We start from the raw sequence: 72,089 nt of genomic DNA, 5'->3' as shown, positions 1-72,089 counted from the left end.
TTATATTATCTCAGTCAGGAGCCCAGGCTTCTGCCGTAGATGGTGGGGGGGGGGGGAAGCTTTAGATTGTAAAGAACGCATCGGTCAGCTACATTGGTGACGAGGGTGGGATCCTTTTGATAAGCCTATGGGGTCTGGGCATAAAAATGCTACTAAAGGGGAATACTGAAGCATGCATGGATTACAGTTCTACAGTCTCCATCAGAAGCATGAAACTTAGATTATGGAAAACATGTCTCACACTCATAGTTAGTAGAATAATGAATGGATTGGCAAGATTTTGACATCGTCAACTTTTAGAAGGCTAGTAGGAAAGTTAAATATTTAAACCACCTAAATATACTCACATTCACTGAATATTTAGTATTTGAAATGCAAACATTCATTTCCCAAATGCTTTTTCTGTAATCCTACAGACTATCATTCTCCATACCTTTTAGTTCCAATGCATTCAACATTTTGCATGCCCACCATGGCATTGGGCAGCTGTTGTTTGAGAAATAATCCATTAGAAATGAAACTAGTTATATTATTGCAGAGCACATTGTACAACTGTTTTCAGAGAAGATTCTATTGGAAGGTATTCTACATGTGTAAGCTATGCCATATGTATTGACTAATATGCATATACAGTGGGGCAAAAAAAGTATTTAGTCAGCCACCAATTGTGCAAGTTCTCCCACTTAAAAAGATGAGGCCTGTAATTTTTATCATAGGTACACTTCAACTATGACAGACAAAATGAGAAGAAAAAACCCCCCAGAAAATCACATTGTAAGATTTTTAATGAATTTATTTGCAAATTATGGTGGAAAATAAGTATTAGGTTAGTCTCGAAGTATTAGGTTAGTCTCGAAGGGAGCTCACCCAGTTTGTTCTCCAGTGATTGTACGTTCGCCAATAGGAAGGAGGGTAGAGGCGGTTTATGTACACGCCGACGTAGTTTTGTCAGGGTGCCTGCACGTCGGCCTCTCTTGCTCTGTTTTTTTTCCTTTTACAAGGGCCTGGTCCAGTTGAGCAGTATGTCCTGTCTGACTCGTTGAAATAGTAGAATAGAAATCTTCATCCAAATCAAGGTTAGTGATTGCTGTTCTGATGTCCAGAAGCTCTTTTCGGTCATTGGAAACGATGGGGAAACAAATAAACAGCAGCTATCCATTGCAGCACCATTCTCGAATCCCTCATGACCTGGTTGGATATGACTCCGTGTCACCAGCGATGTCACCAGCGGTGGTGATTTTAGCATGTAAATCTTGGTGGGGAACAATATATGTATGCATGCCATCAAAGTCACTAAACAATACATTAATTGCACTATAACGGTGACAAACGGTGCCCACAAACTGTTAGGGCCTACATAAAGCTGCCCCAACAGCAGTCCCAACACCTTACCACTGCTACACCTGGCTATCAGCAGAGCCTTGTCTGGCAGCGAAACAGTTAATTCAGCCTCATTTACTGCCTTTTTTAAAAACATAGCTGATATGGCTGACTTGTTTAATAAACAAATATGGTATCTACTGACAACTGCAATGTACAAACTATGGCATAAGGGAAAGACAAGCAGATAAGAGGCAATCCATCATTTCGATTAAGACCTTAATGAGCGAGCTAGTACGGACGTTGTCAATATAACTATTTGTTCAGCACTTTTGAGATGTACAGCGACAGATTTCAGAACATAGGCCATTCTTACAGTATTCTCCCAGTACACCAAGTCAGAACCGAATAATAAATAAATGGGGCCATATAAGCAGACAATGAAAGCTCTTACAATATTCTATGATTACATTTCTCTAAAACAGGCTATAGGCTACATGTGTACATGCACCAAGTCAGAACAATAGGCGAAAGAAGGGAAAAGGGACCAAATTATTAGTGTGAGGCACACGGGCAACTAACAGCTTACTACACAACATACACTTTCTTAGCTACAGTATGCATATCTCCCTGGCATATCATTTATGCAGCAGCATACAATACATTTTTGGACTCACAGTGTTGTGCTGTGCTCAATTCCTTCCAAACCACTCATTGTTGAATTTGCGATTTCCAACTTGTAATGTTTATGGCCGTTGAGCCCTGATACATTTTATTTATCAATTCTCTTCATTACTTATCTTCATATGACAAGGATTGAAAAGGATTTGCCAGTAGATTGTCGACTTGATTCATGATGATTACTGCTGTCACACCTTGATCTGGTTCACCTGTCCTTGTGATTGTCTCCACCCCCTCCAGGTGTCACTTATTATCCCCGGTGCATATATCCCTGTGTTTCCTATCTCTCTGTACTAGTCTATCTTGTGTACCAACTCAACCAGGGGTTTTCCTTGTGCCTATTTTTCCCCAGTCTCTGTTTCTAGTCCTCCTGGTTTCTGACCCCTGCCTGGCCTGACCTTGAGACTGCCTATCGTCTGGTATTGTTTAGAGACTGACCTGGTTTATGAACTCTCGCCTGTTCCTGACCTGCCTTTGCCTACTCCCTTTGTTATAATAAATATCGGAGCTCTACCATCTGCCTCCTGTGTCTGCATTTGGGTCTCGCCTTGTGCCCTTATAGACTGCTAGCGAAGATTTTGAAAGTATGATGTTGACAAGATAAGTCCAATCAAAGCTACTGTACATATACTGTGATTTTACGTAATTTTATCTGTGGCCAATGACCTTGAGCCTTCTTGAATGTACACTTCTAATGTATCTCTATATCCCCACCCAAAGAGCTAGAATTTTCGAGTTCTCCCTTTAGACTTTGCCGTGACGTAGTTTACCCATGAGTGACAGAACACTGAGCCAATCACGGCGCAACGCCCCATATTTTCCGCTGGCTTGTTCCACCTCCGCCAAAAGCGCTGGGCTGAAACACCTGCATTTTGGAGCTGCCTTACTCAAGAAAACAAAAAAGAGACCATGTTTGTATGCGGCTTTATTAACTCAATGATATACACTACCGTTCAAAAGTTTGGGGTCACTTAGATGTCCTTGTTTTTGAAAGAAATCAGAAATACAGTGTAGGCATTGTTAATGTTGTAAATGACTATTGTAGCTGGAAACGGCTGATTAAATATATATATATACGAGCAAGATGACAAGTACATTAGTGTCTAGTTTGAGAAACAGCCGCCTCACAAGTCCTCAACTGGCAGCTTCATTAAATAGTACCCGCAAAACACCAGTCTCAACGTCAACAGTGAAGAGGTGACTCCGGGATGCTGGCCTTCTAGGCAGAGTTGCAAATAAAAAGCTATATCTCAGACTGGCCAATAAAAAAAAGAGAGGGGTAAAAGAACACAGACACTGGACAGAGGAACTTGTGAGGCATTTGTTTCTCAAACTAGACACTAATGTACTTGTCCTCTTGCTCAGTTGTGCACCGGGGCCTCCCACTCTTTCTATTCTGGTTAGGGCCAGTTTGTGCTGTTCTCTGAAGGGAGTAGTACACAGCTTTGTACGAGATCTTCAGTTTCTTGGCAATTTCTCGCATGGAATAGCCTTAATTTCTCAGAACAAGAATAGACGGATGAGTTTCCGAAAGAGCTTTGTTTCTGGCCATTTTGAGCCTGTAATCAAACGCACAAATGCTGATGCTCCAAATACTCAACTAGTCTAAAGAAGGACAGTTTTATTACTGCTTTAATCAGAACAACAGTTTTCAGCTGTGCTAACATAATTGCAAATGGTTTTCTAATGATCAATTATCCTTTTTAAAATTATAAACTTGGATTAGCTAACACAATGTGCCATTGGAACACAGGAGTGATTGTTGCTGATAATGGGCCTCTGTACGCCTATGTAGATATTCCATTTAAAAATCTGCCGTTTCCAGCTACAATAGTCAGTTACAACATTAACAATGTCTATACTGTATTTCTGATCAATTTTATGTTATTTTAATGGACAAAAAATGTCCTAAGTGACCCCAAACTTTTGAATGCTAATGTATTTTTTTTACATTGTTTGCAAACTGATTTGTGACAAGTATTAATGCCAAAATAGCATGCAAAATAGGCAAGCCTGTTATTTTTCCAAAAATGTCGGGCTCAAAACAGGTCACCTGCCCTGAATGACGGGTTGCCATTGGTCACCAGGAGGGATCAAACACATTGTTATTTATCACATGTGCCGAATGCTTACTTACAAGCCCTTAACCAACAATGCTTTAGGAAGTTAAGAAAAAATAACAAGCGAGGCTAAATGCAGGGGGTACCGGTTACTTGAGGTAACATGTTTATGTAGGTAGAGTTAAAGTGACTATGCACAGATTACAAACCGAGAGTAGCAGCAGTGTAAAAGAGGGGTCTGGTTAGCTCTTTGATTAGCTGTTCAGGAGTCTTATGGCTTGGGGGCAGAAGCTGTTAAGAAGCCTTTTGGACCTCGACTTGGCGCTCCGGTACTGATTGCCGTGTGGTATTAGAGAGAACAGTCTATGACTAGGGTGTCTGGAGTCTTTGACAATTTGTAGGGCCTTCCTTTGACACCGCCTGATATAGAGGTCCTGGATGGCAGGAAGCTTGGCCCCAGTGATGTACTGGGCCGTACGCACTACCATCTGTAGTGCCATGCGGTCGGAGGCCGAGCAGTTGCCATACCAGGCAGTGATGCAATCAGTGTAGCTCTAGAACCCTTTGAGGATCTGAGGACCCATGCCAAATCGTTTCAGTCTCCTGAGGGGGAATAGGCTTTGTTGTGCCCTCTTCACAACTGTCTTAGTGTGTTTGGACCATGATAGTTTGTTGGTGATGTGGATCAGCTAATGAAGTTGGCCACTAGAGGCCTCTATCATTCTTTATGGTTGAAATATTATTTTTCTGAGAAAATGTGCAAGAATTGAAGGTGCCAACACATTTTACAGTAATCATAAGAATATTTCATTGTCATATAAGAAAAAAATCTGCTCCTCCCTCGACATAGATCGATCAACTTAACTGTTTTCGGCGTAGGCCCACCAGGCCTCCACCTAAATGTATTGATAAAGCTTGCATTACGGATATTTCAACATTCTGATTGACACGACACTGTCAATCATTGTGATTGTCGAATAGAAAGGTGTATGGAAAGGCGTTGCCATATGTTATTGGCTGAATTTCTTTGCTATCTCTACCCTGATAGGTGTGTAAATTATATGGGCATGTGTCATACATTCCGGAAGAAGCCCTTTGCTAGAGCCGGGGTGGTGGTTTCCGCCTTGCCGAAGAAAGTTGTGCAAAGGAGGGCTGCTGGTTTCTGTATTCCGAGAAAATGGACAGCCAGGGAAGAAAAGTGGTGGTTTGCGACAATGGGACCGGGGTAAGTTTACAAACAGACCGTGTTCTATGGTCAAATTATGAGCGTCCCGGCTTTTGTGCTGTGCATTTTGGCAGAGGCGACGAGATGGGGAGGAACAGGAAGTAGCTCGTTTCATTGCTAGCTTGTTGTGTAGCCACGGTCTGGGTGAATGTATCTGTCAGCTTGTCAATTAGTTATGCATTCACTGAGGTTGGTGCATCTGTCAATTAGAGGTGGCAAGGTTAACACCGGTCGGTGGATAGTTTAGAGTACCGATTGTTTCCTCGAATTCGTGAATCAGTGGGAGTAGCCTTAAGTATTGTTATCGCAGCTTTCGGCTGACATTGCGAACTCGAATCGTCTCGAGCTAGTTCGGTGGCTGGCCAGCAAAGCTCGATAGCTAGCATTCAACGTTACAAATCAGTCTTATTGTTTCATAGCTTGCTCCAGAGAACGCTTACATATCGTGTTCGGCCACATGTAGCTATATCTTGTATTTCTTCGTCAGACATCATTACCCTACATTTCCATCCCTTGCTTCAATTTGATTGTTAGCTCAAACTAACAAGGCTCTCTGTAAGAAGTTGCCAGCGTCATTGTTAATTGCAAGGAAATGACGTGCTCTATTGCGTTTTATTCAGTAACTCCAAATTTTTAGATACTATTTGGTGTTCACAAAGAACGATGATCCAGCATCTATCTGTATTCCCACCCTCACCGAAACTTCTTTGAACTTGTAACAAGTATTTTACACTGCTACATTGTTGCATTGTCTGTTGCGTAAATGGATGAGGATTTGCACATATAGTTTTACTAAACCAGGCAGCAACAAACAAGTATCACAATTAAAGTATTGCTACCAACTGTTGACCAAGGCGATTTAAGCAACTAAACTTGTCTCGAGCAGTAGATACTGCGCATGCATCATTCTTGTAAAGTGAGGAAGTCAGAAACCATTCTTCCATGTAAGGAGTTATCAGATCTATTGCCACTCTCTTGTAAAATATGTTTGCAAACATGAGTCATCCGGTTAAAATTGACAAATACATTGAAATTTAATTTCTTTTTCACCCCCAACATTTTACCTTGGATGAATGTATTATCTGGCTAAATACTATCTATTTATGCTGTTTATTTGGTTTATGTTCCATTCAGTGGTTAGCTGACTCAGTCTCTCTCCAGCTACCTACCGCAAAGAAACTACGCTGCTTACAGCCTTTGTTTTCACACTGTGAATAAAATGGGATATGCTGTACACTAGCCTACCTCCTGTTTTTATAATTGTCTTTGAGTAACCTCTTCCTCTCTGAGCTGATGATGTGTTGTCTACTTGATGATGCATGTCATACACTTATTTTATTCTTCTTACCGGACGGTTGAGAATGAGATGTGGTTAGTGATGTAACGTAGGTGAAAGAAGGACGATTGTCATTAATCGTTATGTAGGCCCAAAGAAAGCCCAATGGATTTTAAACATGCATGGGAAAAGCGCTCGTATCGATTCAAGCGCTAGGCTATTCCTCGAAGCAAACGCACAGTACAACCTAACAGGTTTGAATGAAATTATCCGCATAGGTTGTCTACGTAACTTCCTAAGCATGCTGCACGTCAGGTAGTGATTGTAGGATGATAACACTACCAATGCTGTAACTTTCTCTGTAACCCCTCTGAGAGTGTTCACAAACAACGTAGGGTGGGGCTGAGGTTGCTGGGGTTGCTGGGGCTGGTATTTTGTCAGTTGTGCATTTCCCCCACTAATGGTTAGGTTTTGGTCAGGGCAAGCTGATTCTAAATCTGTACCTAGTGGCAACTCAAACAGCACCATGTGACTCAGAAAGTAGAGAAGGCTCTAACTTCTGCCTAATAAACAAGACGAGTACATTACTGCATTATCGATCAGGTTATCGATCAGGTTATGTCAGAGTTAATGGACTACAAGGTTTTCTTTTAAAGGAGTCTGGGCTAAATGCTTTGATCCAATTTCTAGTATTTTGCTATAGGGCTATTATTAATCTCTATTAATTTTGTCATTCTGTGTGCTATGAAAATGTATTTATGTCCTATGTTATTTACCAAAAATAATGTTTGTCACTGACCGTGCCCTTTGTCTCTCCCTTTAATCCTAGTTTGTGAAGTGTGGCTATGCAGGCTCCAACTTCCCAGAGCACATTTTCCCTGCATTGGTTGGCAGGCCAATCATTCGCTCCACAGCTAAAGTGGGAAACATTGAGATCAAGGTAACCTCACTTGTTTACTTCACATGAGTGTTAAATCCCTTTGATATCTAGACAAAAATATGTCTCTTAGTATTTACTCAAGAAAGTGGTAATAACCTGTTTCGAAGGGGGTCATATAAATATTGCATAATTTTTTTGACGAGTAACATACTGTGAATTCTGTCTGAAATGGGTATTAGTATCTGGGTTGAGTGTAATACAGAGTACTTTGTAAAATGGGTCCTGTTTTGTCATTTGTACCTATCATCTGGGGAAAGGGGATTGCACAATTGAATGTGTTGTTTTCCACTTTTAACCCAACCCCCTCTGAATCAGAGAGGGGGGGGGGCTGGCTTAATCGACGTCATCGAGGGGGTGACCTTGGCCTTGCTCAAGGGCCAAACTGAAGTTTTTTTTTCTACCTTGCCGGCTTGGATTCAAACCAGCAACCTTTTTGGTTATTTTATTTTAAATAATTTTACCTTTTTATTTAACTAGGCAAGTCAGTTAAGAACATTCTTATTTTCATTGACGGCCTAGGAACAGTGGGTTAACTGCCTTGTTCAGGGGCAGAATGACAGATTTTTACCTTGTCAGCTCGGGGGTTCGATCTTGCAACCTTTCGGTTAAGAGTCCAACGCTCTAACTGCTAGGCTACCTGCCGCCCCACTAGGCTACCTGCCGCCCCACTAGGCTACCTGCCGCCCCACTAGTTTTTAAGTTTTTCTTTTTCAGAACATGTAGACCTAGCGGGAAAATGGAGCACATTTTTTGATTTACACTACTTTATGTTAGATTACATTTTGCTTAGTCTCTCCACTGTGTACTTGTTGGAGCAATTGTCCTAACACTTATCCTGGATAAAGAAGCTATTTCAATGGAGATTCTTAGTTGACAGTGCTTTATTCCAGGACTAGCCTTAATCTGTGTTTGGGAAACCGGCTGTTTGAGTTGAGTTTTTCACAGTATTGGAGAGTTTAAAAAAACTATTTCTTCCATTGAGTGTCCTCTGGAAATCCAACAATCCAACACACTGTTCCCTATGGGAAACAATAGGCTAATATTTACCATTGCTGGCTGAGTCCCAAATGGCACCCTATGCCCTACATAGTTACTTTTAACCCTATGGGCCCTGATCAAAAGTAGTGCACTGCATAGGGAATAGGATTCCTTTTGGGATGTAGGGCATGATTTGTTGATTTAGCCTAGATGTCGCACCTAGTCTTGCTATCAAGGCGTTACACATTAACAATCACCTTTGATAACATTGCAGCATTATATGAGAGGATGGGTGGTTTTTGTAGGACACACACTGATTCACCTCAGTCCTTGGCTCCTCTGTCCTCCTCTCTCTCTGTTCTATCTTCTGACCCTCTGCTTCATCCCTCTCTTCCTCCCACCTCTCCTCCTTTTTTCCTGTTGAGGTAGAATAACGTAAAGATGGTAAGTGTGTATGTTTGCAGTTTCATAGGCCCCTGCTGTCTGCTCGGACAATGAAATGGCTGCACTCGTCATCTCTCCGACAAGAATGGTCCTTTTCTTTTTCTGTCAATTGTTTGGCATTGCTTCCTCATTCCCTCTCTACTACTCTTTCCCCGGTTTTCTGTGATGAAATGGTGTTCTGGCTTACCTTACAAACTGTTTTACTCCTTGTTTTTTTGTGTTTTTTTTACAAATCAACATGTTAAATACAGTGGTCTGAACACTGACAGACATTCATGGTCTTGTGTACATACAAGCAGTTGCAGAAGGAAATAGCAATTTTTTGTTTCACTTTTATTTAACCAGGTAGGCCAGTTGTGAACAAGTTCTAATTTACAACTGCGATCTGGCCAAGCTAAAGCAAAGCAGTGAGACAAAAACAAGTTATTTTTTTATTTAATTTAACTAAGCAATTCAGTTAAGAACAAATTCTTATTTACAATGACACCCTAGGAACAGTGGGTTAACTGCCTTGTTCAGGAGCATAACAACACATTTTTTAGCTTGTCAGCTCGGGGATTCAATCTAGCAACCTTCCGGTTACTAGTCCAACGCTCTAACCGCTAGGCTACCTGCTGCTGCTACACATGGGATAAACAAATGTACAGTCATTAACACAATAGAAGATCTGTATACAGTGTGTGTGAATGAAGTAAGGAGGTAAGGCAATAAATAGGCCATAGTGGCGAAGTAATTACAATTTAGCAATTAACACTGGAGTGATAGATGTGCAGATGAGGATGTGCAAGTAGAAATACTGGTGTGCAAAAGAGCAGAAAAAAAACAAATATGGGATGAGGTAGATAGTTGGTTGGATGGGCTATTTACAGATGGGCTGTGTACAGCTGCAGCGATCGGTAAGCTGCTCTGACAGCCAATGCTTGAAGTCAGTGAGGGAAATATAAGTCTCCAACTTCAATGATTTTTGCAATTCGTTCCAGTCATTGGCAGCAGAGTACTGGAAGGAAAGGCGGCCAAAATGTGTTTGCTTTGGGGATGACCAGTGAAATATACCTGCTGGAGCGGTGCTACGGGTGGGTGTTGCTATGGTGACCAGTGAGCTGAGATAAGGCGGAGCTTTACCTAGCAAAGACTTATAGATGACCTGGAACTAGTGGGTTTGGCGACGAATATGTATCGAGGACCAGCCAACAAGAGCATACAGGTCACAATGGTGGGTAGTACAGTTGAAGTCGGAAGTTTACATACACTTAGGTTGGAGTCATTTAAACTCGTTTTCAACCACTCCACAAATTTCTTGTTAACAAACTATAGTTTTGGCAAGTTGGTTAGGACATCTACTTTGCATGACACAAGTAATTTTTCCAACAATTGTTTACAGATTATTTCACTATCACAATACCAGTGGGTCCAAAGTGTGCCTTTAAACAGCTTGGACAATTCCAGAAAATGATGTAATGGCTTTAGAAGCTTCTGATAGGCTATTAACATAATTTGAGTCAATTGGAGGTGTACCAGTAGATGTATTTCAAGGCCTACCTTCAAACTCAGTGCCTCTTTGCTTGACATCATGGGATAATGAAAGGAAATCAGCAAAGACCTCAGAAAATGTATTGTTGACCTCCAAGTCTGGTTCATCCTTGGGAGCAATTTCCAAATGCCTGAAGGTACCATATTCATCTGTACAAACAATAGTACGCAAGTATAAACACAATGGGACCACACAGCCATCATACCGCTCAGGAAGGAGACGCGTTCTGTCTCCTAGAGATGAACGTACTTTGGTGCGGAAAGTGCAAATCAATCCCAGAACAGCAAAGGACCTTGTGAAGATGCTGGAGGAAATGGGTATAAAAGTATCTACCTCCACAGTAAAACGAGTCCTACTTCGACATAACCTGAAAGGCCACTCAGTAAGGAAGAAGCCACTGCTCCAAAACCGCGATTAAAAAAAGCTAGACTACAGTTTGCAACTGCACATGGGGACAAAGATTGTACTTTTTGGAGACATGTCCTCTGGTCTGATGAAATAAAAATAGAACTGTTGGGCCATAATTACCATCGTTATGTTTGGAGGAAAGAGGGGGAGGCTTGCAAGCCGAAGAACACCATCCCAACCGTGAAGCGTGGGGGCGGCAGCATGTTTTTGGGGGTGCTTTGCTGCAGGAGGGACTGGTGCACTTCACAAAATAAATGGCATCATGAGGCAGGAAAATTATGTGGATATATTGAAACAACATCTCAAGACATCAGTCAGGAAGTTAAAGCTTGGTTGCAAATGGGTCTTCCAAATACCCCAAGCATACTTCCAAAGTTGTGGCAAAATGGCTTAAGGGCAACAAAGTCAAGGTATTGGAGTGGCCATCACAAAGCCCTGACCTCAATCTCATAGAAAATTTGTGAGCAGAACTGAAAAAGCGTGTGTGTGCAAGGAGGCCTACAAACCTGACTCAATTACACCAGCTCTGTCAGGAGGAATGGGCCAAAATTCACCTTACTTATTGTGGGAAGCTTGTGGAAGGCTACCTGAAACATTTGACCAAAGTTAAACAATTTAAAGGCAATGCTACCAAATACTAATTGAGTGTATGTAAACTTCTGACCCACTGGGAATGTGATGAAAGAAATAATTTTCTCTGCTATTATTCTGACATTTCACATTCTTAAAATAAAGTGGTGTCCTAACTGACCTAAGACAGGGGAATTTTACTAGGATTAAATGTCAGGAATTGTGAAACTGAGTTTAAATGTATTTGGCTAAGGTGTATGTAAACTTCTGACTTAAACTGTATATGGGGCTTTGGTGACAAAACAGATGGCACTGTGATAGACTGCTTCCAATTTGCTGAGTGGTGTTGAAGGCTATTTTGTAAATGACATTGCCGAAGTCCAGCATCGGCAGGATAGTCAGTTTTACGAGGGTATGTTTGGCAGCATGAGTGAAGGAGGCTTTCTTGCGAAATAGGAAGCTGATTCTAGATTTAATTTTGGATTGATATCAATAGTAGAGAGATCATCATGAGAAGGGGAACATGTTGTCTGCTGTAGCTTCTCATGTTAAAAGAAACTTGCAAGCCTCATAACTACCACACTGAGCATGAGTTTACCAATGTAGTTCTCTGCCATTACGAGTGACTTGTTTGTTGGTCGGTAGACAGTCAAGCCTATTCTGAGTGCCTATACTATAGGTTCTAGACATTTTCAATAGGATCTGCATCCCAATTAACCAAATGTACATAGTCTATTGGTAAATAGCCCACCCATTTTCACCTACCTCATCCCCATACTGTTTTTATTTATTTACTTTTCTGCTCTTTTGCACACCAATATCTCTACCTGTACATGACCATCTGATCATTTATCACTCCAGTGTTAATCTGCAAAATTGTAATTATTTGCCTACCTCCTCATGCCTTTTGCACACATTGTATATAGACCCCCCCCCTTTGTTTTCTACTGTGTTATTGACTTGTTAATTGTTTACTCCATGTGTAACTCTTTGTTGTATGCTCACACTGCTATGCTTTATCTTGGCCAGGTCGCAGTTGCAAATGAGAACTTGTTCTCAACTAGCCTACCTGGTTAAATAAAGGTGAAATAAAATAAAAAATAAATAAATAAATAAAATGGATTCCGTTCTACTAACAGTGTGCTCTGACTGTATGGCTGGAATCTTTATCTAATGTTGCCTTATCTACCGCCTGTTCTCTGGAGCAGGGCTGAAAGTATCGTCAGATCACTAAAAGCAACATGCCCGCAGAATGACTAGATGTTGACTGCAACTATAATAACTGATGTTTTACTTTTTTTATTGTGGCATGCAAATGTCCTTTTAGGGAAGTGCTTTAAGTTTGTTCTGTAGAGCATTTTAAGATGGTGGATGTCCTTTTGGGACGTTGTTACCTTCTTACCCAGAGCTTTCCGTCCTCAATTTTTTTTGTATAGCTGTGGTCAGTCGGCATTGACACTGTGACAGTCGGTTTGTTGCTGTGGTACGTCAATGACTTGGGTGGTGGACACTGCAACTTTTCTATGCAGTAATATTCAGTGGCTACTGCACTATTGGGGTCCCTCCTAAACGGTGGGTTCATTATAAAAAGTCACGTCCTGGTTTTGACCCTAGTCTGAGAAACTCTGATCCTTATCCCCTCCCTCCCCAGGACCTGATGGTGGGGGATGAGGCGAGCGAGCTGCGCTCCATGCTGGAGGTGAACTACCCCATGGAGAACGGCATCGTGAGGAACTGGGATGACATGAAGCACCTGTGGGACTACACCTTTGGTCCCGAGAAGCTCAACATCGACTCGCGCAACTGCAAGATCCTGCTCACCGAGCCGCCTATGAACCCAACCAAGAACCGCGAGAAGATCATTGAGGTGCGTATACATTTTTTAAAAGTGTTTCTTTTTGTTAACCCACAACTACTAAATATGTTGTCAGAGGACAATTTCATTAACATGCTTTAGTTTTGAAAGTGTGTATTCTGGAGTGTACCCGGAACGGCTGGAGGAGATCTCTTGTAAGGCCTTTTATACGGTTCCATTGTGGATCTTAAATGATTCATCAGTCATAACAGTGATGCTCTGTGCCGAGGAGGCAGTAGTGCTCCCGATAAGGAGGTTTATCTTGGAGTTGCAACTTGTCAGTCATTGTGACTAAGGCAGCAACACTGCCTGGCAGACCTGGTTTCAACGAGTATTTGATTGAGTTTGAGTTTGATTGAGCCTGTCTGGAGTTTCACATGGGTGGACATTGCATTTTTGGGACTACTCCATTGCTTCCATTGTGCAAGGCCAGGTCAATCAACCACAGCTGAAGTATTTGAAAGACTTGAAATGCTATTTGAACCCAGATCTGCTGCTTGGCGACAGCTCCTCAGTGGGAGTCAGTCAGAGCCACTGTTATTAATGATTCAGGCTGTCCTCTGTGTGGGGGCCAGCCATGGCTAAGTTCTTTGAGAATAAGTCCTTTTCACCCATTTAAACTTCAGGTTTATGGATATGGAGGTCTATTCCTTTGAGTGGAAGTTGAGGTTAGATTTGTTGCGGTTTTCCTAGCATTGCCAAATGCAAAAACAAAGTTAAACAGCAACTTAGCATCTTGCTAATACAAATTAACTATAAATGCAGATTTTCTGTTGTTGCAGTAACTACACATTCCAGTGACATGCTCTCGCACTCCCCACCTCTTTCCTAGGTGATGTTTGAGACGTACCAGTTCTCTGGGGTTTACATAGCCATCCAAGCTGTGCTCACACTCTATGCTCAAGGTAGGTTCTTTAAAACAAAACAAGGCCACTAGAAGGAAGCTAGGACACCCAAAACCAGTGAAGAACACTGGGTACCTCAGATTTCACTCCAATGAATTGCAATTTAAAGTACCTTTCAGAACACATTGAGGAATGTAGGAGATTATACCTGGTAATTTGCTTTGGCTACGTTTCTACCATGGTAGCAACAATTATTTTGGACTTTTGGACTACTTTATTTTCCGGTACAGAAAGTACCAGATATTTACTTTACATTTTTAAATGGTTATTAGTTAATAACCTAATGAGTTTCTTGTTTGTTTCTTTGAGAAACAAATTAAAACAATTGATTTGGTACCAGATAGTTACCAGTTATTTGAAGTAAGTACCAGAAAGTACCCATTGATACCACATCCTTTCCTACCGTAGTAAATAGCTAGTATCGTAAAATAAAGTGCTTCCATTTGTACTGTACTGATTTGTATTTCTAACATCGAGGTCTTTCTCTGGTAAAAAAATAAGCACAACTGTGGAATGAGGGATGAAACAGGCTGTGCTAATGTGTGACGCTTTCAGTGGCAGGACGAGAGTTGAATATGCAGCAGCACGTAGTTGAATACGTAGCTGTACACTTCTTGTTGTTCTCTACTGTCATTGGCCTAAGCATTTATTTGATATTGAACCAATATACAGTATTATGATGGAAAACTCTTGACACCAAGAAATCGGTAATAACAATGAATAAAAAGCTTTACATTTCAAACGAGTAATGACGGAAATGGTCTATAATGTTGATATGGGCTTTGGAAACGATGGATGTGTTTTCTCACTGGCCCTATTCTGTTGGCACTGCTGTGTTTTTTTGTAAAAAAAAAATGTAGGTCTCCTGACGGGCGTGGTGGTGGACTCTGGTGATGGCGTCACCCACATCTGCCCCGTGTACGAAGGCTTCTCCCTGCCCCATCTGACCAGACGCCTGGACATTGCAGGACGAGACATCACGCGCTACCTCATCAAGGTGCACCCTCGTTCCCCACACGTGACTGTCTTAGAATGTCCTGTCCAGAAACCACTCCTAGCCCCGAGGCATGTGTAGATATGAGAAGACTGAATAACGCACTATGATGGATATTGAGCCTTGCCCGTTGGAGCTACTACCATATATATTTGTAACTATATAGCCTAATTCTTTCAAATCTACGCAAGAGCCTAGGAGGAACTAACTAGGGGGTGATTCCCTCATGACTATGTCTGATGACTTGCTAGTGGAAAGCAGTCGACTGTAAACCACACCTGTTCATTATTTCATGTTAAGATTTGTGATTTTTAAGAAAGGTGACGATTTAAAGAGTATTAGAGTCTTTTTAAATGAGTTTTTCAGTCCTTTACAACTGAGATATCTGCAAACCAACCAACCACGTCCCTTACCTCTGACCTTTATCCAGCTGCTGTTGCTGAGGGGCTACGCCTTCAACCACTCGGCGGACTTTGAGACGGTGCGCATGATGAAGGAGAAGCTGTGCTACGTGGGCTACAACATCGAGCAGGAGCAGAAGCTGGCGCTGGAGACCACCGTGCTGGTTGAGTCCTACACGGTCAGTAACACAGTCCTACATGGTCATTATCCTGGTCGAGTCCTACACTTCCAGTTCTTATTGTACAAGTTTAGGTAGTACAACCTTAAAAATCGAATTGTTTGCTTGAGTGTCGGATGGCGCAAGGTGAGCCTTGTGCGCTCTACCAAAGATGGGCTACTTACTAACTCAGGTTTGATCGCTAGTTACTCCTTTCATCTGTGGCGCTGCTTTCCTGTGCTAGTCGACAAGTGCTGAGCTATATATGGTAAGCCAAACATCTGTACAGATTTCCTATCTTTTCATTCAAAAATCTTTCTCTCGAGCCGCTAGTACATAGAGATGTATAGAAGGCATGTTTGTCACTAGACAGGAAAACCTCTATAGGCTTTTCTATCATAGAAGTGATCAAAGGCAAATATCAGAGGTGCACCCTCTATATATTTCTATGGACAGCAGCTGCCATGACATTTCTCCAATTTGAGATCGGATCATGGGAAACACGCGCCCGGTAGAGAGATGATTCTGGAAGTAATGCACACATTGTTTGACAGTGTAACTGTAATAATATTACCCGATTTTTAAAAAGCTACAAGTTACTTACAAAAGTAATCTGATTATGTAACGGATTACTTTTTATATATAACTCATCACCCCAAACACTGCATCATATTCTCCTTAGTCTTGCCTGGTAAGGGTGACACCATTTTACACTGAGAATAATAGACTTTATCTGTATTTGAGGCCTGGCTATATGGTAACACTGCCTCCTTGTGGACATAATGTATCATGGAGATCAGGTTATAATTTTAGAACAGTAGGAGACATATTTAGTGTGGGAGGAGCTCTTGAACCAAGCTCTGGATGTCCCCAGGTTACTTTGCACAAATCGGGTTTGATGGCCGGTAGGGGTTGGCGGTGAACCACGAAGGAACCGCGAGTCCCTGTGATGTAGAGGGAGTGGACGGAATTTTCCATGTGTGTGGCGGGCGGCGGCGCACCTCCCTGTTTCCTTGCCCAAATCCTGGAGAGAGAGGGAGAGGTGGAGGACATAGAATGGAACAAGGGCACTACTGTACCGTTGAAGAAACGACTCTCCCTCCCCATCCATGGGCGTGACATCATTTCCTGTACGACCCAGACTCCCACGCCACGTGCTGACCTGGTGTCTGTTTCCTCCTCTGGACTCCAGACTGGAGCCGTCAATGGGCCCTTTATGCTCCCTCCCACATAGTGTTCCGCCACGCTCTGTAAAAGGCCTACTGTCTGTCAGCCGGCTCCATCTGACCAGAGAGAGAAAGACTCTTAATGTTGCCAGTTCCAAACATTGTATATTGTCCATCTCTAGCCAAGCATTGCCTTCATATTTCCCTAGCAGTGTTCTAGCAGAAGAAAGCCATCAGTCCTGTCTCGATGTCAACTAAATGCTTTCCGATGTGTGAATGTTGTTCCCCTTTCTGTGTCCCCAGCTCCCCGACGGCAGGATGATCAAGGTGGGAGGGGAGCGGTTCGAGGCCCCTGAGGCTCTGTTCCAGCCCCACCTCATCAACGTGGAGGGAGTCGGGGTGGCAGAGCTCCTCTTCAACACCATCAATGCAGCAGACATCGACACCAGGTAACTCCATGACAGACTCCCCCTACTTACTAGTGAGAGACCTAGTAATTTCCAAACCTCTATCCTTCCCTTTCACATCTCCTTTTGCCATTTCATTAGTTTACGTTCTAGACTTTGAGTGGATGCTCTTGAGCAGAGTGATGATGTTGAACTGCATAGCCAAAACCCTTCAAAGGTCAGTCACTAGTTGTCACTGCAGTGCTATGATGGAATCTGGGCTGTCCCCGACAAAAAAAAAATATTGGTCAACCAAGAGTCGTCTGTTCAAGCCACCCTTTGCCTTGATGACAGCTTCGCACACTCTTAGCATTCTCTCAACCAGCTTCATGAGCTAGTCAACTGGAATGCATTTCAATTAACAGGTGTTCCTTGTTAATTTGTGGAATTTCTTTCCTCGTTAAAAACCTTTTAAGGATCGGCCCCCTTTTTTAAACATTTTCACCTTTTTATACTGTTCAACATACCTTATGTCAATTTAATCTTATCCTCAATACTGACTAATGGTGTTTTCTAATGCAATAAATACATTCACCGATTACTACCTGTCAGGGCAAGGAGATTGAGGTTGTAACCTCATAAATATCTTGGAATTTTAATTGATGACGGCCTCTTTTAAATTGCATATTCAACAACTTACAAAAATAATTGAAGCTGAAATTGGGATTTTATTTTAGGAATAAGGCCTGTTTTTATTTTGAAGCCAGAAGGAGGCTAGTATCAGCCACATTTATGCCTTTACTAGACTATGGGGATATTTTATATATGAATGCTTCCGCTCAGTGTTTGAGATCAATTGACACTCTTTACCATGGCACTTTGAGATTTATTTTAAACTGCAAAACCCTTATGCACCACTGCACTTTGTATACCAGGGTTGGCTGGCCTCTTGTCACTTGTAGGCTCAGTCACTGGTATACTTTTATTTACAAAGCCATTTGGGGTTTACTACCTTTTTATTTGTGCATTTTTATTGTTCAGAAATGTGGTGGGTACTCTCTTCATTCGCTCGACTTTATCCTGCTAACTGTTCCAAATGTCCGAACTGAATTTGGTAAAAGGGCTTTTATGTACTCTGCGCCATAGTCTTGGAACACCTTACAAAATACTTTTAAAATGGAAGAACTTGTCCCGATTGGTGTTTTTAAATCACTGATGAAGGATTTTCAGGCTGATTCCCTGACCTGTCAATGTTTTTAATTTGCTGTTTTATACTCTTGTGAATTCAATGGGTTTTACTAGATTACTTGTAGTTTTTCATGTCTGTCTGTAATTTTTTTGTAATGACTTGGTGCTGCCTATCTTGGCTAGGGCGCTCTTGAAAAAGAGATTTTAATCTCAGTGAGCCCTTCCTGGTCAAATAAAGTAATAAATAAAATCACATACCCAAATCTAACTGCTGGAAGCAAGGATATGAATATTCTTGGTACCATTTGAAAGGAAACACTTTGAAGTTTGTGGAAATGTGAAAGGAATCTAGGAGAATAACACATAGATCTGGTAAAAAAAAAAAACATGTTTTTGTACCATCTTTGAAATGCAAGCGAAAGGTCATAATGTATTATTCTAGCCAAGGCACAATTTAGATTTTGTCCACTAGGTGGCAGCAATGTATGTGCAAAGTTTCAGACTGATCCAATGAACCATTGCATTTCTGTTCAAAATGCTGTGTCACGACTGCCCAAATGTGCCTAATTTATTTATGAATGCATTTGAGCCAATCAGTTGTGTTGTGACAAGGTAGGGGTGGTATACAGAAGATAGCCCTATTTGGTAAAAGACCAAGTCCAGATTGTGGCAAGAACAGCTCGAATAAGCCAAGAGAAACAACAGTCCATTACTTTAAGACATGACGCTCAGTCAATCTGTAACATTTAAAGAACTTTGAACGTTTCTTCAAGTGCAGTTGCAAAAACCATCAAGTGCAATGATGAAACTGGCTGTCATGAGGACCGCCACTGGAAAGGAAGACCGAGTTACCTCTGCTGCAGAGGGTGAGTTCATTAGTTACCAGCCTCAGAAATGAGCAATTAACTGCACCTCAGATTGCAGCCCAAATGAATTATTCACAGAGTTCAAGTAACAGACACATCTCAATATCAACTGTTCAGAGGAGACTGCATGAATCAGGCCTTCATCGTCGGATTGCTGCAAAGAAACAACTGAAGGACACCAATAATAAGAAGAGACTTGCTTGGGCCAAGAAACATGAGCAATGGACATTAGACCTGTGGAAATTTGAGATTTTTGGTTCCAACCACCATGTCTTTGTGAGATGCAGAGTAGGGGAACAAATGATCTCCGCATGTGTGGTTCCCACCGTGAAGCATGGAGGAGGATGTGTGGGGGTGCTTTGCTGGTGACACTGTCTGATTTCTATTTAGAATTCAAGGCACACTTAACCAACATGGCTACCACAGCTTTCTGCAACAGGTAAATGTTTCAAAACACACCTCCAGGCTGTGTAAGGGCTAATCGACTAAGAAGGAGTGAGGCATCAGATGACCTGGCCTCCACAATCACCCGACCTCAACCCTATTGAGATGGTTGGGATGAATTGGAACGCAGAGTGAAGGAAAAGCAGCCAACAAGTGCTCAGCATATGTGGGAACTGTTGGAAAAGCATTCCAGGTGACTACCTCATGAAGCTGGTTGAGATAATACCAAGTGTGCAAAGCTGTCATCAGGGCAAAGGGTGGCTATTTAAAGAATCTCAACTATAAAATAGATTTTGATTTGTTTAACACCTTTTTTGGTTACTTCATGATTCCATATGTTATGTCATAGTTTTGATGTCTTCACAATTATTCTACAATGTAGAAAATAGTCAAAAATATTTTTTTCACCTTTATTTAACCAGGTAGTCTAGTTGAGAACAAGTTCTCATTTGCAACTGCGACCTGGCCAAGATGAAGCAAAGCAGTTCGACACATACAACAACACAGTTACACATGGAATGAACAAACATACAATCAATAATACAGTAGGAAAATCTATATACAGCATGTGCAAATGAGGTAGGATAAGGGAGGTAAGGCAATAAATAGGCCATGGTGGCGAAGTAATTACAATATAGAAATTAAACACTAGAATGGTAGAATGTGCAGAAGATGAATGTGCAAGTAGAGATACTGGGGTGCAAAGGAGCAAGATAAATAAATACAGTATGGGGATGAGGTAGATTGGATGGGCTATTTACAGATGGGCAATGTACAGGTGCAGTGATCTGTGAGCTGCTCTGACAGCTGGTGATTAAAGCTAGTGAGGAAGTAAGAGTCTCCAGCTTTAGAAATGTTTGCAGTTTGTTCCAGTCATTGGCAGCATAGAACTGGAAGGAGAGGTGGCCAAAGGAAGAATTGGCTTTGGGGGTGACCAGTGAGATATACCTGCTGGAGCACGTGCTATGGGTGGGTGCTGCTATGGTGACCAGTGAGCTGAGATAAGGCGGGGCTTTACCTAGCAGAGACTTGTAGATGACCTGGAGCCAGTGGGTTTGGCGACGAGTATGAAGCGAGGGCCAGCCAACGAGGGCGTACAGGTCGCAGTGGTGGGTAGTATATGGGACTTTGGTGACAAAACGGATGGCACTGTGAGAGACTGCATCCAATTTGTTGAGTTGGGTATTGGAGGCTATTTTGTAAATGACATCGCCGAAGTCGGATCGCTGGGATGGTCAGTTTTATGAGGGTATGTTTGGCAGCATGAGTGAAGGATGCTGTGTTGCGAAATAGAAAGCAGATTCTAGATAACATTTTTGATTGGAGATGTTTGATGTGAGTCTGGAAGGAGAGTTTACAGTCTAACCAGACACCTAGAATATGTGGACAACTACAAATACGTCAGAACCGTCCAGAGTAGTGATGCTGGACGGGCGGACAGGTGAGGGCAGCGATGGGTTGAAGAGCATGCATTTAGTTTTACTTGCATTTAAGAGCAGTTGGAGGCTACGGAAGGAGAGTTGTACGGCATTGAAGCTCTTCTGGAGGTTAGTTAACACAGTGCTCAAAGAAGGTCCAGAGGTATACAGAATGGTGTCGTCTGCGTAGATGGATCAAATAATCACTAGCAGCAAGAGCGACATCATTGATGTATACAGAGAAAAGAGTCGGCCCGAGAATTGAACCCTGTGGCACCCCCATAGAGACTGCCAGAGGTCCGAACAACAGGCCCTCCAATTTGACACACTGAACTCTCTGAGAAGTAGTTGGTGAAGCAGGCGAGGCAGTCATTTGAGAAACCAAGGCTGTTGAGACCTTAGAAAGGCAGGGTAGAATAGATATCGGTCTGTAGCAGTTTGGGTCTAGAGTGTCTCCCCCTTTTGAAGAGGGGAATGACTGCGGCAGCCTTCCAATCTACGGGAGTCTCAGAAAATATGAGAGGTTGAACAGGTTAGTAATAGGGGTTACAACAATTTCGGCAGATAATTTTAGAGAGGGTCCAGATTGTCTAGCCCGGCTGATTTGTAGGGGTCCAGATTTTGCAGCTCTTTCAGAACATCAGCTATCTGGATTTGGGTGAAGGAGAAGTGGGGGAGGCTTGGGCAAGTTGCTGTTGTGGGGTGGGGTGGAGGGCTGTTGATCGGGGTAGCCAGGTGGAAAGCATGGCCAGCCGTAGAAAAATGCTTATTGAAATTCTTAATTATAGTGGATTTATCGGTGGTGACAGTATTTCCTAGCCTCAGTGCAGTGGGCAGCTGGGAGGAGGTGTTCTTATTCTCCATTGGACTTTACAGTGTCCCAGAACTTTTTTGAGTTTGTGCTACAGGATGCAAATGTCTGCTTGAAAAAGCTAGCCTTAGCTTTGCTAACTGCCTGTGTATATTTGTTCTTAACTTCCCTGAAAAGTTGCATATCGCGGGGGCTGTTCGACGCTAATGCAGAATGCAACAGGATGTTTTTGTGCTGTTCAAGGGCAGTCAGGTCTGGAGAGAACCAAGGGCTATATCTGGTTCCTGGTTCTACATTTTTTTGAATGGGGGCATGTTTATTTAAGATGGTGAGGAAGGCACTTTTAAAGAATAACCAGGCATCCTCTACTGACGGGATGAGGTCAATATCCTTCCAGGATACCCGGGCCAGGTCGATTAGAAAGGCCTGCTCGCTGAACTGTTTTAGCGTTTGACAGTGATGAGGGGTGGTCGTTTGACCGCAGACCCATTACGGATGCAGGCAATGAGTGCAGGCAACTATTCTATAATGTAGAAATAATGAAAAAAAAGGTGTAGGTGTGTCCAAACCTTTAACAGTATGGATGATTTCTAAAGCCAGGCACATCTTTTAAAAATTTTTATTTTTTATTTTACCCCCTTTTCTCCCCAATTTCGTGGTATCCAATTGTTAGTAATTACGATCTTGTCTCATCGCTACAACTCCCGTACGGGCTTGGGAGAGAGCCCGATACACAACCTTAACAACCACACTGCTTCTTAACACAGCGTGCATCCAACCCCGAAGCCAGCCACACCAATGTGTCGGAGGAAACACTGTGCACCTGGCGACCTTGGTTAGCGTGCAAGGATATCCCTACCGGCCAAACCCTCCCTAACCCGGACGCCGGTTGCGGCTGGCTGCGACAGAGCCTGGGCGCGAACCCAGAGTCTCTTGGGCGCGAACCCAGAGTCTCTGGTGGCACAGCTAGCGCTGCGATGCGATGCAGTGCCCTAGACCACTGCGCCACCTGGGAGGCCCTAAGCCAGGCACATTTTAAGTTGGGCGATTGATTATAGACCTAATTTAAGTTTTTCCCTCACTTTTTTTTTGACAATTAAGATAAGGACTGTTTTCTCGTCTCTTAACTCCGCTGCTGCCTCCACCCCATTGTTCTCAACATCAATATGCTGGTTAACTTTGCAAATGTTTTTATTTATTTAACCTTTTATTTAATTAGGCAAGTCAGTTAACAAGTTCTTATTTACAATGACGGCCTACCATGGCCAAACCCTAACCCGAACGACGCTGGGCCAATTGTGCGCCGCCCTATGGGACTCCCAATCACGGCCGGTTGGGATACAGCCTGGAATCGAACCAGGGTCTGTAGTGCCTTAGACCGCTGCGCCATAGAAACAGGTCTAGGAAAAGGCGCTAATTCAGCAGCGCGCTAATGTATACAATTTCAGCCTCCACAATGGATCATTCCACTCAGACAGGCACGAATCAGACGGGTGTCTTATACACCATGATTTTTTTTCCTACTCTGCTCGACTAAAAGGCTGCTGGTCAAGCAAGATATCTACCGACCAGTCGACCAAATGGTCAGTCCTAGATGAATTATGACGACAACAAAACATTCTCCATATCGTATTTTTTCTTCTATTCTCTACATCCCCTTTTCTCTCCCCTAAACATCCTCACCTTCTCTCCTCAGGGCTGAATTCTACAAACACATTGTGGCAGAATGTTCGCTTTTCCTAGCTCCATGTCACCATTCTTATTCACCTTTGTTATTTCTCTCCATTCCTTCTCCTTCCTCCAGGTCTTCTCCCTAAATGTTTTTTCCTTCTCTCCACAGGTCTGAGTTCTACAAACACATAGTGCTGTCGGGGGGCTCCACCATGTACCCTGGCCTTCCCTCTCGACTGGAGCGTGAGCTCAAGCAGCTCTACCTGGAACGCGTGCTGAAGGGAGACGTGGATAAGCTCTCGGTGAGGACAGACACCGAACGCTATTTGTCTTTACTTTGAAGTAGCTTGCTTCAAGTACATGTCATATTTTATTGTTGATGTTTTTAGTGCAGGTTTTACTGTCCAATATTTGGCATTTAACAGATGGATCAACTACTTAGACATTTAACAATCAATTTTCTCGCTGCATTAATTTCATCGGCCACCAGGTGGCGGTGTTGCCCTAAATTGAAATAGTGTACACAACACAAGCAATGTGCTTCTTCAAACACTGAGAGTGAACTATTTTCGTCATGGGACCATGTTTAAATCATGCGCTCGACAACAAAATAAAAATATAATGTCTCATTGTTCCTCATTCATTCCGTTACACACTGATTGCTCAATTTGGCTACAATATCCATTTCAGCATTTTCAATGACAGGCCTGCTGGTTCAGTTCATGTAATTATTAGATGATTTTACACCTATTTTTAGTTAAGGTTAACAGACACCAACATACATTTTTCCCTCTTCTTTTGCCCCTTTCCTTATTTCTCCTCTTCCCCCCTTATGCTCTTGTTTTCCCTTCTCACACTCTTCCCTTCTCCTTATCTTCTATTCTGTCTCTCCTTTCCTGCTCGTGTGCAGAAATTCAAGATCCGCATCGAGGACCCCCCTCGCCGCAAGCACATGGTGTTCCTGGGTGGGGCCGTGCTGGCCGACATCATGAAGGACAAGGACAACTTCTGGCTGACGAGGGAGGAGTACCAGGAGAAGGGGATACGTGTCCTGGAGAAGCTAGGGGTCACCGTCAGATAAACCCCCTCCAAGATGCACATGTCTGGGCTAAGTCTGAAATGGCACCCTATTCCCTTAGTGCACTACCCTATGGGGTCTGGTTAAAAGTAGTGCACTATCTAGGGAATAGGGTGCAATTTGGGATGCAACCCTGGTCTTCTCTCCCGCCCTCCTCCTCCGCCACGTCCTCCACTTGATATCCATCTTTCGCTCACCTCATCTTCTTGACGCGGTCATCTTTTTTTACCACCTGTCCCAGATTCGCTCACTCTCACTCCAAGGGCATGCTGGGACAGACTGGTGGGGTTGGGGAGGTGGGAGGAGATAGATGAGGTGCTAACAACGCGTCTCCTGGGAATAGTTTAAATCATGTTGCCCAACTTATTCTGTCAAAACACGATCCCAATAGTGAAGTCAATTATTATTAGGGATTCATTTATAGAGGGGGTGTTGGATTCCCCTGTGTTGTGGGCACGGGGTACAAAAGGGGCCCCCATCAAAGGCAAGCTGCCCTTCTTAAATCCACCCTTCTGCTTATCTTCGTCTTTTGTCTTAATCAGCAGGGGGATTGCTTGCTCCTCTTGAGTCCCTCGTAACGAATGGGTACACACTCTGTTTATCCCCGAGGTTAATTTAAGGTCGTTGTAATGTTGAGAGGTCAGGGGATGATGGTGGGTTAGAGGGCAGGTGGTTTATGGGGCATGTTTCTCCTTCTCACAGGGTCCACCTGCCCACTTGTCCGACTCCCATATCCAAACAGTGTGTCGTAAGGGGGATGTGGTGATGACAAAAAGAAACGGTTGACCTTCCCTCACGATAAAAATAAATAAAATAAATTAAAAAGGCATTTCATTCCACTGATGGCAAAATATTTGCCATGCATTCAATTCCAATGAGGACTGCTCAGCCTTGTAATTGGAGTCACGTTTTGTGTTCACATTCATTTTGCTGATGCGCTTTCCTTTTGGAGGAGAAGAGGTTTTGCCTTTGTTTTGTCAGACATGTTATTTGTACGGATTTGTGTATTTCTTTTGCAGTGCATTACTCAAAATAAAGAGTGAGGACGTGTTATCCTCATCATGGCTGTTGGACACACGAGTCCATTGGTTTTTTTTTAAGGTCTGGGTTAGTTTGCCCTCCAACAACAGGTCTAGGATCTCTATCCCAGGGCCTATCCTTAACCATTGTGAGCTCAACAATCCATCAGACCTAGGGCTTGTTGTTAAGGGCGTACTGAACCGTACGTAACCTGTTTAGAGAGGAAGTCATTCTGAGACCAGTAGGAACTCTCCATAGTCTCAGCTCCAGTGAAGATACATTTTTTGAGATCTGGTGTCATTAGGGGTGGGGATTTGTTGGGGGAGTTGAACATTTGTAATATTAATAACAATTTGGGTGTCATGGAGACCACATAAAAGCTGGTATTTAAGGTTTTCCTTTTTTGGTTTTCATATGTATATTGGAGGCACTTACACAACTGTATGTATAATTTTCTTTTTTGACAAAACGGTCATCCAGTGCCAAGTGCAGTTATTGTAGCTGGATCTTATTTTTGGTTGCTTTTTTTTCCTCTTTTCTTTGTTTTTGTTCATAGCATAACTGCCTACCGCTGATTTAAATAAAGCAACGTGATTTATAAATACCTGGTGGTGCTCTGTCTTTGAGATGTACCATGTGGTCGCCATAAATACTTGTGACATTATCGTTGTTGTCGGCAGTGATCCTAAATAAGACCGAATTAGAAGGCAGATGAATTGCCTCAAAAGAATGGTATATTCACGTGTACGGATGCATGGGTATGCTGTGTAACTATGTGGTCATATTTAGAATGAAGGCTGCAGAGAACAAGAATGCGAGTGGCTTCTTCTTGAGTGTATGTCAAATAATTGTAATCGTCACATGTTCGTGAACAACCGGTGTAGAATAACAGTGAAATAATAATAAATACACATGAGTAACAATAACTTGGCTATATACACAGGGTACCAGTACTGGGTCCATGTGCAGGGGCACAAGGTAATGCAGGTAGATTTGTACATAACACTAGGAACAAAGTGACAGATGATGATCAACAGTAGTAGCAGCAGCGTATGTGATGAGATCAAGTTAGTGCAAAAAGGGGCAATGCAGGTAGTTAAGTAGTTAACCAAATAATTATCTGGACTCACTATTTAGCAGTCTTATGGCTTGGGGGTAGAAGCTGTTCAGGGTCCTATTGGTTCCAGACTTGCCTTGCGGTAGCAGAGAGAACGGTCTTTGGTTGGCTGGAGTCTGACAGTTTTTAGGGCCTTCTGACACTGCCTGGTATAGAGGTCCTGGGTGGCAGGGAGCTCTGCCCCAGTTATGTACTGGGCTGTACGCACTACCCTCTAGCGCCTAGCGGTCAGATGCCAAGCAGTTGCCATACCAAGCGGTGATGCAGCCAGTCAAGATGCTATCAATGGTGCAGCTGTAGAACCTTTTGAGGATCTGAAGGCTCATGCCAAATCTTTTCAGCCTCCTGATGGGAAAGCGGCATTGTCGTGCACTCTTCACGACTGTGTTGGTGTGTGTGGACCATGACCTGCCTTTCAAAGCATTTCATGGCTACATTTGTGACTGCTACGGGGCGATAGTCATTTACACAAGTTACCTTGGTATTCTTGGGCTCTGGGACTATAGTGGTCTGCTTGAAACGTGCAGGTATTACAGTCAGGGAGAGGTTGAAAATATGCAATGCAGTCACTTGTGAGCTGGTCAGCGCATGCTCTGAGTACGCATCATGGCAATCTGTCTGGCCTTGTGAATGTTAACCTGTTAAAGGTCTTACTCACATCCACTACGGAGAGCGTGATCACACAGTCATCCAGGAAAGCTGGTGCTCTCATGCATGGGTCAGTGTTGCTTGCCTCAAAGTGAGCATAGAAGGCATTTAGCTCATCTGGTAGGCTCGCGTCACTGGTCAATTTCCCTTTGTCATCCGTGATAGTTTGCAAGCCCTCCCACACCCGACCAGTGTCAGAGGCGGTGTAGTAGGATTCAATCTTAATCCTGTATTGACGCTTTGCCTGTTTAATGGCTCATCGGAGGGCGTAGCGGGATTTCTAATAAGCGTGCGGATTAGTCTCCAGCTCTAGCCTTTACCTCAGTGCGAATGTTGCCCATAATACATGGCTTTTGTTTGGGATATGTGCATACAGTCACTGTGGGTACGACGTCGTCGATGCACTTATTAATGAAGCTGGTGACTGATGTAAACACCTCAATGCCATCTAATGAATCCCTGAACATATTCCAATCTGCGCTAGCGAAACACTCCTGTAGCTTAGCATCCGCTTCATCGGACCACTTCCGTTTTGAGCGCTTCACTGGTACTTCCTGTTTTGAGTTTTTGCTTGTAAGCAGGAATCAGGAGGATAGAGTTATGGTCAGATTTGCCAAATCAAGGTTGAGGGAGAACTTTGTATGTGTTTCTGTGTGTGGAGTAAAGGTGATCTAGAGTTCTTTCGCCTCTAGTTGCACATGACATGCGGGTAGAAATTACAGTGCCTTCAGAAAGTATTCATACCCCTTGACTTATTCCACATTTTCTTGTTACAGCCTGAATTCAAAATGGATTAAACAGATATTTTATGAAATACATGTTAATTTACATAAGTATTTACACTCCTCAGTAAATACATGTTAGAATCACCATTGGCAGTGATTACAGCTTTGCACACTTGGATTATACAAAATGTAAGCATTATTCTTTTTTAAATTCTTCAAGTATTGTCAAGTTGGTTGAGCATTTGCTAAACAGCCATTTTCAAGTCGATTTAAGTCAAAGCTGTAACTAGGCCATTCAAGAACATTCAATATTGTTTTGGTAAGCAACCAGTGTATACACGGTGTACCAAATATTAGGAACACATGCTCTTTCCATGACAGACTGACCAGGTGAAAGCTATGATCCCTTATTGATGTTACCTGTTAAATCCACGTCAATCAATGTAGATGAATGGGAGGAGACATGTTAAAGGATTTTTTAAAAGTCTTTAGATAATTGAAACATGGATTGTGTATGTGTGTGTCATTCAGAGGGTAAATGGGCAAGAGAAAAATATTTAAGTGCCTTTGAACGGGGTATGGTAGTAGGTGCCAGGCGCACTGGTTTGAGTGTGTCAGGAACTGCAACGTTGCTGGATTTTTCACGCTTAACAGTTTCCCGTGTGTATCAAGAATGGTGCATCACCCAAAGGACATCCAGCCAACTTGACGCAACTGTGGGAAGCTTTGGAGTCAACATGGGCCAGCATCCCTGTGGAACGCTTTCGACACCTTGTAGTCCATGCCCTGACGAATTGAGGCTGTTCTGAGGGCAAAAGGGGTGCAACTCAATATTAGGAAGGTGTTCCTAATGTTGTGTCCACTTGTTGTATTTGGCCTTCTGTTTTAGGTTATTATCCTTCTGAAAGGTGAGGTTGAGTGAACCAAGTTATACCCTACGATTTTTCCTGTGCTTAGCTGTATTCCATATATTTTTTGAAAATCCTTCGTCCTTGCTGATGACAAGCATACCGATAACATGATGTAGCCACCCCATGCTTGGAAATATGAAGAGTGGTACTCAATGTGTTGTATTGGATTTTCCCCAAACATAACTCTTTGAATTCAGGAAATAAAGTGAATTTCTTTGTGCCATATTTTTTGCATTTTTACTTTAGTGCCTTATTGCAAACAGGATGCATGTTTAGGAATATTTTTTTGTTTTGTTCTTTTAACCGTCATTTAGGTTAATATTGAGGAGTAACTACCCCCCCCCCCCCCCCATCTACCAATATGTGCTCTTTGCGAGGCATTGGGAAAAACTCCCTGGTCTTTGTGGTTGAGTCTGTATTTGAAATTCACTAATCAACTGAGGCAATTATTTGTAAGGTCCATGTGTGGGATACAAAGATGAGGTAGTCATTCCAAAATCATGTTTAACACCGTGAGTCCATGCAACTAATGTGACTTATAAGCACATTTTTACTACTGAACTTATTTCGGCTTGCCATAACAAAGGGCTTGAATACTTATTGACTCAGCTTTTTATTTGTCATTTATTTCTAAAAACATAATTCCACTTTGACATTATGGGGTATTGTGTGTAGGCCAGTGACACAAACTCTACATTTATGGGGTGTAAATACTTTCTTAAGGCAATCAAGGTAATACAGATGTGTATGTAAGTATATAGGAGAGGGAGATTCTGCTAAGATATTTGGGGGGAGTGTCAGGGTCTGTAGGTTGAGGAAACCAGGCCCTTTGGAGGGGCACTGTAGCAGAACCCAACCGTTCTGCCGATCCCTTTGATGTTGCACCGTTGCCGTGGCGCTACACAAGGAATTCCCACCCAAGGTCTCCAAGACGATGGCCTTCGCAAACAAGACAGACTCCACTGGCAGTTGGGCATGGAACCGTCCCACTTCACCTCGGTTCCTTTCACATGGTTGGTGGCATTAGCTTCATGATAAATAGCAACGTGCTAAAACCCACAGGACGTTTACCTGTCGGTTTGGACAAGAGAGTGGTTCTTATCTTCAGATCAGAGACGTGATATGACCACCAAAGAGAAAAGACAACCAGGACAAGTTGAAGCCGAGGGGTGTGGCAGAGGGTTAGCAGAGGACCCTTTGAACTCTGTGAGGGTCTCTGGAAACTGCAGGGAGGTTAGAAGGGGGAGGCTGGGGGGGCTGACTGTTCTCAGAAGCTATAAGGAAGGACATGCATGGCTTCCCTCTTTATCTACCAGACACTTTTTTTATTTTGCATGGCATCACGTTTGAAAGGGCAGCGAGGCTCGTTTAATTCCTTTCAGGAGAGAGAATTTGCTAATTTACTCTGGAGGGAACACACCTTTCCCACCATGCTCCACTACTTCAACTCCACGTAGGGAACACTTTGTCAGGGATTAACAAAGGCCCAAAAATCCCCTCTGAACCCAAAATGATTATTTAATTGTTTAGAGCATTTGCTTCATGGGCTCAAGCCAACCAACCAGGCTTGAAAATGGCACTTACTAAATAAACTGCACACTAAATCCCACAACAAAGATTATTTGGATAATTATAATTCTGAGAAAAGCCAGATTGCCTGACTTCTCATATACAGTTGAAGTCGGAAGTACACATACACTTCAATCATTAAAACTAGTTTTTTAACCACACCACAAATTTATTGTTAACAAATTATAGTTTTGGTATGTCGGTTCGGACATCTACTTTGTGCATGACAAGTAATTTTTCAAACAATTGTTTCCAGACAGATTATTTCACTGTATCACAATTCCAGTAGGTCAGAAGTTTACATACACTAAACTGACTGTGCCTTTAAACAGCTTGTAAAATTCCAGAAAATGTCATGGATTTAGAACCTTCTAATTGACATCATGTAAGTCAATTGGAGGTGTACCTATGGATGTATTTCAAGGCCTACCTTCAAACTCAGTGCCTCTTTGCTTGACATCATGGGATAATGAAAATAAATCAGCAAAGACCTCAGAAAAAAAATTGTAGACCAAACGCCTGAAGGTACCACGTTCATCTGTACAAACAATAGTATGCAGCCTTCATACCGCTCAGGAAGAAGACGCGTTATGTCTCCTAGAAATTAACGTATTTTGGTGAAAAAGAGCAAATCAATCCCAGAACAACAGCAAAGGACCTTGTGAAGATGCTGGAGGAAACAGATACAAAAGTATCTATATCCACAGTAAAATGAGTCCACTATTGATATAAGCTGAAAGGCTGCTTAGCAAGGAAGAAGCAACTGCTCCAAAACTGCCATAAAAAGCCGGACTACGGTTTGCAACTGCACATGGGGACAAAAATTTTACTTTTTGGAGAAATGTCCTCTGGTCTGATGAAACAAAAATAGAATTAGTTGGCCATAAAGACCATTCTTTTTGGAGGAAAAAGGGGGTTGCTTGCAAGCCGAAGAACACCATCCCAACCGTGAAGCACGCGGGTGGCAGCATCATGTTGTGGGGGTGCTTTGCTGCAGGAGGGACTGGGTGCACTTCACAAAATAGATGGCATCATGAGACAGGAAAATTATGTGGATATGTTGAAGCAACATCTCAAGACATCAGTCAGGAAGTTAAAGCTTGGTCGCAAATGGGTCTTCCAAATGGACAATGACCCCAAGCATACTTCCAAAGTTGTGGCAAAATGGCTTAAGGACAACAAAGTCAAGGTATTGGAGAGCCATCACAAAGCCCTGACTTCAATCCCTATATCCTATAGAAAGTTTGCGGGCAGAACTGAAAAAGCATGTGCGAGCAAGGAGGCCTACAAACCTGACTCAGTTACACCAGCTGTCAGGAGGAATGGGCCAAAATTCACCCAACTTATTGTGGGAAGCTTGTGAAAGGCTACCCGGAACATTTGCCCAAAGTTAAACAATTTCAAGGCAATGCTACCAAATACTAATTGAGTGTGTGTAAACTTCTGACCCACTGGGAATGTGATGTAAGAAATAAAAGCTGAAATAAATCATTCTCTGTACTATTATTCTGACATTTCACATTCTTAAAATAAAGTGGTGATCCTAACTGACCTAAGACAGGGCATTTTTACTAGGATTAAATGTCAGCAATTGTGAAAAACTGAGTTTAAGATGTAGCATGTTTGAAAGCAGGAGGAGCAGTTAAGACTGCAACTGCAGATATACCGAACAAACATAAACACAACATGCAACAATTTCAAAGAGTTTACTGAGTTACAGTCCATATCAGGAAATCAGTCAATTTCAATTTATGGATTTCACATGACTGGCATTACAGATATGCATCGGTTGGTCACAGATACCTTTTGGGGGGAAAAAGTAGGGGTGTGGATCAGAACCTAGTCAGTATCTGGTATGACCACCATTTGCCTCATGCAGCACAACAAATCTTCTTCGCATTGAATAGGTCAGGCTGTTTATTGTGGCATGTGGAATGTTGTCCCACTCCTCTTCAATGGCTGGAACAAGCTGTCGTACACGTCCAACATGCTCAATGGGTGACATGTCTGGTGAGCATGCAGGCCATGGAAGAATTGGGTCATTTTCAGCTTCCAGGAATTGTGTACAGATCCTTGCAACATGGGTCGGTGCATTATCATGCTGAAACATGAGGTGATGGAGGATGATGAATGACATGACAATGGGCCTCAGGATCTCGTCACAGCATCCCTGTGCATTCAAATTGCCATTGATTAAATGTAATTGTATTCCTTGTTTGTAGTTTATGCTTTCCCATACCATAATCCCACTGCCACCATGTTCACAACGTTGACATCAGCAAACTGCTCGCCCACATGATGCCATACACGCAGTCTGCAATCTGCCCCGTACAGTTGAAACTGGGATTCACCCGTGAAGCTCACAGTTCTCCGGCGTGCCATTAGCCATCGAAGGTGAGCATTTGCCCACAAGTCGAAACCAAACTGCAGTCAGGTCAAGACCCTGGTGAGGAAGACGAGAACGCAGATGAGCTTCCCAGAGACGTTTGTTTGTTCAGAAATTCCTTGGTTGTACAAACCCACAGTTTCATCAGCTGTCTGGGTGGCTGGTCTTAGACGATCCTCAAGGTGAAGAAGCCGGATGTGGAGGTCCTGGGCTGGTGGGGTCTACGGTTGTTAGGCCAGTTGGACATACTGCCAAATTCTTTCTAATGAAGCTGGAGGTGGCTTATGGTAGAAAAATGTACATAACATTTTCTGGCAACAGCTCTCGTGGACATTCCTGCAGTCAGCATACCAATTGCACGCTCCCTTAAAACTTGAGACATCTGTGGTTCACCTGTGTAACGAGTTCGCCGGTGTAATGATCATGCTGTTTAATAAGCTTCTTGATATGCCACACCTGTCCGGTGGATGGATTGTCTCGGCAAAGGAGAATTCTTGCTAAGCGGGATGTTAACAAATTTGTGCAAAACAATGTGAGTGAACTAAGCTTTTTGTGCTTATGGCAAATTTCTGGGATATTTTATTTCTGCTCATGCAACATGGGACCAACACTTTGTTTATATTTTTGTTCAGTGTAGTTACAGTAGCTCCCTTCCAGGAGAGGAGAGAGTGGAGAGTCATCTTCCTCCCCTGTGCTTTCCGGAGCAACAACTGATGGCCACTAACACCAGAAGCCATAGAGAGGAGAAAAGGCAATTAGCAAAAAAGGGAAGCTATAAAAAGTCAATGCTGTAAGGAGCCCGGTGGGGAGTTAACCCCGAACCCACTGTGCTTTAATTTCAGTCCAAGAAAATAGCACACATGGCTCCGTTTGAGATACCCAGGGAGGGAAGCAGCTCGAGGGGAGGGTTGGGGGACAAGAGGGGTATCGTGTTCACATTTGTTTCAGATTTCATCCATGTAAACAAAGGGAGGCAGGCAGACACGCTGGGGCCTATTTAAATTAGGCCCAGACTAACATCCCGTCAGAAGCTGCTGCCTCACTCCCTGCGCATGCTAGGCCATCAGCACATTCTCACTCGCTAGGGTTTTGATGGGATCACTCAGTGCTCTTGTGGCAGGAGAAGAACTAGTTCTTTAGTTGGTTGAAATTACTTTTTTGTTGTCATTTCCTCTGTTTATTACAGTGGATGAGAGGCTTCTTGGTGTGTGTGTGTGTGTGTGTGTAATGCTCTCTCTTTTGCTTTTGTTTCATCCCTGTTGGAATCTACACAGTTCCTGTACAGCACTAACGGAGAATAAGTAGACCAGCACAATCTCTCAAAAAGACCTGGGGGGCTTGTTGGCAGATCTGACGACAATTTGGTAAACATGTGGGTTTATCTAGATCTAGACTACAGCTCCCCCATTACACAGCCTGTACAACTCAACTAGCTCCAGCTATCTGCAAAATGACCACCAAGGCCATTCTGGCAGTGGAACATTGTTTTGGAACTGGGGTGGAACATTCAAGTAACTGAGGTGAGTGGGGGCAGGGTTCAGATAGAATAAAGTTAACAGTTAAAGTCCACTTCCTTCCTCCTACCGGCCCAAAGCAAAGCATTGGGAACTGAAGCCTTTCTGTGCCTCCGAGTAACCCCAAATGTGGCCGGAACGGCACACAAACTCTCGATACAAGCGTCCGCAAAAATAAACACTGGTCATATTATTTTCACTGCACTTTTCCTGTTGGTTTGATTCAACACTAGCTACACCCAGTCGTGCCAACAGACACACACCAGGGTTTGGTCTTTTTGGAAATAACGCTGTGTCCATGTTGACCACACAAGTTAAACTGGCATGGGGCACGTATATAAACCCAGGTTTAGACTGGGAGATTGGCAACCAATTCCACCTGATTTGTGTGTATTGGCCTTGCTTGGACTGGCCAATGCAAACGGACTCCCTCCTATATTTTGTGTTCACTGCACACAGGTTGTTGCTTGGTTCGTGGAGCATGCATGGTCATTGTTGAACAGATCGGGGCACGACTACTATGTGTGAAAGTGACTACATTTTCTGAATGCTACTAGGCTTACCTGAGAATCATTTTCGTTGAATCCTTTCAGATCCTAATCAAGCACTTTGAAACCTCCTGCTTGCGCGAAATGATGGAATTAACTGATCATTGAACAGTCTTCATACCTGGGAGAAGCCATTTATACAGGTATAGCGATATGCACGGTATAGGTTTTATTGTTCAGAGAGAAGCCAAATATCAACTACAAGCTCTCCTGAAAGGACTAAATAGAGAACTACTTCTTTTGGAGTTCACTCACCCTGGCTGTCAATGACTTTTGCTGCCAGATAGCTGGAGATAACCAAAAAAGGCGCTTTTGGAGACAATGCCATCGCACCCGTCTCTTTCCTCCCACTTTCCCCCTCCCCCCACCACCCCATGGCCCCTGAGCAGTGTGGGAAAGCATCTCCCTCTACTCTGTCCATAGGAGGATGGAGAGGCTCCCTCTCTCTCTCTGTTGTGATATGTGCACAATAACATCCTGATGAGTGTCCTGCAATGTTCCCACCGGTGAGGAAACGGTACACAAATAAAGCCCTGAAGTTCTCTTGGCTAAGCACGGGATGGGACTGGAGCCAGGGGTGTGTCCACCATTTGGGCTGCAGCGACGAGCACACTACTGGTGGGAGGATGGGTCCGTGGGAAATGGACAGCAAGTTTTCATTCCTAATCCCGCAGCAGTAGGTAGTCCTGTATAGATGTTCTATAACACTGCTACAGGGGGGGGGGGGGGGGGGGTGCACGGCTAAGGCATGCATCGGCCATGTAAAAGCAGGCCAACTGGACAGGTAAGGAATGCCAAGAGGATGTCCAACTGTGTCGTGGTGGGAAACAGGAGCGCCACTTTTACGACGGATGCCCACGGTTTAACCATGTTTTTTAGGGTTGTGGCAGGGGCTATGGAGGGAGCTGGTGGTGGATGCTGTTCACAGAGCCTAGTGTTGACCTAAGACCCCATGGAACCTTGGCCATCGGTTTGCTGGCTGTGGCCTTACACACATTCACACAGAACAGGTTCAATGGTGATTGGAGAGACACACTATGGCATACCGTGCCGAATTTGAGGTCTTGTGTCCAGTTTCACATGGCGAGCGTTGGTCAACATGCAGGTCTGTTTACAAAGGCGTAGCAGGTCAGAATTAGTGCCTGACACCAGTCGTCTGGGCTCACACATGATGGAACGATATCCTTGGTTCTCAACCGTCTCTGTTGTCAACTCCTAGGCTCAGGGTGGCAAAAATGTGTATGGTGTATTGTGACGCCCATCTTGGACTGGGTTATTTAGAAATGTTTGAGTGACATGACTGCATTTTCAATTTGCACTGGATATGCCGAATAACTATGATACTGAGAGCTACAACCAGGTAGTGGACTACAATAAGTTCCTTGATATATCTCACTCTCAACCCTATGAAATAGGCTAGCTTTCGCTGAGAAATATTTAAAAAATGTATTTACCCTTTTTTTAAAATCTAGGCAAGTAAGTTAAGAAGTAAGTTATTTAAGTAAGTTATTTACAATGATGGCCTAGGAATAGTGGGTTAACTGGCTTGTTTAGGGGCAGAATGACATTTTTTCCCCTGTCAGCTCGGAGATTCGATCTAGCAACCTTTCGGTTACTGGCCCAATGCTCTAACCACTAGGCTACCTTCTCAAAATGTCTCCTGTTTTTCCCCTCTCTAAAATATAACACTTTTAAGAAGTTTTTGACTGAACAGCTATAGCTACTGATTGGTGAGCTAGCTAGCTAGCAATTCACAGCAGACATTGACAAAAACCTGGGAAGGACAGGTTTACTGCTAAATAGAAGTTATTCTTGACATCCAATCAAAGCTAGCTTGCTAGTAAACTTGTTAGCCGTCACACTGACCAACCTTGCTAGCTCTCACCGCAAAAAATAATGGTTGTGTTGTCCAGTTGAGTCAGAGAACGCTTACAGAGTTATAAATTGGCAAACATTTTCATGTTTGTGTTATAAACTTATTTTAGCCTATGTTCATTGCTAGCCATCTAAGCTTACTGGTACACTTGCTTGCATGGGAATGCGCACACCTTGACAAAAAAGGTGCCATTTTGACTCACGGAAACAACCACGTGCTCAACGGTGCTGAAAACCTCTCTGCGGGGAACCAAGTTATAGGCCTACTCCTTCCCATCATCATACTGTAACATGTATTTCAAAACATGTTAAAACAGTGTTTTTGGATGTAGGTTCATGTAAATCTATAAAACTATTTTAAGGGGGCAGGCTATGACATCGCAGTACACAAGCCTTAAATAAGAAAGGCGAAGATGGCAACAGCGTTTTAAGTGCTGGTTCTTTCTTTCAAACCCTGATTCAAAAGAGGGGAGAAAAAAAAGTGACCTCATTAGAATAAAGTATGCCTTAAATGTTTGCACATGTTGAAGTTTGATACTATTTGCAGTCGCCGAGTTCCGTAGCCGGGCCAGGGCCTTCAGGGACCATTTTTTTTTCTCTCGCTCTGACTGTCTTTCATATGCATTTACAGAGACCCACAGAGCAAAACAACATTGTGCCCTCTATAGATTATTTTAGAGACTTGCGGAACATGGTACAGCTCTGCGAGCCTGTCTAGCGCCTAACGGAAATATTTCTGTCTTGACAGATAAGGGGGGGAAGATACTTTAGAGCAAAGGCAGGATCTGACTGCTGCAGTCTTTCCCTCTATGATACACACATACGATAGAGATGTGTGTTTTAATCAAGAACATGCGTATACTCAAACTGAAACTCTCTCTCCCCCCCCCCATGCCCTGGCCCACGTATGTATTTACCGCGTTGCAGCAGGATGGTACTGGGCAGAGTAGCATAAGGTCGATCAGCCCCCCCCCCCCGCTCCAGTGCTCCTAAACAACGGACGCAACACAGGGAAGTGCTGGGCTACAACCCTGAACTACTGTTGGAAGGTTCTATTGGAATTCTATATGGATGCTATGTAGACGGGATAAATGTTCAGGCTGTGTGAGATGCCACTGTAACATGGTTTAATCTCTCAAAAACCATGTCTCTGTAAAACACAGTGGAAATGAACACACGCACACACACGGAAAAATACTTACTATCCAGGCCATGCTTCTGTTAGTTTCCATATGATGTATTGGCATTTATACAGATGTTAATTTCTCGTTTCTCATTTTTTCTTTTTAAAAGCATAGAGTCGTGATGATCATATTAGAAACAATACAAAAATATAACTTAAAATGTACATCATACACTTGATATATATATTTTAGCTTTTTTTTTTTACAGAGGTAAAAATGCAGATTGTAAAAATAAAAAAAAGACAATCAATTTAACTTTTTTTTTTTTTTGATTAAAATAAAAAAGACTAAGTATATATATATATATATATATATATATATATATATATATATATATATATATATATATATATATATATGAGATAGATGAAGAGGATGCTTCAGGCACTTTCCTTTAATAGTTAAATGTGTGCAGGAATTAGACACCGCACCAAAACAGACAAACTGCTTTTGGTTAACTTTTCTTTTACCACAGATAGAAAAATAAAACTAGGATCTTCTCTACAATGAATGGCAACAGTATTGCAAAGCTGACAAACAGGAACACACAGCAGAAAAAAAGGAAGGAAGAAAGGCAAGAGAGAGTACAGAGAAAGACATGGACACAACGACAGCTTTTGTACAGAATCCACAATGCCATGGTACCGTCGCCCATTTAACCCCAGACATTGCTTGGTACTTGAATGGTTATGACGATTAGTTAATGTATGACTGGGATAGATCGCATAAGATGTCTTTTCTACCACATTGATGCGACTCGAGATCGGGTACTTCACAGCAATTTGCGCATTTTGTTCATAAGGTTTTTCTGATTAGTGTTGTGCTTCATACAGAGATAGATCAAACAATGTTCCTCCGATGAGGTGAGGTTACAGGGTGATTTAAATTTGAGGCTAGTTTGTTTCAATACATACATACATACTGTAGCGTCCATTTTATTTTTGTATACATTTTGCACCACCTGCCTGACTGATGTGATTGGCTGACAAGACAGTCTTCTCCCTTGCCATTGGCTGTAATGTAATACCGAGTAACAGACCAGGAAGTGGGATTTATTGGACTACAGAACAATAGATAAAAACCCTTCTTCCACAACTCTGGTCTTGGAGCTCCTGGGTTGTGTAGCCTTTCGTTTCAACCCTGCAGTAAAGCACCCATGTCAGCTAATCGTGGTATAGACTGAAGAACACGATTAGGCGATTAGTTGAATCAGGTGTGCTAGTGGGCCCCTTCGTTGGAGAACCCACAATCATATACCCTTCGAAGGGAGTGGGAAAAGATGAGCAACAAGATCAAAACGGTCTTTCTCTCGAGCTAAAGTTGAGCAAAACTCTAAAGATAACGAGGCGAACTGTCAGGGAAACACCGAGTATCCTTTTGAAAGACAAAAGAAAAGACACACTAAAGAAAGCACCATTGACATTGTAGTGGACAACGACATCATCCATCTCAAAAGGTGAAAAAAAAAGAACTCTTCCCCTCTTAGCTGTGTTTAGTTTACAATAGGACCGTTCCCTTCCTCTTAACCCCCCCAGTCCCCTAGGCTGGTGTCTAAATTTAGCAAGGCAAATAAATAAAAACTATATCAAAAGATCAACATCAAGCATCAAAACTGAATAAAAAGTCACCTAAGGCTCGAGTTCTCCTCCTCCACTGTAATAAAACGGTTGATTGAGGATTATTATCTTCAAAAAATGACTAATTTAGATACTCTATTTCAATGCTGCAGCTTATTTTGTCATTTTGGCTTTTAGTTGATGTCACAACAATAGCAATCAGGGATACATTGCTGACCATTCCATTTTCAAGACCATTGCACAAAGGAAGACACACACACAGATGAAGTGTCTAAAGCAGAGGTTCCCCATCCAATACTGAAGTACCCCTGACCCATTTGATCTTTTGTTCTGGGCCGAATCCACAATACATTCAGTCTAACTTGACTGAGCAGTAGAATGGTACTTTCATGTTTTTTCCAGGTGTCTCTCCACTGACATTAGGTTGAATTTGGTTTTAAAAATGTGCATAGTCAGGTACCTTCCTGGCCCCAGGTCTAATTGTGCTATATAGTCAACTCCTAAGGCCATTGACAACCATAGGAGTTGACAAAACAGCACAGCTCTGAGACCAGGCTAGGTCAGGAGTAGTCAAGGAGCAGAACGAGGAAACACTGGTTAAACGTTTGCCTTTTGTTTCATTGGCTGGGGAGGGGCAGACTTGATCACAGTTGGGCTGCATCCCACATGGCACTCTTACCTATATATTGCACTACATTAGACTAGGGCCCATTGGGCTATGATCAAAAGTAGTCCACTATATAAGGAAAAAAGTACCATTTAGGACACACCCTTGATTTAGGTGCCTCTGCTTTACAGGCGGGAACCAGCTTGATCTGTGATTGGTGGTGAGCCATGGCGAGGGGAACACAAAGCGAGAGCCCCCCTCAGAAAACAACGCTCACACTGACCTCACACAAAACACGGAGAAAAGGAAAAATATTCAAGCCTTTAAAACACATGAGTGTAAAAATATAAAGTACCTGTTTATATATATTTATATATAAATGAATATTCATTATTTTAGTCTTTGTAATGCAAGGACGTGGAAGCCGTAGGCAGGGTACCCCTATAAAAATAAAAAACACGAACAAAAATAAAAACAATAGGAAACATATTTTTTCTCTTTCTTTCCACCGAGAGAAACTTCCATTTCCAAAAGAATCAGGACAAGCCAATTGTTTTCCCATCTGGAATTTGACCGAGACAAGCAACAGCGAAAACAAAAACACAAAACAAAAGAATAGCGGGGCCACCCTCTTCTGGTCCAGTCCCTTCCATGTGTCTCTGTTCTACTCCCCCTCTCTGCTGGCACCTCCCGGCCCTCAGCCCACGGCTTTGTGCTTGCCCCCGCAGCAGTGGCAAGCCACCCCGCAGCGGTAGCAGGTGCGAAGGGGGGCGTAGCAGCACATGCAGGGGGCCAGCAGCGACAGCCCAACCAGGGCCAGCCAGCGCAGGCAGAAGCGCTCGTCGCTGGTGTCGCACGAGCACGGGTCCGAGTAGTCGCCCTCCGGGTCCGACATACAGTGGTAGAGCAGGCTGTCCGCGCACCACATGAAGCTGACCCGGTGGATGCACGTCTGGATGGGGTCCGGCGCCTCCTGGCACCGCCCGCGCCTGTTCTCCTCGTGGTTGAACATGTCCCGGCAGTAGACGCAGCGCGAGCGCTCGCCGTCTTCCTTCCGCCGCTTGCCCTTGAGCTGGAGGGTGCGGGGCTGGGCTGTGACCACTGCCCTGTGTCCCCCGATAAGGCCACCCCCACCTAGTCGGTCCACGCAGCCTATCTTGGGGTCCCTTGCGTGCTGGTAGGGATCAAGGCCCAGGGGGTAAGGGTAGGTGTAGTCGTGCTTGGGCGGCTCGCTCTTGGCGAAGTGCACGTAGGCGTCGGCGTCCTCGGGGTGCTGGATGAGCTTGTCGCGCGCGGCGGTGGCGTGCCGGTAGTCCTCATACCCAGTCAGCCAGGTCCGCTCGCGAGGGTTGATGCGCACAATCTCCTCCTCCTCCTCCTCCTCCACCTGGAAGCTGACGTGGCGTGGGAACATGGGAACCGACTGCAGAGATAAAGGAGAGCAAAATAAATGAGAACTACACAGACCAGTCTACAAACTACAAAACATGTCTTCCAACAAGCAGTCAACTTCCAGGCCCAACTTGAAATACATCATCACACTAGCACCATAGTTTATGCTTCAAGAACACTCATTCCCTCTGTCCCTCCCACCTACCCATGGTAGTAAAGAATATAGCCGCAACCCTCTAGCTCCAGTGCATGTTTTTTTTCTTCCCAAGATCAAAGTTTTGGTGACCCACCTTCGCCACCGTTGTCCCCCAGCCACCCACCTGATCCAGGAAGTAGTGGTCCGAGTGTCGGTGCTGGTCGTAGAAGTGACCCAGGATGCAGTGGTGCCGGCGCGGCTCGCAGAAGCTGGGCGGGGCCAGGGTCTGCAGCTGCAGAGGCTCCTTCTTCTGGGAGTGGGAGGAGTTGGATGAGCTGTCGGTGGCATTCTGAGAGACAAGACCAAACCAAACACAAGTCAGGACAGGGTCCTGTTCATTAGGGTACGCAACAGACAACGTTTTGCAACTGAAAAGTAGCATTTCTTATTGGACAGTTTCAGATAGCCCCTCCAGTTATGGTCGGTTTTCTTCTGCTTGGTGTCTAATGAACATGACCCATGACTACATGGGAGTAATATTAGACCAAGCTTACCACTTGAAAACATCACTGCTTTCTGGCACATTGTGTTTGGCTACGCTAACTCAACACGCGCTATTTAGGGCAACGTTAACGGACACTTTTCTCTACACCGAAAAAAATAAAATCTGTGTTATTTTTTGGGAAATATATGCGGCTCTTCATTTATAAAACACACTGTCTGCTCTCCCTGGAGGATTTTCCAAGTTGATGCCCAGGAGACCAAACAGCCTCAGATCATGTTCGAGCCTCGGATTGGACACTGAAACAAACACCTGCAGGCGACGTGCAGATGTTTCATTTCTCTATCATGCTCTCTTGGCTGAAACCAGCGCAATTTCCTACTATTTGTGTCCAGGTTAAACGTGGGACGTCACTCATTATAAACAGTCTGTTAAATTCATGGTTATTGCATCATTTTCAGATCTATTAGAAGCGATTCATAGACGAAACAATGTAATTTAACCAATTGACTGGCCAGAGATCAGGGCATTCATCAGCAAAGACGCAGTGCAAGCTGATAGTATTTTAGACAACCAAATTGAAATCAAACTGATTGATGAAATCGACGTGTGTCGGCTCTATGGTGATTTGCGATTCATAACTTACATTTTGCGGGTACTACCAGTAGTAGTTGGCCAACTGATAACACCACGACGGAATGCGTTTGAAGTGATAATGCGCAGCTGAGAACAGCTTGCACGTCCAGCAAAGTGCTTCGCCAGTGGCACGCACACAGTTCGTGCAGATCAGCAGGTGGGGGATTTGTGTGGCAGCCAGACGAGACAATCGAAGGAGGATGCGGTGAGCAAAGTAACTGAGCTCGAACTTAGTCACGCTTGCTCTATATGGATTGATGCTTCTAATTGTACATGTTATAAACAATTTTTTTTTGTGGATGATTAAAGCTTATACTCCATGGCTGGATTTATGTGTTTTTTTCCAATGCTACATTCATTTGGCAGACCTAATTTGATTGCCCCCCTTTCTACAAGGCCTAGTCTATGAGAGGCCTAATCATGGTTGTATTAAGATTTTGTTAACGCCTAGGCTATAGAGGTGCATTCGGGTAATTAACTCATTATTATGCACCAACATTTTAATTTGATTAATTATTTATTGTCATTCTTTAATTTGTTAGGCTATACAATTAAGATTAATGAACTGATAATACATTCATACATTACTTTAGATTTTTTGGGAATATGATAGGATGTATAACAGAATGCAATATTCTTTGTGAATAATGTTCATTTGTCTATTAATAATAATAATCTGAAAATCAGTCTGAAATTGAATATTTATCCGATTGTCCATATAGCCGAGGACAATGTGGTAAAGTACTGTTATTCCTTATCCACCTAGTGATAATTATTATTCTGGGGGAATGTATACATATATATATATGGTGTAGAACATTTTCGACTTCAACTCTGTGTGTGTGTGTGTGTGTGTCTTATATATATATATATATATATATATATATATTTATTCAACTGTGTGTGTGTCTGTGTATATACAGTGGGGCAAAAAAGTATTTAGTCAGCCACCAATTGTGCAGGTTCTCCCACTTAAAAAGATGAGGCCTGTAATTTTCATCATAGGTACACTTCAACTATGACAGACAAAATGAGAAAGAAAATCCAGAAAATCACATCGTAGGATTTATGAATTTATTTGCATTATTATGGTGGAAAATAAGTATTTGGTCACCTACAAACAAGCAAGATTTCTGGCTCTCACAGACCTGTAACTTATTCTTTAAGAGGCTCCTCTGTCCTCCACTAGTTACCTGTATTAATGGCACCTGTTTGAACTTGGACCAAAGTAACAAAGCCTACCATCAGTAACACACTACGCCACCAGGGACTCAAATCCTGCAGTGCCAGACGTGTCCCCCTGCTTAAGCCAGTACATGTCCAGGCCCGTCTGAAGTTTGCTAGAGAGCATTTGGATGATCTCGTCGTGTTTGGAGGACAAATAATGCTGAGTTGCATCCAAAGAACACCATACCTACTGTGAAGCATGGGGATGGAAACATCATTTGGGGCTGTTTTTCTGCAAAGGGACCAGGACGACTGATCCGTGCAAAGGAAAGAATGAGGCCATGTATCGTGAGATTTTGAGTGAAAACCTCCTTCCATCAGCAAGGGCATTGAAGATGAAACGTTGCTGGGTCTTTCAGCATGACAATGATCCCAAACACACCGCCCGGGCAATGAAGGAGTGGCTTCGTAAGAAGCATTTCAATGTCCTGGAGTGGCCTAGCCAGTCTCCAGATCTCAACCCCATAGAAAATATTTGAAGGGAGTTGAAAGTCCGTGTTGCCCAGCAACAGCCCCAAAACATCACTGCTCTAGAGGAGATCTGCATGGAGGAATGGGCCAAAATACCAGCAACAGTGTGTGAAAACCTTGTGAAGACTTACAGAAAACATTTGACCTCTGTCATTGCCAACAAAGGGTATATAACAAAGTATTGAGATACATTTTTGTTATTGACCAAATACTTATTTTCCACCATAATTTGCAAATAAATTCATTTAAAAAATCCTACAATGCGATTTTCTGGATTTTTTTTCTCATTTTGTCTGTCATAGTTGAAGTGTACCTATGATGAAAATTGTATATATATATATATATACACACATATACACACACACAGTTGAAGTCGAAAGTTTATCACAGTGCCATCTGTTTTGTCACCAGAGCCCCATATACAGTTTAAGTCAGAAGTTTACATACACCTTAGCCAAATACATTTAAACTCAGTTTTTCACAATTCCTGACATTTAATCTGAGTAGAAATTCCCTGTCTTAGGTCAGTTAAGATCACCACTTTATTTTAAGAATGTGAAATGTCAGAATAATAGCACAGAGAATTATTTCAGCTTTTATTTCTTACATCACATTCCCAGTGGGTCAGAAGTTTACATACACTCAATTAGTATTTGGTAGCATTGCCTTTAAATTGTTTAACTTTGGTCATATGTTTCGGGTAGCCTTCCACAAGCTTCCCACAATAAGTTGGGTGAATTTTGGCCCATTCCTCCTGACAGAGCTGGTGTAACTGAGTCAGGTTTGTAGGCCTCCTTGCTCGCACATTCTTTTTCAGTTCTACCCACACATTTTCTATAGGTCAGGGCTTTGTGATGGCCACTCCAATACCATGACTTTGTTGTCCTTAAGCCATTTTGCCACAACTTTGGAAGTATGCTTGGGGTCATTGTCCATTTGGAAGACCCATTTGTGACCCAGCTTTAACTTCTTGACTGATGTCTTGATGTTGCTTTAATATAGCCACATAATTTTCCTGTCTCATCATGTCATCTATTTTGTGAAGTGCACCAGTCCCTCCTGCAGCAAAGCATCCCCACAACATGATGCTGCCACCCCCGTGCTTCAAGGTTGGGATGGTGTTCTTCGGCTTGCAAGCCTCCCCCTTTTTCCTCTAAACATAACGACGGTCATTATGGCCAAACAGTTCTATTTTTGTTTCAGAGGATATTTCTCCAACAAGTATGATCTTTGACCCCATGTGTAGTTGCAAACGTAGTCTGGCGGTTTTATAGCAGTGGCTACTTCCTTGCTGAGAGACCTTTCAGGTTATGTCGATATAGGACTCGTTTTACTGTGGACATAAGATACTTTTGTACCCGTTTCCTCTCCAGCATCTTCACAAGGTCCTTTGGTGTTCTGGGATTGATTTGCACTTTTCCCACCAAAGTACGTTCATCTCTAGGAGACAGAACACGTCTCCTTCCTGAGCGGTATGATGGCTGCGTGGTCCCATTGTGTTTATACTTGTGTACCATTGTTTATACAGATGAACGTAGTACCTTCAGGCATTTGGAAATTGCTCCCAAGCATGAACCAGACTTGTGGAGGTCTACAATTTTTTTCCTGAGGTCTTGGCTGATTTTTTATTATTTTCCCATGTCGTAAAGCAATGAGGCACTGAGTTTGAAGGTAGGCCTTGAAATACATCCACAGGTACACCTCCAATTGACTCAAATTATGTCAATTAGCCTATCAGAAGCTTCTAAAGCTATGACAATTTTCTGGAATTTTCAAAGCTATTTAAAGGCACAGTCAACTTCGTGTATGTAAACTTCTGACCCACTGGAATTGTGATAGTGAATTATAAGTGAAATAATCTGTCTGTAAACAATTGTTTGAAAAATTACTTGTGTCATGCACAAAGTAGATGTCCTAAACGACTTGGCAAAACTATAGTTTGTTAACAAGACATTTGTGGAGTGGTTGAAAAACTTGTTTTAATGACTCCAACCTAATTGTATTTAAACTTCCGACTTCAACGGTATATATATATATATTTTTTTTTGCGCTCATGGTTAAACAGTGACTCAATTTTGTCTGGCCTTAGTGGACCAAAGATGTTCCACAAAACATAAGAGACATTTTGGCTTAGCGATGTAATGGACGATACCACACATTTTGGAGCCAAAGAAATGAAAAAAAAAAAAGTCTGACAGCCAGTCTGATGCAATTAAAATGGTCCAAACGGCCCAGGAAATGCAGAAGGAGGGGGAGTCTTTCTCCAGTGGGTGAGAGATAACGACACCCTTGATTGGGCACGAGAACCCGTGCGGGAAGCAGACTCCCATCGGCCCTTTACACAGAGACCAACAAACCGACCTGCACATGGCATGCGCTCAATGGGCCATTGCTAAGGTAAAAGCATGTCATGGCTCAGAGTCAAAATCTCCCTACTTCTGTATGTAATTAACCAACAACCCCCCAAAAAATGATTCCTTCAAGAACAAAAGAGTGGGAAAAACTGTTCTGAAGGCTCCCTTTTATATTGGGGGTAGGTTAAATTAATTCCAGCTAGGAGACTTACAGCCCCTTTAGCGTTGAGCAAGATCAGAAGTGTGGTCGATTGCGTCACTAGCTGAGGCCGGCGCGGGGCACCTCTTTCATGTGGCGGTGTGCTTTCGAGCTAACTCGGTTCCCCAGTTCTCCTTACCGCTGCCAAGGCGCGTGCCAGAGGACCGCTAGACTGCGGTAATCAGACGAGGGGGAGTCCGGCCACGGCATATGATATCGAAATGAGAGCGCCACCTCTAGTCCACTCCCATTCACTTTGGACGGTTTCTGGTTTCTTAGTCCTAAGTTTATTGGACCCCCAGCCACTTGCTATAGAGGGCTTCAGTGAGCCCGACCAAAGCTAAAAGTGGCATCCCTTCCTTGGGCGATGCCAAGAGCTTGGTTAGGGTTGAGAAATGTTCTTTAGGAGGCGAACCGGGGCCCCTGTCTGATGGAGATGATTACAAACACAGACCGTGTTCAGATATTTACTCCCAACAGCGGGCTTGAGGGGGAAAAAAAATAAGAGGGAGAAAGAAATGCTCCTGAGCACTAATAGCACAAGACCTATGGAATGTAAAAGGGCTAAATTGCCCATGTTCATCACAAAAGCCACGGAAGTCCACCAGGCGTGTTGATTGGGGGAAGATGTGTGTGGCGCAGCCTCTGATTTCAAAGACATACCTCTGCCTTGTTTGGAGATTTTCATCATCTCTTGCTTTGGGGGTGAATGGAGGTGAATAAAGACTGGAGATTAAGGCAAGGGGCTGCATCTGGTGGGGGTCAGGAGCCCTTTGAGGTAATTACAAAGTAACACACAAATGCACAAGCATATACACAAGCCAGCTACTAGTCACTGTGCCCTAGAGCACAGGAAAAGCCAAATGGTAGGAGCTGTGTGTGTGCAAAGTGTGATTACTGTGGGGCCGGTTGGGGGATGTGTGCGCCAGGGTCTAATTGGGAGTGTGTTTGTGTGTGTGCGCATATGTAAGGGATATATTTGTAAGTGTGTGTGCATGTGTGTTCGGAATGATTTCTGTGGTTGGGGAGGGGGAGGGGTGTATTTGTGGCTGAGCGAATTATCAATTTAGCCTCCAGACCAGACACAGGAATGGAACTCGCGGCAGCTGGCGATTCTAAAACTACCCTCGACCTCATCGACACTACAGAGTGGATAGTCTGGCCACCAGCAGCCCATTCAAAAAGACCCTGATGGGTGAGACAACACACACGCGTAGTGTGAGGCGTTTGAGCCTCCTGCACCCTTGTTAAACACCCCCCCCCCCCCCCCCCCCTGCAAGCACCAAAGGGAGACATTCCAACAGTCTTTCCAAATCTCACCAGTCACACCGGACCTTCCAAAAAGAGGAGGAAGTATTGCATCATCCAAGGGAGTGTGTTATTTACTCTTGACTAATATTGTTCTACTGCCCTGGGGGGGAGGGGGGGATAAAGGTCATTCGTCATTGTCCTCTCTCCTCCATCTGTGCCGGGACTTCAGTTCCCTCAGGCTTTTCGAAAAAGACAGATCCTATCTAATACAATGTGACCTTCCCCCTCTTCAGGCTAGCTCTCTGGGCCACTGGGGAATGGGGCTAGATTCCAAAAGAATACAAAAAATACGGGGGGGGGGGGGGGGGTCTGCAACCGAGGCGAATTGGAGTGTTCCCTTGAGCGGACCTGCTTTTTCTAAGTAGGGCCAGCTATGTAAACAGGGAGGCAGTGACGGATTACTGACGGGCCCTCTTCCCTCTGACTGGACATCCTGTGGAAACGACACGCTAGGCCCTTTTCCTCTTTGATGCCATCGGAAGGGAGAAGGAGTTTAAAAAAAGAAGAGAAAGAGGGGAAGCGAGTGCAAGGACCTGGACTTCCCATTACCATCAGATTTAGGATAAAGGCTAGGTACGCCAGACAAGAGGAAAGCGAATGAGTTACAATGGACGGATTCACTAGCTTAGCATCATCAGGATACTATTATTAATGTTGAGAGTGGATGAAGTTGTGTAGCAGTGAAGGGCCCATCTCAGTTTCTTTTGGTAGGAGTGGAGTACTTTACCATTTCCTAGTCATGTTCTTTAGTTGCGTCTTTTCTCTTGGCTTGGTCATCTTGTCAGCATCGCGTTTTAGCGTGTCTGGTTATGTGTTAGCATGTTTGCTAGCTTAAAGGGACACGGCGAGAAATGTAGGTCATTTTTCTACTTACCCAGAGTCAGACGAGCTCATTGAAAACCATTATGTCTGCGTGCAGTTTGGAAATGATTAAAGTTAGCTTAGAGCAATTTCTGGAAGTTTCCCGGTGCAGTAGCCAACACTTCTGAAAAGCAAGGAAATAGACCTTCCAACTACTCCAAAGCTTAGCGTCTTACAAAGCTATTCAAAGTAAATTTGTTGATTTGACTGATCTTCTATCCACGTCATTCTCGTTCCCGTTGTCACCAAGATCTACCGAGATCGCAACGTTTTATCTGTCTCAATGGCGCTCAGATACCATAATGGTAAAGAAACAAATGTTCTGCTCTCTATACATCTCTATGCGACAACAGGACAGAGAATGAGGAAGTGGATAAAATCTCCTTTCTAACGATTATCATTCAAATTTACGAATTCATAAAATATTATTGTAGAGGTTTTTGTAAGACTAAAATGACCAACCATCTTTGGTTTAGTTCTAAAGTCTATTTCCATGCTTTTGAGAGGAGCTACCTACTGTACAGGGAGACTTCCAGGAATGACGAAGGTGTATAAAGATCCATGCACTTTACCACAAATGTCTTGTTTACCAAGTTTGCTCTTTGTTATGCCGGCCTACTCTTTCTTTGTATCGTCATAAAGCACAGTATACATGATCCCAACTTAAGCTCCAAGACACTGGCAATATGAAAACCGGAAAAAGTTAAGTGTTGATTTATTGGCACATTGAACCATGTTGCGCACAGTAGTTTAAAAGCTCCGCGGATAGTGTTGAAACCATGACATCATATCTGAATTCCGACATCTTTATGCACCTTCGGCCATTGCCCTAAGCTAACGATATGTTTACTTCAATAATCTCCGAACTGCACGCAGAGACTTTGGGTAGGTAGAAAAACAACCTACATCTCAAAATCTTGCAGTGTCCCTTTAAGTGTTAGCTAGATAAATAAGTAACATATTAGCATGTCCGCTAGGCTAGCTAACTGTGTGTAGGCTGGGTACAGTACAGTGGGTCAGGCAGCAGCAGCAGTTGGGATGGAGGCTGCCAGGCAGAGGCCTCCACTGCAGATGCACCACACTATGACTCATGTACATCTCCCTCGCTCTCTCCTCCCTGGAAATTAGGCCTATTCAAAATCCGGTGATATAACAGCAACACACACTGCAGTTATAAGCTGTGCAGTAATGTATGTATGTATACCTTACTGGAACTTGCTTTTGATGCCTTGTTGTGTGAAGGTTTTCATGTTATCCATGGCAGGAACTGAACTGGCATTCAGGGCAGTGTTCTGGTGAACTGCCGGAGGTGGCCACATTCTAGCTAGCTCTGGGTATTTGAAATGTTTGGACTGTACTCGCATGATTTCTTTGGGTACTCGTATGGAAAATATATTTTTAGAACACAAGGCACTTGGGAAAAAAATGGCACATTTATCTACAGTGCATTTGGAAAGTATTCAGACCCCTTCACTTTTTCCACATTTTGTTACATTACAGCCGTATTCTAAAATGTATTAAATGACTTTCCCCCCCTCCTCAATCTACACATAATACCCCCTAATGACAATACAGGTTTTTAGAAACCTTCCAACAGGACAATGACCTTAAGCTCAGCCAAGACAATGCAGGACTAGCTTCGGGACGAGTCTCTGAATGCCTTTGAGTGGCCCAGTCAGAGCCCGGACTTGAACGCGATCGAACATCTCTGGAGAGACCTGAAAATAGCTGTGCAGAGAGGCTTCCCATCCAACCTGACAGAGCTTGAGAGGATCTGCAGAGAATGGGAGAACGTCCTCAAATACAGGTGTGTCAACCTTGTAGCGCCATACCCAAGAAGACTCCAGGCTGTAATTGCTGCCAAAGGTGCTTCAAGAAAGTACTGAGTAAAGGGGTCTGAATACTTATGTAAATGTGATAGTTTTTAATAACAAATTAGCAAAAATAAATAAAACCCTGTTTTGGTTTTGTCATTATGGGGTATTGTGTGTAGATTGGTGAGGTGGAAAAACAATTGAATCCATTTTAGAATAAGGTTGTAACGTAACAAAATATGGAAACACAAGGGGTTTGAATACTTTCTGAATACACTGTATATACACTGCTCAAAAAAATAAAGGGAACACTTACACAACACAATGTAACTCCAAGTCAATCACACTTCTGTGAAATCAAACTGTCCACTTAGGAAGCAACACTGATTGACAATAAATGTCACATGCTGTTGTGCAAATGGAATAGACAACAGGTGGAAATTATAGGCAATTAGCAAGACACCCCCAATAAAGGAGTGGTTCTTGCAGGTGATAACCACAGACCACTTCTCAGTTCCTATGCTTCCTGGCTGATGTTTTGGTCACTTTTGAATGCTGGCGGTGCTTTCACTCTAGTGGTAGCATGAGACGGAGTCTACAACCCACACAAGTGGCTCAGGTAGTGCAGCTCATCCAGGATGGAACATCAATGCGAGCTGTGGCAAGAAGGTTTGCTGTGTCTGTCAGCGTAGTGTCCAGAGCATGGAGGCGCTACCAGGGGACAGGCCAGTACATCAGGAGACGTGGAGGAGGGCAACAACCCAGCAGCAGGACCGCTACCTCCACCTTTGTGCAAGGAGGAGCAGGAGGAGCACTGCCAGAGCCCTGCAAAATGACCTCCAGCAGGCCACAAATGTGCATGTGTCTGCTCAAACGGTCAGAAACAGACTCCATGAAGTTGGTATGAGGGCCTGACGTCCACAGGTGGGGGTTGTGCTTACAGCCCAACACCGTGCAGGACGTTTGGCATTTTCCAGAGAACACCAAGATTGGCAAATTCGCCACTGGCGCCCTGTGCTCTTCACAGATGAAAGCAGGTTCACACTGAGCACATGTGACAGACGTGACAGTCTGGAGACGCCGTGGAGAACGTTCTGCTGCCGGCAATATCCTCCAGCATGACCGGTTTGGCGGTGGGTCAGTCATGGTCATGGTGTGGGGTGGCATTTCTTTGGGGGGCCACATAGCCCTCCATGTGCTCGCCAGAGGTAACCTGACTGCCATTAGGTACCGAGATGAGATCCTCAGACCCCTTGTGAGACCATATGCTGGTGCGGTTGGCCCTCGGTTCCTCCTAATGCAAGACAATGCAAGACCTCATGTGGCTGGAGTGTGTCAGCAGTTCCTGCAAGAGGAAGGCATTGATGCTATGGACTGGCCCGCCCGTTCCCCAGACCTGAATCGAATTAAGCACATCTGGGACATCATGGGACATCATGTCTCGCTCCATCCACTCCTGGACAGTCTGTTGCACCACAGACTGTCCAGGAGTTGGCGGATGCTTTAGTCCAGGTCTGGGAGGAGATCCCTCAGGAGACCATCCGCTACCTCTTCAGGAGCATGCCTAGGCGTTGTAGGGAGGTCATACAGGCACGTGGAGGCCACACACACTACTGAGCCTCATTTTGACTTGTTTTAAGGACTTTACATCAAAGTTGGATCAGCCTGTAGTGTGGTTTTCCACTTTATTTTTGAGTCTGACTCCAAATCCAGACCTCCATGGGTTGATCAATTTGATTTCCATTGATAATTTCTGTGATTTTGTTGTCAGCACATTCAACTATGTAAAGAAAAAAGTATTTAATAAGAATTTTTCATTCATTCAGATCTAGGATGTGTTATTTTAGTGTTCCCTTTATTTTTTTGAGCAGTGTATTAGATTCTATAAGTACTTAATGTTCCCATCTCATTGATATCAAATTATTAGATACACAAGTTGTTTTTGAAATAGGTCACTGGAATAACATCTAAGGCCAGCGTGCCTCTTGCGCGTAATGGTCATATTGGTGGGTATTCCAACAATCTTTTTTTTTTACTGTTGCCTTGGTTAATTTGAACCCATATGTAGATAATCCTTTATGACCATATGTTCCTCTGTGATTAATTATGATTGATTGTGCACAAAAGTGAATTGAATCGTTTCCACACCCAACATGCGTCAAGCGCATAATGGTCATGTGACATGAAACGTGTATATTTTGGGAAATGACTCAGATTGTTAGTTTGACCTGTTTCGGATCATAACATTGTCAGTAATGCAGAGAATTAAGAGTTTGAGGGCCTTCTTGTTCTCAAAGAGATGGAAGTGACCCATCTTGTCTAATGTGTCGAAGCTGGTAGCTTGGGGATACTGAACTATGCTAGGAACATGCCCTTTCACAGCTTCTGCACTCAAGTAAATTAGCATGTTTAATCACCTCGAGCATTTTAAATGAAGTTATTTAGACGTTTGCTTCAGAAACGTGCTCTTTGAACATCCACAATTGCTAACAAAAACATCCATCTGCAGAAATCCACAATGGAGGCAAGTCAAAACACAGCTGAAGGAAGCATCCATGCGCACGCACACACACACGCACACACACACACAACTCCCTCTTCCAAGAGGGCCAGCGGCCAAAAACCCCAAGCTCTCTCCAGACATGAGGGAAGAGAGAGAGACAACACAAGGCGTTCCCTTCTCTCAGTCCCCCCCCTCCCATGGTGTTAAATCACAGAGGCAGTTTGCTAGGAAGCAGCTGCTAATGATAGTTTTAGAGGAGGGTCAGTGGGAGGGAGGGAGGGGGTGGGGAGTGGGAGGAGGGAAGGGGGGTGGGAGGAGGGAAGGGGAGTGGGGGGAGGGAGGGAAGGAAGGGGAGTGGGGGGAGGGAGGGAAGGGGGGTGGGCAGGAAGAGACCTCGCGACCCCTGCCTGCTGCTCCTCATCTCCTGTAACGGAGACAAACCAAATGCCAAGCGGTGGCGGAGTCTGTTCAAAACACTACAGGATACCTAACCCTCACCCCTCCTCCTACCCTCCCTCCACCCCACCAGCCGCCTGTTACTATCGCACCAGCCATCTCCTGCTCAAAAACAAAGGCCCATCTCTTCCCGAACTGGGCCAAACTAAAATAACTGAAATCTTCACACGCACTTCAAAAAAGGGACTATAAGTGAAGGCGAGAGAGAAGCCCGACCAAGCACAGACTAGAGGTGATCCTGCAGACGGAAACAATATGGAGTCCAACATGCAAGTGGACAGCCATGATCATAGATGGGAAACATACCATCTCTATTGATATGAAGCCCAGAGTTTTGGGTGGGACTAGAAACCTGACCCTAACCAAAACAGACAAACTTGGATTCTCTCTCAAGTGTTTACTATGTCCCTGAACTTGCTGGTGTTTGAAACTACAATAGAGGAACACGGGGAGGGACTCACGGTGAAAACATCGTCGTCACCCAACTCGGCCTCATTCTGGATGGTCGAAGAAGAGGTGGTAGATCCTGGAAAACAAAGATGGCAGAACAAGCCAATAGTGAGAAACCTGAAGCGCAGGAGGCTGAACCACTTTAGTTGGACTTCCACATTCCCATAGCATCAAACACATTCCTTTTCTTGATATGTTAATCTAAACGCATTTGATAGGTTAAACCAATATGGTGGTTGCCTATCCACCTCTTTCAGCAATCAGTGGCTATAAAAGAAAGGGATGTATACCATTCAAGAGCATTGAGATACAGCCCTCATAGTCTTCGCCTTCCCCTCCCGTACCTTCCGTCAGGTCCTCCATGGCTTTCCTGACCCCACGGTCGAAGGCGCGTGCGTCGGCCGGGCTCTGGAACGTCAAGCCACACTTCTTGTTGTCCACTTTCCAGTGGTGAAATGTGGGCGTGGCCTTGGTGTACACCAGATCCCTCTTCAGGAAGCATTCCAGAATCACCTGGGAGGCAGCACACGTTTGAATGGACTATAAACAATGCTCCTAACAAACTATGCTGAAAGTGCAAGCCTCCTTACAAGCCCACATTGATTTCTACTACCTGAATTATCTATAAAGGAATAGAAAGAGAAACAGAGGGGAAACAGCTGAGGATCGATATCTGACAAAACACATTTGGGTAACAAGAAAAACGTTAATTGGTGACAATGAAGGATTTGTGAATACATTCTAAATGCGTGTGACAGAATCAATCCTTATCTTCCCTGGACGGGATTCGATCTCACGTTACCAACGACACTTCTTACTTTGGAAGCTAGTGAGCGAATTGTTACTGTAACGATTCAGGATTTGGGTCTGAGTGCTAGCAGGGGCTTTACCTGTTTGTCTTTGAGGCGCTCGCCGTGGATGAGGAAGCTGCTTCGGCCCAGCAGCTCGGCCGACAGCACCTTGCACACGCCCACACGGCTGAGGCATCCACCATCCTGGGCCAGCCAGCCGCCACTCGAGTCGTCCCGGGTCATGACCACCGCTTTGACGCGCACAATGTAGCTGTCACTGTATGGTTGAGAGAGGGGGAAAGTGGGGGTTAGTCATTTAGAAATGAGTTTGTAGCGCAGGTGCTTTTATATACATGTAGATGCATGCGTATATATACACAAAAAAGATATATACACATGTGCCAGTCAAAAGCTGACACACTACTCATTCAAGGGTTTTTATTTTTTACTTTCTTCTACATTGTAGAATAACATTGACGACATCAAATCTATGAAGTGTAACATATGGAATCATGCAGTAACCAAAAAAAATGTATTAATCAAATCCAAATATATTTTAGATTAGCCACCCTTTGCCTTGGCATTCTTGACACTCTTGGCATTCTCTCAACCAGCTTCACGAGGAATTTTTTCAACAGTCTTAAAAGGAGTTCCCATATATGCTGAGCACCTGTTGGCTGCTTTTCCTTCACTCTGCGGCCCAATTCATCCCAAACCATCTCAATTGGGTTGAGGTCAGGTGATTGTGGAGGCCAGGTCATCTGATGCATGCAGCACTCCATCACTATCCTTTTTGGCCAAATTGCCCTTACAAAGCCTGGAGGTGTGTTGGGTAATTGTCCTGTTGAAAAACAAATGACAGTCCCACTAAGCACAAACCAGATGGGATGGCATATGGCTGCAGAATATTGTGTTCACCATGCTGGTTAAGTGTGCCTTGAATTCTAAATAAATCACTGACAGTGTCACCAGCAAACCACCCCCACACCACCACCTCCATGCTTCACGGGGGGAACCACACATGCGGAGATCATCAGTTCACCTACTCTGCATCTCACAAAGACACGGTGGTTGGAATCAAAAATCTTACATTTGGACTCATCAGACCAAAGGACAGATTTCCACTGGTCTTATGTCCATTGCTCGTGTTTTGGCCCAAGCAAGTCTCTTCTTATTGGTGTCCTTTAGTAGTGGTTTCTTTGAAGCAATTTAACCACGAAGGCCTGGTTCACGCAGTCTCCTCTGAACAGTTGATGTTGAGATGTGTCTGTTACTTGAACTCTGAAGCATTTCTTTGGGGAGCAATTTGAGGCGGATAACTCTAATGAACTTATCCTCTGCAGCAGAGGTAACTCTGGGTCTTCCTTTCCTATGGTGGTCCTCATGAGAGCCAGTTTCATCATAGCACTTGATGGTTTTTGCGACTGCACTTGAATAAACTTCCGGATTGACTGACCTTCATGTCTTAAAGTGACGATGGACTGTCATTTCTCTTTGCTTATTTGAGCTGTTCTTGCTATAATATGGACTTGGTCTTATATCAAATAGGGCTGTCTTCTGTATACCACTCATGTCTTATCACAACTAATTGTCTCAAACGCATTAAGGAAAGAAATTCCCCAGATTAAACTTTTAACAAGGCACACCTGGTAATTGAAATGCATTCCAGGTGACGACCTCATGAAGCTGGTTGAGAGAAAGCCAAGAGTGTCATCAAGGCAAAGGGTGGCTACTTTGAAAAATCTCAAATATATTTAGATTTGTTTAACACTTTTTTGGTTACTACGTGATTTCATGTGTCATTTCATAGTGTTGATGTCTTCACTATTATTCTACAATGTAGAAAATAGTGAAAATAAAGAAAAACCTGGAATGAGTAGATGTCCAAACTTTTGACTGATATATATGCACAACACAAAGTGTTGGCCGCAGGTTTCATGAGCTGAAACAAAAGATCCCAGATTACACACAAAAAGCTTAGTTCTCTCAAATTCTGTGCACAAATTTGTTTACGTTGCTGATATGTGATCATTTCTCCTTTGCTAAGATTCTCCATCCATCTGGCAACTGTGGCATATCAAGAAGCGGATTAAACAGCATGATCATTACACAGGTGCCCCTTGCGCTGGAGACAATAAAAAGGCCACTCTAAAATGTGCAGTTTTGTCACACAACACCACAGATGTCTCAAATTGAGAGAACGTACAATTAGCATGCTGACTGCAGGAATGTCCACCAGAGCCGGTAGAGAATTGAATATTAATTTCTCTACCATAAGCCGCCTCCAACGTTGTTTTAGAGAATTTGGCAGTACGTCCAACCGGCTTCACAACCACAGACCACTTGTAACCACGCCAGCCCAGGACCTCCACATTAGACTTCTTCACCTGCGGGATCGTCTGTGTCCAGCCACCCGGACAGCTGATGAAGCTGATGAGTATTTCTGTCTGTAATAAAGCCCTTTTGTGGGGGAAACTAATTCTGACAGGCTTGGTTCAAAAGTGGTGGGTCCTATGCCCTCCCAGGCCCACCCATGGCAGCACCCCTGACGATTAATGTGAAATCCATAGATTAGGGCCTAATACATTTAATTAAATTGACTTGATTTCCTTATATGAACTGTAACTCACAAAAACTGTTGCATGTCGTGTTTATATTTTAACAAAAATATAAATGCAACAATTTCAAAGATTTTACTGAGTTATAGTTCATATAAGGAAATCAGTCAACTGAAATAAATTAATTAGGCCCTAATCTATGGATTTCACATGACCTGGAATACAGATATGCATCTGTTGGTAACAGATATTGTATTCTTAAAAATAAAATAAACATTTAAAGTAGGGGCGTGGATCAGAAAACCAGTGAACATCTGGTGTGACTACTATTTGCCTCATGCAGCACGACACATCTACTTTGCATAGAGTTGATCAGGCTGTTGTGGAATGCTGTCTCACTCCTCTTCAATGGCTGTGCGAAGTTGCTGGATATTGGTCGGGAACTGGAACACGCTGTCATACTGGTCAATCCAGAGCATCCCAAACATGCTCAATGGGTGACATGTCTGGTGACTATGCAGGACATGGAATAGCTGGGACATTTTCAGCTTCCAGGAATTGTGTACAGATCCTTGCAGCATGGGGTTGTGGATTATCATGCTGAAACATGAGGCGACATGAGGTCACAATCGTGAATCTGCTTTGCAGTGCAAACAAAACAAAATGGTTGATATAAATGAAACCTACATATTTGCATTCAGCCACAGGACTAAACTCATTTTTGTGAACAAAAAATCCCCCCTGAAAATGATGAGTCACACGTACATCTGCGCTGTGAAATTGGTCCGCGAACGGACTCTGCATCACCCCCTCACCTTCTGCCATATTTGAACGGACACAAACTAGCACCAATTAACACAGCTTTTAAAGAAGAACGCCCATTAGCAGTGGTATGGCTTTGCATGACATAGTATTTAAAACGATATTGTCAAGCTGCTGAAAAAGGCACCAAATATCAGTTATTCAAGCGGCTGCCCGACACCAGATATGAACACAAAGACGCAGCTTTACAAAAAAGTCATGGCCGTCTAAATCTCCATTGTTTTTTCCCCCCAAACGGTCACTTCCCTAATCTCACCCTTGCACTACTCGTCATGCACACCCAGGACACACGTAAATAAACAAGTCCAATTCATTAATTTGTCTTTCTAGTCAATGGGGACATTCAAAAGGGGATACTGAGGCAAGTCTAGTCATGTAAGAATCAGCATTGCTATACCATGGGTACAGCACAATTATATGCATGACACTACCCCAGATTTAACGATTTAGAACAATATATTAGTCAGGAATCTTCCATCCATAGCAGTTGAAAGATGTCTATGTGCCCATGGCTTTTAATATGGTAAACTAACTGTCCAGCTGGAATTTGAAGAGAGCATGGGTGATGGTACACCTCCACTAACACTCCCACACATACACCCTCAGACAAGCTAGGCCCAACTCAGAGACATGTACCTACCATGCCAAGACGCATGAGAAATGCACACCAGAGCAATAAGGACACCTGGCTAAAAGCATAACTGCAAAAGGGCTACAAATGAATTCATCAGCAGCAATCCTTTATATATAAAATCCCAGACAAATACACAGGTGCATATGACTTGGGTGTGAGTCACTAGACATGGAAATGGTTTTGTCAAATCCTGACGGACAGGCAGTATTTGAGATCATATGAGAGATGAGGACTCCACAGCCCACCCACCCCCAGAGCGCGATAAGCTTGGGTTTTGTTGACACCCCTGGAATGTAGCGGCCATGATAGTACATACTAAAGAGGGGGAGTAATTCCTCTCCCACTGCAGAGGTCACCCCTCTCTCTCTCCCACATCTTCTCTCTGTCACACACACACACACACACACACACACACACACACACACTATGATTATCCCAGATAACCTGGCGGCACTTCCAAACACAATGAATATTCATTTAGAGTTTTGACCAATAAACCGGGTAAAGGAAGGAAGACATGGCTGAATAAAGCCAGTCTTTGCAAACAAGGCTGACGATCCGTCTCCCCGAGATCCATGAACACGGAGCCCACATGGATGATTCAGAACAATCTCGCAGAGTGCCAGCGAATGTACTCTATGATTACACATCTAAAGACCTGCGAGCACGAGCCAGAGAGAGTCCCCCGGCGTTACCGAAACACCAGCTCTCCTCTGTAAAAGGTGGCAGCATTGCTCCGCTCATCTAACCTACTCCGCCACAGCCAAAACAAAACCTTATCCTAACCACGCAGTAGTCACGAGCAGCAGCCCCTCCAGCAACAGCCACACAGAATATGAGCGAGGAGGAGGACATTGCAGAGTAGACACAGAAAAGACACGGCTAACAGAAACCAGGGAAGCAGCAGAAATACAAAACCCGGGCGGCTTGCCTTTTATAATCGGACATCTCTCCTACATGCCGTGGCCACGGTCACAAATTCCTCATGGTCTCCATCGGCAGACGGTCGCGGTGTGCGAGACGACACAACATCCCAATCACCAGCCTGACCATGGTGGAAGCAGCAGCGGCCGTGCCTGACTTCCAGGCTGTTGGCTCAAAAGTGCTTCCCCACGTACAGTATGATTCAGTCTCCTTGACAAGCAGATGGCGCGTGTGTGTGTGTGTGTGTGTGTGTGCGAGAGAGAGACGGAGCGAGAGAGTGTAGAGTGTGTGTGTGTGAGTTGAGTATGAGTCATCTCCCGGCAGCCATTCCGCATTCGCCGGCAGTGGCACACAGCACACTCCATCCTCATCCGTCAAGGAGGGGTGAGGGGAGAAACATGGCCTAAGAAGCCCACCACTACCCAAACACAACAGGGGGGTTCCATCCATTCCAAACCAGCTTATTCTCGCACACAGGAGTCCAAAAGGAATCTGAAGCAACTGGAACAACTCGCCTATCAGCAAAAGGTTTGCGCACATTGTGTACAGCTGCGAGCAAAGAACATGTACATGTCATGGCTCTCGCTAGCGTGCAGGTCTAAAGAATATGTGGGTTGAATATTACTCAGCTCTGACTGGACTCCTTATCAGGAGTGTGCGCCCGGTGTCTTAACTTTGTCAGGCTCATAAAAGGAGGTCAAAGGTTTACAATGTCCAAACCCAACCCACAGGTAGGTGTAAAAGACCTGGGGTGATGTCATCCACGGCTCAGAATATAGGAACATAGGTGATCGATAGTCCTTTTTTTTCTCTCTACTCTCGCTCTCCTTTTTCCCTCTCTGGCAGCTCCCATTCAGGACGGCTCATCAGTTTCCCCTCCAAGCTCTCATGTCTCTATCACAGGCCATCAGATGAGGATTTTGTACAAGGAGCTGGCCACTAACAACGTTAAAGTCATGGGATACTTTCCTTGCGTTTGAGGTGTAGAGAAGAGGCTGTTCTGTTACTTGATGAACCAGACAAAGCAAAGCAGCAATGGGTCCATCAAGGCTCAGAAGTTCATAGACAACTGTACATGATGGGTTGATTTTTGATAGAATCATTTGTCCCTATCAAACAAGTAGGGTTAAGGCCTACACATTCATATTCTAACCCAAAATAGGCCAGTCCCACTGAAATGAACAGAGTTATTGTATGTTAATGTCCCCCCAATATTCAACAGGTCGATTCCCTTGGAAGTCGGAGGCCCCCCAGATTGCTTATGACGTGTTCATATGCTACGGCAAAATGTGGAGAGTTACAGAAAATCTGCTTCAAAAATGTACATTTCCCTCTCTGCCCAATGACAAAATGTGTAGAATAGCATAAAACTGCTAATTTCTCTGCCCCATGGCAAAATGTGCTGAAATGCATGAAGTTGCCCCCCCCACCCACATTTTTTTTTGTTTTCCCTAAAAAAAGTATTATTTTTGGCTTAGTGTAGGTGCCCCAAATGCATTAGACTGAACCTATTCAGACACACTGCATCTCCTCCGCTTAGCCGTGCTGTCTATTCATGCCCCTCCCAATTCATTTCAGTTAGGGGCGGTTCGAGGAGAGGGGCACTAGCCCCACCTGAAACACATTTCATTCCAGAATCATGGGCATTAATATGGAGTTGGTCCCCCCTTTGCTGCTATAACAGCCTCCACTCTTCTGGGAAGGCTTTCCCCTAGATGTTGGAACATTGCTGCGGGTATTCGCTTCCATTCAGCCACAAAAGCATTAGTGAGGTCAGCACACTGATGTTGGGCAATTAGGCTTGGCTCGCAATCAGAGTTCCAATTCATCCTAAAGGTGTTTGATGGAGTTGAGGTCAGGGCTCTGTGCAGGCCAGACACGTTCTTCCACAACGATCGCAACAAACAATTTCTGTATGGACCTCACTTTGTGCATTGGGGCATTGTCATGCTGAAACAGGAAAGGGCCTTCCTCAAACTGCTGCTATAAAGTTGAAAGCACAGAATCATCTAGAAAGTCATTGTATGCTGTAGCGTTAAGATTTCCCTTCACTGGAACTAAGAGGCCTAGCCCGAACCATGAAAAACAGCCCCAGAACATTATTCCTCCTCCACCAAACTTTATACTTGGCACTATGCATTGGGGCAGGTGGCATTCTTCTGGCATCCGCCAAACCCAGATTTGTCCGTCGGAGTGCCAGATGGTGAAGCGTGATTCATCACTCCAGAGAACGCGTTACCACGGCAGAGTCCAAATGTGGCAAGCTTTACAAGCTGATGCTTGGCATTGCGCATGGTGTTCTTAGGCTTGTGTGCGGCTGCTCGGCCATGGAAACACATTTTATGACGAACAATTCTTGTGCCGACATTGATTCCAGAGGCATTTTGGAACTCGGTAGTGAGTGTTGCAACTGAAGACAGACGATTTTTACGCGTTATGCGCTTCACCACTTCAGTCCCGTTCTGTGAGCTTGTGTGGCTTACCACTTCACGCCTGAGCCGTTGTTGCTCCTAGGTGTTTCCACTTCACAATAACTACAGCTGACTGGCGCAGCTCTAGCAGGGCAGAAATTTTACGAACTGACTTGTTGGAAGGGTGGCATCCTATGACAGTGCCACGTTGAAAGTCACTGGGCTCTTCAGCACGGACCATTCTACTGCCAGTGTTTGTCTATGGAGATTGCATGGATGCATGCTCAATTGTATACACCACTGAGGAACAGGTGTGGCTGAAACAGCAGAATCCACTAATTTGAAGGGGTGACCACATACTTTTGGCCATGTAGTGTATGATTGACCACCCTTGGTGCCCACCCATTCTCATTAGGTCAGAACGCTGTTAATATGGCTCAGATTGGAAGAGGAAGAGTGCGTTCGTGCTGGGTTTTCCTGTTGGCGCGGAAAAAATTGGACTGGTAAGTCAAGTTTGGACACACCTACTCATTCAAGGGTTTTTCTTTATTTTTTACTATTTTCTACATTGTAGAATAATAGTGAAGACATCAAAACTATGAAAAAACAAATATGGAATCATCTAGTAACCAAAAAAAAGTGTTAAACATAAAATATATTTAGATTTGAGATTCTTCAAAATAGTCACCGTTTGCCTTGATGACAGCTTTGCACACGCTTGGCATTATCTCAACCAGCTTCATGAGGTTGTCACCTGGAATGAATTTAATTTCAATTAGCAGGTGTGCCTTGCTAAAAGTTACTTTGTGGAATTTCTTTCCTTCTTAATTAATGCTTTTGAGCCAATCAGTTGTGTTATGACAAGGTAGGGGTGGTATACAGAAAATGGTATTTTGCCGAATAGCACTAAGTCCATATTATGCCAAATAAGCAAAGAGAGAAAACACCAGCAAAACACCAGTCTCAACATCAACCGTGAAGAGGCGACTCTGAGATGCTGGCCTTCTAGGCAGAGTTCCTCTGTCCAGTGTCTGTGTTCTTTTGCCCATCTTAATCTTTTCTTTTTATTGGCCAGTCTGAGATGTGGCTTTTTCTTTGCAACTCTGCCTAGAAGGCCAGCATTCCGCAGTGGCCTCTTCACGGTTGACGTTGAGACAGGTGTTTTGCGGGTACTATTTAATGAAGCTGCCAGTTGAGGACTTGTGGCATGTGTTTCTCAAACTAGACACTAATGTACTTGTTCTCTTGCTCAGTTGTGCACCGGGGCCTCCCACTCCTCTTTCTATTCTGTTTAGACCAGTTTGCGCTGTTCTGTGAAGGGAGTAGTACACACCATTGTATGAGATCTTCAGTTTCTTGGCAATTTCTCGCATGGAATGGCCTTCATTTCTCAGAACAAGAATAGACGAGTTTTTGAAGAAAGTGCTTTGTTTCTGGCCATTTTGAGCTTGTAATTGAACCCAGAAAGGCTGATGCTCCAGATACTCAACTAGTCTAAAGGACAGTTTTATTGCTTCATTAATCAGAACAACAGTTGTCAGCGGTGCTAACATAATTGCAAAAGGGTTTTCTAATGATCAATAAGCCTTTTAAAATCATAAACATGGATTAGCTAACAACGTAACATTGGAACACAGGAGTGATGGTTGCTGATAATGGGCCTCTGTAGATATTCCTTTTTTTTTATCAGCCGTTTCCAGCTACAATAGTCATTTACAACATTAACAATGTCAACACTGTAGTTCTGATTAATTTGATGTTATTTTAAATGGACAAAAAAAGTGATTTTCTTTCAAAAACAAGGACATTTTTAAGTTACCCCAAACTTTTGAACGGTAGTGTTTGCTTGTGTACACACACACACACACACACATAGTGGACTGGGCATAAGGTTGGCGAACTACATCTATAATAAAACGCAGTGTTCATCTTTTTATTCTTAACATAAATACATATGCATGTGTGACCCCACGTCAACTGTTTCCAATATCTACTCCGCAATTTCTCCCCTTTACTATCCAACATTCCTCTCCCTACACATCTCCGATTGGTATAGTATGCTCTAGTATTTACGGGGACCTTTTATATGGAAGGTATACCAAATTCAGAATGAAGATGTCACAGTATGGCTGGCAGCTGAAATTGGACAGAAAATGAGAGGCATGTAATCTGTGGCTACAGACCACATGCCTAGTGGTGGCACTACAGACTGAGTGCAACAACACACTTTATGAATATACTCCAGACACACACCACCACTACGGAACAGGAGATACCTCTTTACTACATGATTCCATATACGTTACTTCATAGCTTTGATGTCTTCCCTATTATTCTACAATGCGGAAAAATAGTACAAAGAAAAGAAAAAAACCTTGAATAAGTAGGTGTCCAAACTTGACTGGTAATGTAGTTCGACGGCACATTTAAATGTTGCATACAGAAAGAGTGTTACATTTCTGTACGTAAATGTTACTTGAGCAGCTGCTCCATAACCACATTGCCAAAATAAATTAAATAAAACAAACTGCCCCACAGGGGTAAAAGATAAAACAATAATCTGCTCAAATTGTTCCAACCTCTGCACCCTTTCGCTGATAAGAAAACGATGTGATAAGGCTTGGCTTAATCTTACCTCGCCTGCTTATAAACCCCCAAAACACACAACACGCACACAATCACAGAAAATCCAATAATCTGTTAGCTAAGAAACCTGTTGGTAGTTTGGGGCATCAAGACAGAGTATGTTAGTGACCATTTCCTACTGCATAAGTTTGCGTCTTGAAGTTGTAGACTACACTACCAACAGAAGCGTCTTGAGTTTTTGACGTGTGTGATTTTTTTGGGAGTCTTTTTAAACCTCCATTGGGGCAAATGTACTGTACATTGGCAAAGGAAAACGAGGAATATAACTAGTTCTTTGCGACAGTAAACTGAACTTCCTTTTACATGCCCAAATCTAATATCTGCTAAACTAGTCATGTCAAACCGTTCACCAGCAATGGGTGACGCTGCTAAAGCAAACATTACGCCAAAGGCCCATCGGCTGGACGTACAGGTTTAGCCGTTCGAGCACACTGTTGCCTCAGGTGGTCCACGGACACAGGAGAAAACAAATGAAAACTCCACACATGCTTATGACATCATCCCCATACAAAATGGTCAGATCTCCGTTTCACTTGGTCATTGCCAAACATTGCGAATGAGTTCCCTAGCCGTCACAAAGAGAGGGACTATGCTCTTTAACCAAGTCAACCAAACCAGGGGGGGGGGGGGGGGGGGGGGGGGAGGAGGACACTGTGACCTTGTGCGGTGCTTTCACATACGCTCCCCTGTCGACAGATATCCGAAACGTGAGCGGGTCTGTGTGGCGAAGTCGATAGAGGCAGAATGTGGACCCGTGCGATGCCACTATTGAACTGAAGTAAAGGAAATCCATCTTCCATTACACATGTCACATGGCCTATTGCCCAAATGGCAAACACCATCTCTGCCCCGTGACTTCCCAATCACTAGGCAAAAAGCCCCAATGGTTTTTGTAGTGTACAGGTTGACCACGTCTGAGTCCCTTAAAAGTTTGGAGCAGTTTAAGTCAGGATCGAGACATTAGAATGAAAGAGACTGTCTAGTGCAGTATTATTCATGTAATGACAAGCTTCATGTCATTGGTGATATACCTCATTGCCATAGGCTTATTGTCTCTCTTTGTTGACGTTCAAACAACGTTTCTGTAGAGGGAAAAATTACACCACTAACAGCAATTATTTGGCTCCAATAGTTTCATCTCGTCTCTGCTTCATTTTGCCGTTGTTGAGCTGAACCCTGCCGGCCCAGCTCATGGAAGGGGAGGGTTGATATGAAATCGATCCAGGGCAGTAATGGGGCTGGGAAGCTGGGGAGAGTTGTGGTGACCTTTCCTCAATGTCATTTTCTCCTCTCAGTGGCATTATTGACAGCTCAGAGTTTGCCGGTTCTGGGGCGTCATTACTCTGATCAATACAACTAGCCAACCCAACCTCCGGAAACAGGGTGGGTGGGGGAGGGGGGGCGTGCACATGGATTGGGGGAATGCAAGGCAAGGCAACACCTCACAAACTTGCTGTCTAGAATAGTACAGCTGAGTTTTATTGCACTTAGACCAATAAAACTGGACCACTATTAGCCATTTGGATACATATAATAAAACAGTCTTTAACAGTTGTGTACTGTATGTAGCTGGAATTTGCAGGAACACTGTTGTGTAACTACTCTTTGCTTGAGGGTACTAAAACTTGTGATATCATTCGAGAACTTGAGCATCCCCCACGTATCCTTTTGTGCACACATGAAACGTTGCCAAGACGACTTTTGTTCCAACATTCCCACCTTTCAATCATGTTCAATTGCATAAGAAATGTCAACGCCAACGGTTATGGATTGAAGTAACCTGCTTCTTTTAGCAATTCCAGTTCGGATAAACATTTCACAAGCGCAAACTATTATATTTCCTTTTACATTACCATCTGAGTCATGTGTTTACCTATAGGGGTGTGAGTGTACCATAAATCATTAGAAGAAAAGATAGCCTACTCCTTCAGGTCATGGGTTATTGCCAAATCTCTACACGCAGGATAAAGGACATAAAGCTATGAGCAACAGAACCTTATATTGCCAAACATCCAAAGTGTACTCTACACCCAAAAAGATATGCCTTATAGAATGTGTAGGCCAGTGGTGGTCAGTGCCGTTTAATATTAGGGATGACTATTGTATCATTGGTTGTATCATTAGTATAATTTGTTGGGCTAATATGTTGGAGACATCGAAAGAGGTTACAGAAGACAGAAAGGCAAAAAGCGTCCCACTTTTCTCAGAATTCAACTTACAGCATGGATGACTGTCATTCATATTCCATTCACCCAGCTCAGTGTAACATCAATAGGTTTTGGCTACTACATGATAATTTAATTTATACCCATCATGAGGTTGCTACAACCTTGCCTAAAAATTAAAGTTTATACCGTGGGTGCACAGGTTGAGAGACAAAATGGAGTAATCAAAAGTGACACATTCAATACTGCCTAAATTGGCTGCATTAGCTAAGTAAGTGAAAGGTAAACTAAGAAGAAAAGTTACAAGAAGATATAGCTATGGTTAGGGTTACTGTATAAGTCTATGTAAGATTGTGAGAGCCATGAGCCTCCTAGGTTTTGTATTGAAGTCAATGTACCCAGAGGAGGACGGAAGCTAGCTGTTCTCCGGCTACACCATGGTGCTACTCTAGAGGGTGCTGTTGAGGCTACTGCAGACCATTGCAATCAGTGTGTTTTAATCAGTTATTTGGTAGGAATGAGTAGGAGTAATCGAGTACTCGAACTTACATCAAACCTATCTTTAATCGGAGATCACGTTTTTCAAATACTGTAAAAAAGATTTGGTCAAAACTCGGTCATCTTTGAAGACAACGTTAATTTGCTTTGACTCGTGTTCCTTTTGTACATATGCATTTGCAGGGGCACAACAAAAACTAAACAAAGCGGTCCCGTGTGGCTCAGTTGGTAGAGCATGGTGCTTGCAATGCTAACGTTATCGTTTCGATTCACGCAGGGGACCAGTATAAAAAATGATGTAGGCCTACTAAGTCGCTCTGGATAAGAATGTCTGCTAAATTACAAAAAAAAATCAAATGTACCAAACGGTTCTCCCTAAATTCCCTTTCCCACGGTCTCTCACTCAATTGCGTTTCTGACCGCTCCCTCTACACATGCATGCTGTTGTGCCACACACAACCTTGCGCTAGGTCTTTAGAAATACAAATGCCTATAAAAAAAACATATCTAACTGATGGGATATACAAGCTACATTCCATGCCAAATTATGATAGTTTTATCACAAATTCAAAATGGACTGGTTGACTGAAGGAAATACGTGTTCCAACAACAAGCTGCTGTTCTGGAATAATTGCGTCCAGTCTAATTTCCACTCAGGCTACTTTGCAGTTGTGACTAGTTACCACAACCACAAAGTCAAAATGGTCTATACTGTAAAACATTATTAAAACAAAAACTTGCTTTTCGGGCTTAATTTAAGGTTAGGCATTAGGTTAGCAGTGTGGTTAACTTTAGGGTTAAGGGTTAGGTTTAAATAAAATATTAAGAGGAGAAATTGTAGAAATAGGCGGGGTTTATGACTGTGGCAACTAGTGACGACACTACTTTGCGAACTGCTAGTGCCATTTAGAATTGGTTAGCCTATGCTATAACCCCCCTAAACAGCGACAGGTTCCACACTGAAAATATGAACAGATTGATAAATAGAAATGGCATATTTTCATCAGAATCATTAAGCCTAGGCCAACTAAAACGAATGCATGTATATTGAAAAAAGACAGATTTGAGTTTGTAACACAAAAAAAAAAAGGTCTTTCAACTCACAAAATTGAGCATGGTAAAAAATAATAAAAATCACTGACAAAAAACAAGGCTATGCCATTGCACAGCCATATGATTCTACAAGCAAACACCACTGCTGAGGCTACTAACTTTTTAAAGATTGTGTTCCACGATAAAATATAACCATGTGAAATTACTTTTTCATTTAATTACTTTTAAAATTGCACTTTTTTATTGACTGGGGTATTTTAGCAATTAGGATGTGTTATTTGTAATGGTTATGATAAATTATGCGTTGGTGGCATATAGATAAATGTTCTAAAAAAAAAAAATTCTTCATTTGAGTACTGTAAAAACAATCATGCAAGTACTCAAAGTAATAAACAAATGGCAGATGTCCATCCCTATTATTTGGTGAAATGTGAAAATATTTAGTACCTATAGTTTTATCTAAAAAAAAAATATATTTTTATGTTTCACTATTTTTATGAAATTCAATTAATAGGATGGTCCTCCTTCCTTCACTGAGGAAGCTATATGTAGGCTACAATAGGATATCTATTTTGAAAAGCAAAAGTGTGTATGCCTATAAGTAAAATGGAATTAACTTGTACACGAGAAAACTTGTGTGAAAATGGGTTGACCCCTAGAAATAGAGGGAGAAAAAAATGTAACAACCAACCAAAAAGCCTAACGTAACGCACAAGGTACTTAAGAAAATAAAACAGTTTAGGACGGAAATGTTGACTATCATTCGGCACTGGACTGAATCAACTGGATTATCTTTCCAACTAGACATTCATATTTGATCGTACTCAGAAAACGATGAAATATTCGTGTAAACTCTATCAACGCGGCGCGCACCCTCTCGGCCTTCGCCGTTGGTATTTTTATGAATGAAGGACAGTATGCAAATTAGAGCGATTCACGAAAAGAAATGGCGGATATGGCATATCAGTCCCCCACAAAGAAAGACTTTCTAGCCAACAGCGCCAACAATGCAAACGAAAGCTACTTTTTCCTTGACCGTGCACCCACAATCTACATTGTGGTCAACATACAATGTTGTTATAAATTCTACCGTGTTATTTGCATGGCAAATGGTGATATGAAGTGCAGTTGAAACTATTCACTGTAAACCCTTTACAAAATGTTTCCGATCCAACCCCTCCCCTCGTCCCCCCCTCTTTCAAGGCTATAGTCGTTCAGGAGGGCGAGGGGGCCTAACCATCTCGCTCCTCTGTCCACTATAACGTTACATTGTAACAAAGCATTCTCAACTTCGGGGGAAAAAATTTAAGGTCCACTCTCCTCATCCATCTCAGTATCCCATCAACAGACATGCATAACATGGGTATATTTCGAGAATTTATAACATGCAAAATAAGAATTAAGACTACTTTTGTGAAGTAGCTAACGTTATAGGCTACTCACTCATCTGGGTGTGTTTCCTCGGTCATTTTTTCGTTTCACCTACAATAATATCCCGCCGAGGGTACGTAATGTGGTGTCTTCATTTTATCTTTCCCTTCTCGTCCAACCCCTCGATCACACACTAACAGCCGTAGTTTAGTTTTCCGAGTGTTTTTTCAGTTTGTTTGCGTTATTTCTCGCTTCTCTTCTTCGTTTCTCAGCACTTTACTACAATTATTCGAGCGCATCCACGAGAGAGTAAATCCCTTTGGAATACCTCCACCGATTTAATCCCGTCGCGCCCCATGCTGAAATGCGGTAATTAAAATCGTGCGTTGATGTCGGTGAGGATGGCCCCGTACGAGCCCCATCTCTGGTTACTCCATGTTGGATTCTGTAGGTAGAAGCCAACGCCGCGGACTCTGGAAGTGGAGAGGGGGGGGCTTGCGGAAACGATGACGTCAGACCCGAAGGACTGCAGATCTTATAGAATTTTTAGGGATGTCCAAAGCTAGCAGTGGACTATTTGTCTATACGAAATTAGGATGTATGTGTTTCCCTATTTCTACTGTTTCGCACAATAAGGTCACTTTCAGTACTTTACATTTACATCACAATTTGGCCTGTACTTATCATAGATAGGAGGCACCTATTTACATTTTCAAGTAGTGCTGGTATATTATGAAGATGTGGACACAGGGTTAATGATACCTAATGTAGACAATATACGAACTAGTGAGTAACCTGAATACCTCAATCATGATTATCGTGCATTCATAACAGCTAAAGTTACTGGAATTCAACATATTATTCATCGCACCATCATCAATTATTTGCCAAACACATCTGTTGTTCACTGACACAATATGTGATGAGAAAAAATAAAGAAAAAATATATCAAATCAAATTGTATTGGTCACATACACATGGTTAGCAGATATTATTGTGAGTGTAGCGAAATGCTTGTGCTTTTAGTTCCCGACAGTGCAGCAATATCTAACAAGTAATCTAACAATTCCACAAAAACGACCTAATACACACAAATCTGAGTAAAGGAATGGAATAAGAATATATACTGTACATATAAATATATGGATGAGCAATGACAGAGCGGCATAGGCAAGATACAATATATGGTATAAAATACAGTATATACATATGAGATGAGTAATGCAAGATATGTAAACATTATTAAAGTGGCATTATTAAAGTGACTAGTGTTCCATTTATTAAAGTGGCAAATGATTTCAAGTCTATATATAGGCAGCAGTCTCACTGTGTTAGTGATGGCTGTTTAATCTGATGGTCTTGAGATATAAGCTATTTTTCAGTCTCTCAGTCCCAACTTTGATGCACCTCTACTGACCTCACCTTCTGGATGATACAGGGTGAACAGGC

General features: G+C 43.3%; 3 protein-coding genes across 6 annotated transcripts in view; 1 reads left to right on the top strand and 2 right to left on the bottom strand.

Annotated features, from left to right (window-relative positions):
* LOC109889738 (ras-related protein ORAB-1) overlaps nucleotides 1-2,116 on the bottom strand; it is a 6,699-nt gene extending 4,583 nt beyond the window's left edge. The window contains exons 1-2 of the transcript XR_004210647.1: nucleotides 1,998-2,116; nucleotides 868-1,252 (exon numbers count right to left, since the gene is read on the bottom strand). The gene's annotated coding sequence lies outside the window, so the exon portion shown is untranslated. The remainder of the gene's footprint in view (nucleotides 1-867; nucleotides 1,253-1,997) is intronic.
* Nucleotides 2,117-5,140: 3,024 nt separating this feature from the next.
* Nucleotides 5,141-26,398, top strand: LOC109889745 (actin-related protein 2-A-like). The gene is made up of 9 exons (XM_020481411.2): nucleotides 5,141-5,286; nucleotides 7,392-7,502; nucleotides 13,085-13,300; nucleotides 14,121-14,193; nucleotides 15,054-15,190; nucleotides 15,618-15,767; nucleotides 17,216-17,361; nucleotides 23,866-23,998; nucleotides 24,607-26,398. The coding sequence occupies exons 1-9, from the start codon at nucleotides 5,239-5,241 to the stop codon at nucleotides 24,775-24,777; spliced, it is 1,185 nt and encodes a 394-aa protein (XP_020337000.1). The 5' UTR covers nucleotides 5,141-5,238; the 3' UTR covers nucleotides 24,778-26,398.
* Nucleotides 26,399-38,282: 11,884 nt separating this feature from the next.
* LOC109889752 (sprouty-related, EVH1 domain-containing protein 2) lies at nucleotides 38,283-71,132 on the bottom strand. 4 transcript variants are annotated; one of them, XM_031829023.1, is made up of 6 exons: nucleotides 70,713-71,132; nucleotides 55,658-55,835; nucleotides 55,058-55,280; nucleotides 54,779-54,843; nucleotides 42,138-42,332; nucleotides 38,283-41,878 (listed from the first exon to the last, which is right to left on the bottom strand). In XM_031829023.1, the coding sequence occupies exons 1-6, from the start codon at nucleotides 70,736-70,738 to the stop codon at nucleotides 41,153-41,155; spliced, it is 1,413 nt and encodes a 470-aa protein (XP_031684883.1). In that variant the 5' UTR covers nucleotides 70,739-71,132; the 3' UTR covers nucleotides 38,283-41,152. The 4 variants fall into 4 exon arrangements, with proteins under 4 accessions (XP_031684883.1, XP_020337015.2, XP_031684887.1 ...); XM_020481426.2 differs by having other exon boundaries at nucleotides 38,304-41,878; nucleotides 55,112-55,280; nucleotides 70,713-71,131; XM_031829027.1 differs by having other exon boundaries at nucleotides 38,304-41,878; nucleotides 42,168-42,332; nucleotides 70,713-71,130.
* Nucleotides 71,133-72,089: the final 957 nt, after the last annotated feature.

The sequence above is a fragment of the Oncorhynchus kisutch genome, linkage group LG1 (assembly GCF_002021735.2).
Source record: "Oncorhynchus kisutch isolate 150728-3 linkage group LG1, Okis_V2, whole genome shotgun sequence".
Classification (NCBI taxonomy): domain Eukaryota; kingdom Metazoa; phylum Chordata; class Actinopteri; order Salmoniformes; family Salmonidae; genus Oncorhynchus; species Oncorhynchus kisutch.
Note: the sequence above shows the minus strand (reverse complement) of the source record. Positions and strands in the feature narration are given on the sequence as shown.

Coding starts and splice junctions, on each gene's coding strand:
- LOC109889745 (XM_020481411.2), top strand. CDS start 5,239: ATGGACAGCCAGGGAAGAAAAGTGGTGGTTTGCGACAATGGGACCGGG. Junction 7,503..13,084: donor TGGGAAACATTGAGATCAAG/GTAACCTCACTT, acceptor CTCCCTCCCCAG/GACCTGATGGTGGGGGATGA. Junction 23,999..24,606: donor GAGACGTGGATAAGCTCTCG/GTGAGGACAGAC, acceptor GCTCGTGTGCAG/AAATTCAAGATCCGCATCGA.
- LOC109889752 (XM_031829023.1), bottom strand. CDS start 70,738: ATGACCGAGGAAACACACCCAGATGA. Junction 55,836..70,712: donor GAGGAAACACACCCAGATGA/GTGAGTAGCCTA, acceptor TCAACCATACAG/TGACAGCTACATTGTGCGCG. Junction 55,281..55,657: donor AGCGCCTCAAAGACAAACAG/GTAAAGCCCCTG, acceptor GCTGCCTCCCAG/GTGATTCTGGAATGCTTCCT.